The sequence below is a fragment of the Python bivittatus genome, unplaced genomic scaffold (assembly GCF_059951505.1).
Source record: "Python bivittatus isolate LINGU-HERP-01145 unplaced genomic scaffold, Pbiv_v1 ctg000020_np1212, whole genome shotgun sequence".
NCBI lineage: Eukaryota > Metazoa > Chordata > Lepidosauria > Squamata > Pythonidae > Python > Python bivittatus.
In genome coordinates, this window is record NW_028277030.1 from 67,788,634 (window position 1) to 67,855,772 (window position 67,139).

The 67,139-nt window shown below is 37.5% G+C and overlaps 1 protein-coding gene across 1 annotated transcript; it reads right to left on the reverse strand.

The window, feature by feature from the left end:
* Positions 1-11,329: 11,329 nt before the first annotated feature.
* Positions 11,330-27,812, reverse strand: LOC103061287 (vesicular inhibitory amino acid transporter-like). Its single transcript, XM_007436897.3, is given in 2 exon segments — positions 11,330-12,475; positions 27,534-27,812. Coding segments are annotated over 2 exon segments (1,425 nt in total).
* Between the last annotated feature and the right edge of the window lie 39,327 nt (positions 27,813-67,139).

The window sequence follows — 67,139 nt, forward strand, 5'->3', positions numbered from 1 at the left end:
ACTGAAACTTGATTTAGCATTTTTCTAGATAGGCATCAGTCTATTATTTGAAGCATAGATAATGTGCCTTATATAGCTTCTACTTCCCCAATTGCTTTCTCTCCCCCTTTTTTCTTCTTCTTAGCTGTTTGGAATAAAATGAATTTTAGGAAATACAATTCAGCTTTTGGCTCATAGTGCATTTCATGATAATCAGGAGGAACATTTAATAAAAGTGTTTGGGTCTCAACAAATGCCTTTCAATATCCTCTCAGATCTATCTTTATCAGTAACCTAGCAAAGAAATACATATATCATTGTAATTGAAGGGGGGAAAGGGCAGACTGAGCAGGAATATGGAAAACAACCCACTGCATGAAGTGTGGGAGAGGGGACTTTGGTCAGCTTCACACAGCTTAAACCTTTTCTTGGAAGAATACTGGGGCTATTACAGGACAAGTCAGGCCACCTGAATCCTCTGAGTTGCAATGATATGATACCTCATTAATTTTCCAATTTTTCTGTTCAGGACCATATGAAAGAATTTCAACTGGATATGTCAGGCCCAGCCCAAGAACAACAGTGAAACAGTCCAGTCGAGTACAGTTCCTTTATTTGCTTACACCTTATGGACAGAATCTTGCCAGACTAAATCTATACTACTGCAACTAGTTGGATATATCCTGGGAGACTCTAGGGAGTGGCTATCCTGAATCTCTTACTCTTCTCACACTCCCCCTGCAGACTGTCTTGCCTCTTGCCTCCTTTCCCCTGCTGGAATGCCGCCCCTCCTTCCTGATAGCCTTGATCTCTGACATCACTCTCCTCTTCATAGATACATTCCATTACAGAATACTAGTGTTTAATTTGGCCAAAAGAAGACACCAGTGCTGAAATGCAAGCAGACTTGGAAATTGTAGAGCCTCTCTGGAAACATTGTTCCTTATCTTGGAACTGGCTGTGATTATCTGGAGGAGAAAAAACAACAACAGCCTTGTTGCTCTGAGTACCTGGACTTTCTTTTATTTTTTATTTTTATTGACATTTCTTCCTGGAATTAAAAATTATTCATTTCCCTCACTCCTCTGATCCAAATTGCATATTATTATTTGTATCATTATCACTGGATGGATCTTTCCAATATCACTAGAAATACTGTTAGTAGAGTTAGATCATTCTCACAGCTAATTGACAGAGGAGGCTTGAATCATGATTCACCCAAGATCTCAGATTGTCAGATATGGGACTAATAGTTTAAAGCAGTTTAAATTACAAACTAAATTATGAATTATCTCAGCCTCATTCCAACTCCTTGTTGTATATTTGGACCCAGGAGAGACTCAGGTTATCATGATGCCTTAATTAATTAATATGCATTCCAAGAAATTTTAAAATAATGGGAGAGACGTAAGCCCTGTATTGCTCAATAGAAGAAAATAGCAGTTTTATGAGCATCCAGCTTAACTTCTTCAATCTTTACCTGAACCCATAACTCATCCTTCTTTCTTTTTATTCCCTTTCTTCATGTCAAGAATGCAGCACCCTCAGATTTGCACTATACCCAAGCGTATTCTCTACCATGTCTACTCCTTGTCCAGTAGCTTCTTACCTGTGGCTTTCATTAATCTGAAAAGTCGCCCAATTCCAACTTTATGTTTTTGGGGGCTCTTGGATATGACCCCATTCCTTCCTTGATTCTTTTGCCCTCCCATTTTCTTGCCTCTCTTTGGAGTCCAATCTGCCCTCGTTTGCAGGGGCTAGGAATAAGGCTCAGCTAATTACATGTCCTTCTTTCATTGCCTACTCATTCAGAAACAGCAGAGGAGACCAAGATAACTTCCACAGAAGGAAAGAGGTCTAGGGATCAGCCATGGGGGCCCCTCTTAGGTACCAATTCACTGAAGATGCTCCACAGTTGTGAATCTTGGTGCCAGTCCTGGTCATAGTTGCTGGTGGGGTTCAGGACAGTGTGACCTGTTTGATCGCTCACAAAGAAAAGGAATCCAGTTTTTGCCCGAGTTTCCAGAAAGAAGCTGCAGCTGCCTTGAGCATGTTTTTTTATGATGAAAAGAATATTTAAAGTACTATTGTCAGTGTTAGTTATCTTTCACTTTCCCCCTCCCCACTATACTTCGGTGTGGCATATAATAAAATGGTTGTGCTTAATTCCAAGCTTTGAATAAAAGACATTTCAACAAAGCATGCACAGCTGCAATGAATCAAAGTCATATGATATTACAGAACTGAGCTGAAAATTGAACAATTTTTACAGTGTTTTCACTAACTTCAGAAGATTGCTTGGCCAACCAAATAGAAATAAAAATGTACATGGAAATATTTTTGCAGCTATTTTCATTAAAAACAATCCTATTAGCGTCAGTTTACATTTTTTATACTCTTAGCCAATATTGAGCTATTAATATTACCTAGCACATTATAGTACATTGATAACCTGCTGATGGTTAATATGTGTTTAATTCCCTGTGAGTGTTTCTAGTGAAGTTCTCTTCTTTCCACACAACTATGGCAAGTTCTATTGTTGCAGTCAAGAGTGTATGCAGTGAGATACCTTTAAAAAAAAACATCAGATTGATGGGGATTTTTAGGATTCTGGAAATTTTGGATGGTATACATTGAAAATTATGGCAGTACTATAGCAAATTCTTTGCTCACACTGTCCTGTATTGCATGTTGTATACTGTGTTGATTGGCTTAATTTAAATTTCAGCAAATGATATTCTAATAAGTCATTTGCTTGCTTATGTGTGAAGTGTATGGAAAAGGGAAAGAAGAGATAGAAAGTATATGGCAACTGGCCAATGAATCTTATTGCAATGTTAGAGATGTCCCCTCTTGACCCACTCTGAAGATAGTAGGGGTGCATGTTACACCATATTTCCTGTCCAGCAATAGCTCTGAACATGATTCTACCTCGTACTCACCCATTCTTAGGCATTATCCCTTTCAATTATTTCATTGGAAATACTGGGCTTTAGAGGCTTATAAAATATTACTCCCCTTCCTGTGATGTAGCATTCTCTATCTCTCTATCTCTCTATCTATCTATATCACCACTTTCTAATAAAACAAAATGAAACATAGAGGCAATATCTTTACTAGGCCAGCTGAAGATTCACAAAGAAAATCCACAGGAAAGGTAAAAAAAAATAAAAAAAATACTGGCCATGATCATATAATTGAAGCCCCACCCCTTTGTACAAGTGACACATATGCAAAAGGGCCAGGGTTTCAATTGCATGGTTATGACTGCCCTTCAACTTTTTTTGAAACCCCATCCCCACTCCTGCAGATGTATGGCTGATCTTAGACTCGTCTCTATGCCAGTGTATATTCTTAGAGTGAGAGAGAATTTCCCAGCATGCATGTTGGTTCTTTTTTTCATGACAGTTGATTTATCTACTTCTCCCCAAATCTTTTCCTGCCAGCTTTGTCAGTCTTCTCAGTATTTAGGCATGTTCTTCCTCTTCTAGCATCTTTAATATTTTTAAAAACATCTTTTTTTAATTTGTCCACTTGGAAATCTACAAAGCAAGGACTTCAAGAGTGTTTATGCTGTGCCATTATTGATAACTGAATCTACTGTGTAGTTTACATGGGGGATCCTTGACGTCTGGCACAAGTCCTGGTGTGGCCCTCAAGCTGACAAGAGTGGCAAACTTATGGCTTAATGTGCTGTTGGAAGTCAGTCACTAACTGCCCCCAAAGCATCTGGGATGATTTATTTATATTCAAATGCCCATTGTCAAATCAATATGCTGCTCACCCACATGCATTCTCATAACTCACTATACTGGAAATTATATTTATTTTTTAAAAAATATTTCATTCAACACTAATCCTTGGGCTTCTTTATAAACTCTATTTCCAACAGCTACTGTACAAATGGCAATCTATTTTTTAGCTTATTCCAGCAAAGCATACTGAGGGTGACAATCTAAATCTGACTAAATGTGAAAAGGAACAAAGAAAGACTTAGTTCAGAAATGCAATAAGGCAGACCATGAAGTCACAATAATAATTCTACATGAGTAGGATTCCATAAACCTCTTATGGGACATATTTAAACAAGGCTTTTTTTTTTTTTGCCCATGTGAGAATCCTTATGAATTTGAGTGAAAAAAACTTATTTGCCTGCACGAGAAGATATGGACTTACAGTAGCAATTCTTGCTTGCTTGGACTGAATGGGCAAAACATTGTAGAACAAAGAATTTCATGTATGCATTATTGGGTTTTTTTTCTGAGTTAGAATATTGTTTGAGTCAAATGGCAGCATAACATTAGAATATTATTTTAGCAATATACTAACATTCTTGATTAGTGGGCTCTCACTCCATGCTGTAGAATTGTAGAATTTAGGTGGTCACCATTTGGAGATTACACAGAATTGGTTGTGCCTAATGGGAGCTGCTACCCCAAATATCTTGTACGAGCTTGACTTTCTGGGTCAGAGGAAGAGAGTACTTGAGTAGGTTCTGTACTCAACCCTATGGGAATATCTCACCCAACATGGTCCCAGAGGGAGTACAACTGTTGGGGAAATGAAGAATGCTAGGCAAGTTGCTGAGGTAAGTTTTGGGGTAGGTAGGATGTAGGAGAGAAAGTTGGTTAGTTGGTTGGACTGGCATGGGCCAGATAGCTATACCAATTCAGGAGATGTAGGCGAGGAGAGAGAGCTGACATTGTCTTGGATGCCATGAAGGGTGATGAGGGCAAAAGGCACATTACCAAAGTGATTGGCAGAAGGAGTTGTGATGGGAGGCATTGTTCCGGGAGTAGGGAAATCAGCTGTTCAGTGTCCATGCCCTCCTTATCCAGCTGCTCTACCAAAAACCTGGAAATGAGATTCCTAGGTGATTTGGCCTCAGGCTGGTGCTTGTGAATGCCAGGTCTGTGTAATAAAACCATGTGTCTTCCTCTTAGGGAAGACAGAGCAGACCTGGCATGTAATTCAGTCTCCATGCTCCAGAGGTGGGTTCTAGAATGTTCAGGAATTCATTGCCTCCATGGGTTTATTCCAAGTGATATCTGGCTTGATTCATACAGGTGGTCACATGCTGGATTTAGTTTACCCAGAGCATATGGCTTGTGATACGAAAATAGATGACATTGTGCTCAATATTTTGTCATGGTCAGATAACTTCCTAGTCAGCATGTGGTTCATCAGCACCTTCAACCTCTCCAAAGGTGAGGGATTGATCTGGATGGTCTGCCCCAGACAATTTATAGATATGGCTGGTTTCCTGCAGGCATTTGTGAATAGATATAGATAAATAAATAGATAGTTCCACCATGTGCTTGATCAATCTCTAGAATTCAGAGACAATGAGGATCTTGGTTATAATTGTCCCAAGTGGCTCCTCCTTGTCCCCTATCCTTGGGGTACTTCCTTGGTTTATGGAGGAGCTCTGTGATGGACTGGAATGGAGGAAGGGGGGTGAAAACGGTGCTCTCGTCTCCAGAGCAACGCTCTGGAGATAAGCGGAGAAAGCTGGCGCATCCCTAAACATTCCAGAAGATAGCCTGGGAACTACTGGTCAGTCTGAGAAGATTCTGTAAACAAGCGCTAGCTAATAAACCTTGCTGATTGAACCTGCACGGTCTCCAGGAGTTCCTTGGGCTAGGCCTGACAAGCTCTCAGGAATAAATTGGTAGAATCAATTCTTAGACCACAGTCAGCTGACAACAAGGAGTGAATACAACCAGGCACAAATAGGAGCCTTTGTTCTGGCCTATACTGTGGTGATAAGAGCAGTAAAATGCCAGCATTTCTTAATGATTATAGCATTACCTAGTAATCTGATAGCCCTGTTTAAGATGACCTGTATCTTGTTAGGCAAGGATGGATGGAACAAATATCATTCAGGCTGCTGTGATTTGTTTGCTAGTCATTTTGCTGATTAAATCACTCACATTCATTCTGATTTAGACTCCATGTGGCAGAATCCAGTGCAACATCTTGCAATATCATCTAGGATTTGTTTGAGTTTACAGACTGGCATCTTTGCAACATGAGTTGTCCTGGTCCTTCAGATATCCATGCAGATATTGGAGGTTGGATCTAAGAGGTGAATAATAACTTACTGAAGGGGAGGGTAGTGCTTTATGTCTTGCAAGAGGTAGTGTATGTCCCTTTCTGAAAACCAAACCAAACCAAACCTCTCAGCTTAATTGTACTGGGCAACTTGTACCTGGTCTCCAATCTTCCATTTTTAGGGAAGATTCTGGAGAAGATGGTGGGGCATCAGCTCCAGAGGATCCTGGATGACATGGTTTATCTTGAACTCTTTCAATCTGGTTTCAGACTGGGGTGAGGGACTAAAACTGCATTGATCACTCTTCTGGATGACCTTAGGTGAAACTAGAGTGAGGGAGTATAGCCTATGTGGTCTTATTACAACACTTAGCACCATTCACTATCATCAACCATGGATAGTCTATAAGGACTGGGGGTGGTAGCGTTTTTACAGTATTTCCACTCCTTCCTGAGATGATGTTTCCAGTTAGTAAAAAGCTTTTGGCTACTCCTTTGTAGGGTGCTTTAGGGCCCAATTCTCCATCCCACGTTGTTCAGCATCTGTATGAAATAGTTGGCAGACTATCCATTGGTTCGGAGTGAGGTATTATTGGAATGCTGATTATACTCTTAGCAAGAGATGTAGTGGATGTCCTTTCCCACTGTCTACAAGTATAAGGGACTGGATAGGAGAAACCATCTGAAACTGAATCCTAGCAAGATGGAGTTGCCGTTTGCTCCGAAACTGTCCGGCCCAGTAGTGGTTACTACATTAGCTTGGGATGGGGTTGTATTCCCATGAAAGGGTAGTCTGCAAGTAGGGTGGGTGGGGGGAATATTCTGGATTCATGCCTTCTGCTTCAGCGGCAAGAAGAGGCTGTGGCCAAGGGAGCCATTGCTCAGCTTCAGCTGATACACAAGTTCTAACCTTCTTTAGTGCAAGAGACCCTGAAGCCCTCATCACCTTGAGACTGGATTACAGCAACATGATCTACTTGGGACTGCTTTTGAATAAACTGCTATTGGTGAAGTAGCAGCTTGCTTGTTGGCTAGCGAGGACCATTTCAGCAGCGCAAGATCTATCCTGTAGCTGCTGCGTTGGCTGTCAATGTTTCCAAGTCCAATTCAGAGTGTTGATTATGACCTATGAAGCCCTTTCTGGCTTGGGTCACAGTCTGCTCATCCTGAGAGTTCAGTCTGAGAAGGGATGCTACAGATACCCCACTCCTGGGCATGAGAGAGATGGAGAGTATAGACATCCTTTTTGATGGCAATCTTTCTTGTGGAATTGGCTGCCCGGTCAAGGGCTTGATGACTCCCCCACCCACTCCCCCATTCCTGGCTAGAAAGACAAGAAAGACATTACTATTTCACTGGGCTTATGGAGCTTAGATTGTTAATTTGTCTGGTCTCTCGTTAGGGTTTTTTTTTTAAGGACATTTTAATTTTGCTTTATTCTATTTTATTTTGGATGTCCAACTATGACTTTATTGGATTGTGAAGATGTTGTTTATATGATTGTTGTGAGCATCCTCAATGAGGGTGGGAAAAAAGTTCTGTCATAAATAAACACATACCTATGCTGCTTCTGGTCCATACATCTAGATCAGTGTTTCTCAATCTTGGCAACTTTAAGATGGGTGGACTTCAACTCCCAGAATTCCACAGCCAGCCATGCTGGCTGTGGAATTCTGGGAGTTGCAGTCCACACATCATAAAGTTGCCAAGGTTGAGAAACACTGATCTGGAGGGCACTAAGGTGGGGGAAGGCTGCTTCAGAGAATGGTATAAGTTTATGTCTCTGGACAAATAAGTCTTTAAAGCAAAGGTTAGTGCTGAGAAGTCATTCTTGTTCATTCAAACCACAGGCATTGGTGCTGAGAAGCACAAAGGCAATTTCTACATTTTAACATTATTATTTGGCATTCAAGTCTGGGATCCAACTCCTTTTGCACATTTTTATTATAACTTAGTGCCAGTGTGAGTGAAAGTGCTAGTAATGATAATTTAACTTTTTGTCTTTCAAACAATTCTTCTAATTATCTAGGCTACGATAGATTTGGCGTATTAAGATGCCAAGTATTCATTAAAGTACTTCTGTCTAGATTGTTTCCTATCATAACGGATTATCACTAATGCAAAATATATTGTGATGCCTATTCTTTTAATAAGTTAATATCTTTTAAAACTAAAGTCTATTGTACAGGATGTTAATTATATCTCTGCTTATTGAAGCTGATTTACTTTATTTAGCTTATAATTTGTTCAGATAAAGTATTAAAAATCAAGAAATACTCTGCATACAAAAAGAAAGCAAATAAATTGCATATTAATTTCTTGATGAAGCCAGTGAGGTTTTTATCATAAGGTAATTGAATTCTAAAAGCATGAGTCTTACCAGTGTAGATACTGAGGGAACAAAAATAAATAATTATGATATCCAAGTTCCTTGGGACAACCTTATCTTTAGCAATCCCAGAACTGTTTTCCCAGGCAAATGGGGGCAGGGATGGGGGGCAAATGGCTGGAGTCAAACTAGTCCAAAATTTAGTATAAAGTTCAAGATGCATAATAACTGTACTGAAAATATATGGTTAGTTATATGCATTCCGTGAATACAACAGAGAGGAAGGATGACATTCTCAAGTCTTAACCTCTTTACTTACAACCTCTCTTTCAGTCTTATGGCTTCTTCTCCACAGCAAAGAACTGCTCTCAAGATTGCTGGTTGTTGAAACCTCTACAATGTGTTCCTCTATGCATCCCCCGAGAGGGGGATCAAACCCTCTTCCTGTTCTCTAGAGAGCCCTAAGGCTTGAGTTTCTTTCTATATTCTGAAGTTTTGGAGTTTTCTACTATTAAACTGAAGTGTTAGATACAAAAAAACCTCTAGACATCTAGCCAAGAAAATAAATCCCAGGTGTCATTTGACATATCAGATCTAAACAATGGATTGCTTAATGACTTGAACCAGGGAGACTATTGTGTGGTTGGATAGGGAATCAAGTAACATGACAGGTTTGGCTTATAACAATATATTTTTAAGAAATTAGCACCAGTGGGCTGCTGGAGCTCTTAATCTTTTTGGAATTTTGCAAGCTGGTTAAGAGCTGAGCTGCAACATCTAACACACCAATCACTGTTTGAGGGCTCATGGAACAGTGTGATGGTAGCAATGGAACTGGCCGTTAATACATTTATCAGCATACCACTGATTAACACTAACTTGGGGAATGTAGTGCTTTGCTGATTAGTTGTTGATAATGTCTTGCAGACATTAATAGCTGCTGTACCTTCAACATGGGAGTTTAATGAGATAATGTTCAAGTGACTTGCAGAGATCAGCATGGCCTGCCTGCACACAGCACTATGCCATAAAGTGGCTTATTTGGTTTGGGCTGATCATGATATGTAAGCCTGACTATTACAGCTTAACATTATAGTTGAACCAGGCCTCTGCGTCTTGTTCAACAAAACAGAAGTAAAAAAGATCCTAATGTAGACTTAAGTTTGAACTCAACAAATGGCTGAGTTTATATAATGGTTAGGCCACATTTTAAAACATGATTTGTTGACTAAACCACAATTAGCTGATTTATACAGTACATTAAAAGATAAACAATGGTTTACAAACTAAACTTGCTGGACTCACACATTGCACTAAGTCAAAATCAACCAAATCCCACTATGACTGATTTTGCCATAATGTCTCCATTACTGCTTCTATAAGCTCATTCGTGTTTACATATTAGTAATGTTATGGGCAAATGGGAAGAAGTCATCCAGTCTTCTGTTTAATTTTATTTCTCCTAACAGGCTTAGTTTGCTGAGACAAAATTGATAAACACTGCAGTATAAAGTGAATATGAAAAATACAAATGTCAAAAATATAATTTCAGGATGGTTTTCATGCTGATTTTGACAGTATGTTACTTTATTTGACAAACAAAACTGTTCAGGGTATTATCAGATTTTTTTTTTATTTTTGGAAAGGCAACAGATTTTTGTCTGGCTAGCAGAGAGACTTCTGCTTTTAGTCTGCAGTTCTAATGAAACATTGGCTCTGTTATGCAGTGAGACAACACGATATAACAAATCATAAGCAGGGAAAACCTGCAAAGACATTTGTCTTCCAGAGATGTGGCAAAGATTTCATTTAAGAGGAATAACACAGCAACCTTTGGCTCTCAGTAGATAGTCGATGTACAAATACACAGAGCTTTTTTATGAAGGAAAAGGCAATCCAGAAAGAAGCCATTTGCAATGTATGTGCTTAATACTTGCTGTCTACTATTTCTCTGGTCCACTCTGCTCCCCTGAGCTGTTTTTTTCAAACATGAGATTGTATCATTCAGACAGAATTTAGTTTGGAGGAGCAGTAAGTGAAGAAAGGGTTACACACCGTGCATCATTGTTTCTTCAGTACAAATCATTCCCTTCCCAACAAAACAGCTTTTACTGGGGAAAAACAAACAAATAAAAATGTCCTACATTAATCAATTACATCAAGTTCACTTCACGTTCCTCATACTAGCAGGCAAGTGTCATGATAAAACAGGCAATAGGATTTTTATTAATCTGTTTATTTATGATATCTCCATGTCTGGCTAAGGTATTCCTGTGTTTCTCTCCTGAATTACTAGAGGCAATACCAGCTTCAAAATGAAAAGGGGTCACATATAAGGGAAGGTAACATTGTCTCATTCTGACGACTTGACTTGTCAAAAATCTGCTGTGGCTCTTGTAAAATATCTCTGCAGCATTAAATAACATTTTACTTTAAATGTAAATTTCATGGTCAAGAATATTTGCATGCAAATATGTAATCTTGGATTGGATCTGGTGGAAGTGGGTCATGCTTTAATTCAGCAGTGCCTAATGCGCATATGGGCCCCAGGGCTGCTAAATTGTAAATGGTAACGGGACAGAAGGGGAAATTGACCCGGTTACCATTTACAATTATTAAAGGGTGGTCATAGTAAATGATTTTAATTTTAATTAAATTAGTTTTTATCATGGCAGCACCCATTTTTTGTTTTGGTTCCATCTGTTTTTGGAGTGTGGCTTTCAGCAGGATAGCCCAAAGCCAAGGAAAGCTCTCTTTATCCCAAATCAAAGATTAAGCCCCTTTGCCTTTATTTGTTGAAATAAATGGAATGTTTTAGCCAGTGCTATCATGTTGCATTGATTTCAGTGGGGCCAAAGCATGACTGATGTCTTGTAGATCCAACCCCATGCAATTCTTTATTTTGATTTAAATTCTAATGTTCATGGTAGCAAAATATTAAGGGACCCTGATCTGTTCTTCCCTATTTTACCCAAAAGCTTTCAACAAACTTTTTATCGATCATACAAGGCCAGCTAGGGTACAGACGATGCCCAAGATAAACATTGATATGTCTGCACATTTCTCAAATTGCATCAGCTTTTTCCATTTCAGCTTTAGGTGGAAAAAAGAAGGAAGGAGGAAGGTCATAGCTGCACCAGTAACACTGCCAGTTAGACCCATCAGAAGGACAAAGTGTGGTATGAACATGGCCATCAGCAGAGTTAAGAAGAGGAGGACACTTTTTAAAAAGACAGCAAGCCATGGTGATTTATAATTGACTTTGTCCCTAGGTGATACATAAGTATGCAAGATTTCTGTGATTGTAAAAAAGGGCAATGGGTAGGACAAGAGTGCCTTGGCCAAGAGACACAAGTTCACTGAAGTCTGTAAGGATGAAGGAAGGTTGTCAGTAATAACCTCCTTTGTTTCTTCCCCCCATGTTAGCAGTGCCGTTATTGCAAAGATTGTCTTGAATATACAAGCCAAGAAATGCGTCCAGTTCAACATAGACCTACACTCTCTAGGATTCTGCATACTTTCCTCAAGGGTAGGAAGGAAAATTTGTGAAGTGTAACTAAAAATGATCACACCAACAGAAATCAGGAAGCTTTCAAATTCTACCGACAGACTGAACCTTGCCCAAGACCAACGATGTCTTTGGGTCAAACAGTAAGTGATCACTACAAATATGATGACAAAATGGGCCAAGGAGCAGAGGAGACTGAGTCTGGATACAATTTTCAGGGTTTTGATAAACACACATGGCAGCAGACCAATAAATGCAATTATGGACCACGTTTTCTCGGTCACTGGTAGATCTGGAAAGCTATGTGACAGCAAGTTCCCACTGACAACCAAATACAAAATGCACGTCATGATCAATTCCATCAGCTGGGTCATGTTGACCACTCTACCACCAAGTTTTGGAAACAGCCTTCTGCAGCAAGCGTTAGCGATGTCTTCATATGTGCCTCTCACTCTCACAAGCTGCCCATCTTCATTCTCCTCATAGAGGCAAGCGATAAGAATTTTGCTGGTGTAGCAGCAGAAGACTGCAGCGAGGATAATAAGAAGCAGCCCACTGTATCCACTGTGGAGGAGAGCATATGGCAAGCCTAGAACAAAAATCCCCTGGAGACAAAACAGAGAAGACAAAAAACCCTGAAGAACGATGTCGATAGAAATCGCCCTGCAGCTGAAGATGGCTACCTTTGGCTAATTGCACAGAATGACTGCTCTTACATTAACCTGTTGCATTAAATAATGGTTGCCCCAAAATGCATATATTCACGATGAATGAAGTTAGAAGAAACACACACACACACACACACACACACGCACAACTGCTGGCAGGAGCACAGAGGACCAGAGAACCTAGGAAACTGCATAGTGGTGAACTGCAGAGACAAGCTCTTATTAAATATTAAATGCTGGTTGTGATTACAGTCATAATTCTGAAAGGCTCTGAAGCAGCTACTTAATCATTGTGCATATTAATGTTCAATAGTGGTTCAATAATGATAAAATCAAAGAGCTTTAGCTGTCTTCACATGCTGTATGCAAATAGGGAAATGACACTTTTAGCAGCTATGCTAATAAATAAACATGAGGAGCTTGTCATGAATCCTTTCTTTTCTAACTTTGCAATACTCTTTTTCAATGCTTCCTTGTATTTCTGCATTCCCACGGGTCTACGGTAGTGAAAAAGCCCTTTCCTTTTGGCTTAGCCCCATAAACAAGATACCTTTTCCTCTCAGTGCTGAGCAGAGGAATGATGTTTTAAAATTTCTCCTAGTTATATATACTTAAAAACAGTAACAACAACTTACGCTGCAATAGAGATCCTGATTTTAGCCTGTATTCTATTACTTCCTCATCTTACTCCACAGTCCTGCCAGTTTAGCAAAACCAATAAAAATTAAAATTCCTAGAGGATGGCACAGAATAGACTGTCTACAAAAAGTAAAGATTCCCTTGAGTCAAGATTGAATCCTGGTGATTATGTCCACTTAGTTTTCTTGGCAGCAATACAGACCAGGGTCATTTCCCCAGGAGTGATTTAAAGCATCTTCCGATTCAGCCAACCACTGTTATACCAAAATAGCCAGAATGAGAACAGGCTTTCTCTCACTTCCACAAAGGCTGATGATACTATGAAATGTTAGCACAAGCACTTCAGATTGTGGAGAAGATTTATTTTTCTATTATTTGCTATCACATCTTTTTTTTTTTTAAGTAGAGACATCAGGGATTGTCCTGTGACCCTGTGTGCACAAGGAGCTTCCCCTCTGAGCTGTATTTTTGTTTGCAAGATTCTATCTAAGAAATGAATATTAAGCCAGCTGTATTTTTGAGAGGGAGCATTCTTTCTTTTTCTAGGTATTACCTGATCCAGAGGCAGGATTTTTATATAATTATGCTATCTACCTACCACAGGGAATATGTAAAGCATTTGAAGGAGCTACTTTGCAATGTGTGGGAGCATCCATAATACCCCTCTCAGTGTCATCAAAAGAGGTGTGTTTTTTTGTAGGTTTGAGGATTATAAGCCTGCTTCAAAAGATGTTCCAGGCTGTTTCTGGAAAGTGATTATGTATGTACACACATACAGAGACAATGACAAAGAACTCTTGAACCAACCATGTGAGCTGTGCAAATGATGCAGCTGCTTTAATAATTCTATGGGAGGTGTTTCATTCACACTCCTGTGCATTACAGAATACTTCATTTGAATGCTTTGCACAGAGTCCGACTACCTAGATACCAGCAACCTTTCTCTAAAATATACACAAGGGGGTAGATGCCATCCAAATGAAAGTCTCTGATGCTTCATATAGTGTGATACAGAGAATGCTATTCTTACTACCATTTAATTCACATTAGTAGAGAAGCCAGACATCTCTTCAACAGTAACTTCATAAAAAAAGGTTCAGTTCCAGATGAATAGTTCTCACTGAGATTTCCTATTTATATACAAGAGCTTGAAAATATGCCATGGACATCAATGACAATTGTGTCAGTGTTTATATCTTATGAAAGCTAACAAAAAAAGAAAAAGAGAAGAAAACTATTTTTGTGCTACTCTTATTAATGTCTCAGTTGCAAGGGAACCACTTCAAGGAAATATGAGGTTCTGTTTCATTTTCCTCCTCTGCCAGATACTGTACAAGGCTGCATTTTTTGCATTTAAAGAGCTACACCAACAATCTTGGATGAAGAACAATTAGAGGGGTCCTCTCACAATTTGGAGCTGGACAACACACCCTGAGAAAGCAACATCTTCCAGTGGGATTCTTCTTCTTATTGCAACTCTAATCCTGTTCAATCTGCAAGGATAATAACCATATATTGGGTAAGTTCATGATCATTTAGTATCCCAGAGCCTATATGCCACCTAGAGTCACTTGTTGAGATGAGCTATAGAAATCAAACAAACAAATAAATAAATCCATTCCATGACATTTTCCTTCCAGTTGTCATCTACAGAAATTTTTTCCTTACCTTTGTATCAGTACATCTCTTTCAATGAGAAGCTGTACAGTGTTTTGTGGCAATTTTGGTAAAATCTTGTGGCAAATTCACTTATCAGTGCCTTGAGGTTCTTGCAAATGTGTAACAGTTATATGGAGTGAGAAGCTGCTGCATTAAGGGCCCAAACAATGCTAGATGGTACTCTTTAGCACTACAGGGTTGTAGTTAATACCCCAAATATTAATAGATTTAAGGCAAAGGGATGGAAAACAATGAATCTTCAGCCTGGTCATGTGACAGTTTATCATTCTCCCTTCCCTTCTGCTATATCTCCCTAGAATTTTGAAAGTGAAAATGAAAATCAGTTAGGGAAAGAAAAAGAGAAGGAAACAAAGAGAGTCACTGATAGGGATTAAAATTAAAATACCAGCTGTCAGGAATAGCCCTCTGTTCCACTCTAGCAATTGCTATAGCTCCATGCTGATCTGATCTGTGTCAACAGTTTATATTCTTTGCGGAACCTGCTGCCCCCTTGCTTTTCCTTTTCTGCTAGATTTGCACTTTTTCTATTTTCTCTCCATAGGAATGGATGAAGTATAGAATAGCTTGCTTCCATTAGAAGATTATCTCTGTGCCCCACCCCCACCATTTGCCCAACAATTTTCAAAATACTTTGCTGGATTTCCAATTAAAAATCAAGGCGTGTGAGTGAAGGTAGAGGAAGAATCTGTTCTCCATTATTATGGTATGAATTAATAAAGTTAAAACAGAGGTAAGAGGAGTAGTTATTACTACTACAGTAATCTGTACTACAGCAGATGAACTAGCACTGTTTTGATTTTTTAAATTTCTCCCATTTTTATTGGTTAGAACAATCTTGTGCTGAACCTAATGTCCTAGAATAGAGCTTTTCTGGCTTCTGCTTTGTAAAATCTCTTTCCCTTTTAACCATGTCAGACCCAGGCAACTTGGTGGATCTTTATACCAGGATAGGAAGAGTGGTTGCCAACCTGCTATTTTGGCAGCATCAATAAACCAGTAAAGTAAAATACTGGGAATAACACTCTAAGCACTGTTAACATTTTGGTTCTTTAAAATCCAGCAGGCTGAGTTTACAATATTGATGCAGCATTAATTCCACATACAGAACTAACAAGATAAGCACACAAAAGACATTCTTTATCATCTTAAAAATCAGAGTTTGATGGTGATATATAATTTAATAGATTTTTGGCCCTAGCATTGACATATTTTTTTCTCTACTGTCATGTAAATATATTTCTGCCAAGTTGTTTACATATATTTAATGAAGTAGGACCTAGTCCAGAAATTTATGCACATTTTTCATCAATAAGCCAGTAAAGTGAAATACTGGGAACAAACACTCTAAGTAACAATGCATTTACCACTGCTTTACAAACATAGAAAGCGCAAAATTAACCCTCATTAACCTCCCCAGCTTTATGGAGCTGTTATACTGAAGCAATATGTTTTGGTAATCCAAACTTGTCGTGGCTGCATACTTAAACAGGTAATTGGACCAGAAATGCATTAAAATAAGAAGAAGGGGGGGAAAAGAGAAGAAACTTTATAGGCTAGAGGGTCACTTTTAAGTGGAAAATATTAGTGCAAAATATTCTAAGGATTATAAATGTCTCTTCAAATAGATTATTGTAGTATATTTATAGAAAATTTATTTTCTTTGTGTTTCTATATACACGTAAAGCTGGAATCTCATTGTAGCATTATAACTGCCCAGATTTAAAAGGAATTCATTATTTAGGAATCCAAGATCCTAACACTCAATTTTGGTTCAAAATCCACGTATCAGCTATTCCCTTATTAAAAAATCTTAGCTTTAAAACAGTAAGATGTATCCACTTGATTGTATGGGATTTCTGTTTACAGCAGATATTTGTATTAGAAAATGCTGTTGAAAGTTAATGACCCCTTTCCTTTGTTTATTTTAATAGTGAGAAAAGCTTCTTTATGTTTCTACAGACCTCCAAATTGTGCCTAAGAACAATCTGTTAATTTTGTATTTATTTCCTTCCTCCACAGCATCATGCATTTTGCTGGCATACTTTCTAAAAAAAACACAATATCTCTGTCAAATGTTATTTTATCTGTGGGGGAGGGGGTGCCTTGGGGAGCAATTGCAATCTGATTGCTTTGAACTCTGGCACCTGTGCATGTTAATTCAATGCCTGCTGGAGCTAAATGGAAGAAGAAGAAGAAGAAGAAGAAGAAGAAGAAGAAGAAGAAGAAGAAGAAGAAGAAGAAGAAGAAGAAGAAGAAGAAGAAGAAGAAGAAGAAGAAGAAGAAGAAGAAGAAGAAGAAGAAGATCTTTTACAACTGAAATACAGAGGAATACTTCTTTTTGTTGAATCTGAAGGATGGAGAATAGAGTTGAACTTGTAAGCCAACAGACTATCTAAGGATACCTAAGGACAAGCCAACAAATAATCAAGCAGAAAACAAGACCCCAATCAAGGAACTACCAAGGAGAAAACCACATGACCACCAACACTGGCAAACCATCTACTGCATATAAACAGGGAGTAAACCCCACACTCACTTGCACCGATGTTGTTACCTAATCAGGTAATGAAATGTCTGCAAGAAACAACCAAGCTCAGAGAGCACCAAGGACTTCATAAGTTGTATATGTATAGATATCAAATGTTTGAGCAACTGTCACCAAAAAGGCTCTTTCTGTCATTTGTGGTGGTCATTGTGGTGGTCATGTGACCAAGCTATACCCTTGTGGCATAAAAGGTTTGGTGAGAGAGCACCAAGGACTCCACAGTTCAACCTTGAGCTACATATTTCTCTTCTATCGGTACCAACAGACTATTGTTTTGTCAAGTGATCAGGATATGTGTCCAGGCTAGCCTGCTATCAGTTTCTGTGTGGAACGAGGGGGGCAGGAATCTGCTGGCAAACCTTCTCTGTTGCAGTTCCTATACTTGGGAATTCCTTGACTCTAGAGATTCAAGCAGCCCTTCCTTTCTGGGATCTCAAAAAGCTGTTAAAGCAACACTATTACACGGTGCTTTGAACCAGGACTGAATGCTTCTGGTGGCCATCTAGGGATTTCTATTCTATTCTTGTTTTTATTCTGTATCTTTTATCTGTTGTACACCATCCAGAATCTGCAGGTTGGGGTGGGTTAGAAAAAGTGTGAACTGACTTGATCTGGGCAGGTTAGCATCTGGTTAAACATTAAGCATTCCAAAAATGGGATCCAGGTTGAAATCCTGGAGGAAAGGAACAGTGGATGTAAACTAACAGGATAGACAAAGGACAGAAAAGGGGGAAATTCATGGAAGAAGAGGGAGAGAGAATAAAACAAGAAAGAATAAGGTATCAGGATGTTATCCCATCACATTCCTGCCTCTAGCATAAGATCTGATGTCTTCCTTAAGGATGTTTTTTCTCAAACACTTGAGTTCCATTCAGGAATGTCAGTGAATGCTTCTAAGTGGGTAGAAATTGGAGTTGTTCAGTAAAGTTTTAAAGAGGAGAAGGAGGAGGAGAAGGTAGTATACTGAAGATGGCTTTGATGTGAGCACTCATCTTCAAATAGTCCAGAACCATAATAAAACAGGGTTCCATATTGTGTGAAGAGCTGTACCTTCATTCAGTAAACCTCAAGTACACTTCCTTTTCATATTGTAGCTGAATGCATACAGGGCTCAGGAGAGAATGGAGCAGGGTCAACACGTGCAGGCTCTTCTCTTTCCAGCTTGATCTATGCACACGTTGAATGTCAGTTGAATGCCTAAACAGGGCTGCCACTGTCAGTGTTTTGGTTCTTTAAAATTCAGCAGGCTTAGTTTACAATATTGATGCAGCATTAATTCCACATACAGAACTAACATGATAAACACACAAAAGACATCTTCTGCCATTTTAAAAATCAGTGTTTGATGGTGATGTACAATTTAATTTTTGGCCCTAGTATTGACATATTTTTTCTCTACTGTCATGTAAATATATTTCTGCCAAGTCGTTTACATGTATTTGATGAAGTAGGACCTAGTCCAGAAATGTATGCACATTTCTCCTAATATACACATTTTGTAATCACTGTCCTCTCTCATCCCTGGAAATAGGAAAAAGCTGTTGCAAGGAATATTTGAGAAACAAGAATTAGGTTAATTTTTGTTCCTATGCTATTTGTTAATTTCCTAAATTTTCATGTTTAAAATATGCATATTCATATTAAAAACAAAAACAAAACAAAACAATGAAGGCTTCTTCCATACACTTCTGCTGACAGATATCACTTGTAGCATATCTATCTATCTTTCTATCTATTTATCTATCTATCTATCTATCTATCTATCTATCTATCTATCTATCTATCAATTATTTATCTATCTATCATCTATCTAACCCACATTCATGCTAATTTTATCTTTGGTAAAAGGTATAAACAGGCTTCCTGGTTAAAGCTGACAGCATGATGATGCTTTAAGACCTATTAGTTTGAGCAAACACACGACAGGGTTCACCCTTCCTGCCCAGCCATCATATGATTTACTTAGCTTTAGTTTAGTGCATTGTGTGAACCTAGCCAATACAATTTCTGAACCATGGATTATGGCTTACTGCAATTTAAACCCAGGCAACCATGACTTATTCAACAAGCCACAATTAAGCAACCTGACTTGGCATACTACCTGAATCTAGACAGTTAAGCAAGGACTGCATTTGCTTAATTTTTCTTCCCAGCAATAAAAGGAGTATGAAAGAAGCAGTTTTAGCTAGGTCATTTCCTCTGAGTATCACATAGCGTTCAGATTGTGAGTCTTCTTCCTCTTCAACTGTCCTCATATCAAGATATGTGGTGGAAGGAAGGTTTATTTTTTACATTTATCTCCAAGGGAAAAGATTCCATACAGCTCACTAACTCTGAGATGCAGGGTATGATTTGTCATGGCTCTGTTTACTCGGTGTTTAGGGCATTTGATTTTCTGGAATAGCTCTATTTGCTCATCTGAGCAAAGGAAGCATGATGCTTTTCTTCTCCCCAAGAAAATGCCTGCCATTGTCGGCTTTATGCACTTAGTGATGCATGATAGATTAAACCATAGATATGTGGCGAGGGAAAGGACTGCTGTAAATACCATTTATGTGCAGTGAGAGCTTATGTATATAGATTTCTGCCCTGAAGTCATCAGATGTTCCTTGGAACCTCTCCTTGCAAACACTAGGAGTCACTCTTCTTTGGTTTAACATTTTTGCTACTGGCGAGTATCCACTAACATCTTAGCAAAAATGGATTTTGTTGCAGAAAAGAAAAAATTTTGACTACGCAAAGTTTTAGCCTTGGGCTGTCAATCATGGAGATCCAGTGTTTATGGCTTTTTTATTTGTTTTCCTTAAAGCATTGCTTTAGTGTTTTTTTTTTCTTTTTTCTTTTAAGACAGTTTATTAAAGCAATTTACTTACACAAAAGATAACGTGGATAGAAATGGAAGCTGTAAAAATTACAGCACCCATCTCAGGTAACTGTATAGCTGATATTTCAGAAGTGTATAGTACTGACTTCCCTCTCGCGATCTTAAAAGGGTTGTTTGCAGGCCCTGCCTGAGGAGTGAGAACTTTACCTTTAGGTCTTTCATGAAAAGGTGACTTGAAAAAGCATGAAAAAGGTAGGTTTTTGATTCCCACATGCAAGCATATATAAGAAATGCAATCCACATACCTGCTGACATAAAAGGCAAGAACTAACTGAAATGAGAAGCTTAGAAAAATATCTAGTTAATTTTGCATTTGCTGAAATATATTAATTATGACAAAAGTAAAAAGCAGTCAGATCATTGGTTGGTTCAAACACTGCATTTGTACTTCATGCTTTTTACCAACCAAAAAATTTGCATTCACTTAAAAGCTGCTCAACCAAACCAAAATCAACCACATGAAGCTGAAGATATACCTATTTTATTTTGGCTTAGCCACTGAGGTTTGTAAACCGCTGTGTATAGCTTAGCATGCTGTGTGAAGCCAGTTAATTGTGTATTTAAGAAGCCATGGTTAAGAAATTAGGGCTTAGTGTGCAACTGCACAAATCATGCAATTTGTTGGGTTTTAACTTGACACGTTGCAATAAGGTTTCAATAAAAGTTTTGGCAATATGGGACCAGGATCAGTATTTTTGCAGGACCCAGTCCTCCATCCCCTCATCTGGTAATGAAAGACCATGGGGAAGAATGGATGGATGGATGGATGGATGGATGGATGGATGGATGGATGGAGAATCAGTAGGCATTATTTTAGACCTCATACAACATTATTACTAATCAAGGGACACATCCATTACAGATTTGTAAAGCTTTAGCCAACTTGAGATGCTATTAACTCTGGTTCTAATGTTTCCCCCCCCCCCAGGCACTGAATCAATATGCAATAAAAGATCTCTCCTTCCTATGAGCATAAGGACTCAAATATATTACAAACTATTAAAAAAAAGCCTTGCCATTTTGTACTGCAATCATGAAGTTAGTGCTGCTAAGCATAACTACCTAAATGATAGCTACTTGAATATTCGAGATATTTAAGACCTCCCTTTATGTTTCATAATACCTGCTGAAAAGAAAGAAAGAAAAAAATCTTTGAGTGTTTACTATTTTTTTAAAAAAAATCTTAAAAGAAAAAAAATCCTCAGTTTTCCAAATCATAGCAATAAAGTCATGATAACCAGAATATACTTGGTCTGGGCTGCAAACATCTAGTTGGCCATTAGATGGTAGCAAAGGGTTAGAATGTTCCTCTGTTTAGACTGCAACTTGCATTGGGTAGCATTACTATTTTTATTAATGCTAAACTAAACAATTAAGGGAAATATATCAAGCATGGTTTCTGGAATTCTTTCCAACCCATTAATAGCAGCTCCCCACTGGGTCACATTACCAGGAAGGAGTTGGCCTTAAGAGTGGAACAGCTGGCAGCATTAGGAGCTGTTGCCCACATGTATCTCCCATAAGGATATATTAGGTTAATTTTTTTTTCTGAACTTTCTTTTTCTGTGGAGCCCCTGGCTAGATCTGGACAATTTTTTTAATTCAGTTGTTCTTTTTTGGCTTTTCCTGCCACACCAAATTTGTTTCTGTTCTCTTTCTGGACAAAGTCCTCAGCCCTTTACATAATCTAATTCCACCATTCCATTCTCCTTGTGTTGCATGTATGTATGTATATAAGTGCACTGGAAAATGCAGGGTTAGATGCTCTGCTCTGGATCACATGACTGGGGGTGGATTTAGAATGAAGAAGTTTGCAGCATTACAAGCCATTGCCAGCTGTACAAAGTAGACCAGACTAAGAAACCAATGCCATATAGGTCAGGACTACTTTTCTTGTACCAATGATAAGAATCTTGCACGTTTGAATGTGCCTCCCCCTCCCTCGCTTTATCTTTGTGTGAACTAGGGAGGGGCTTGTCTGAGACATTTTCTCATATTGTTTTCTTGGCCTGGGCTCAAGACCCGCTTATCTGACTGTTACCTTGGTAACAACTCTTCCTCCTGTCTTTCAAGGCCATTCCCTCTTCTCTATATACCTATTGGATATCCCTAGGGATGCTTTGGGGATTTTTTTTTTCCCTTGCAATGTTTTTCTCTGCAGCCTCTGGTTGGATCCAGCCCATTTTTGAACTGAGTTTTTCTTTTGCTGGTTCTTTTTTTTTTCTTTTTTTTCTTTTGCTGGTTCTTTTTTTTTTTTTTTTGCCTTGACAAATTTGCCTTGACAAAACTGTTATAGTCAGTTTTGGAGAATAATCCTGCTGACAGCAGACTCCTGAGCTCCTTTACATAATTTCTTTCCAACATTCTGTTGAGTTGGAAAGAATAAAATGGGAAGGGGGTGAGGAAGCTAATCCTTAAATTTATGTTATGAGTTACATGAAACAATTTACAGGGTACCTTGTAAGAATGCCCCAGCTGACTTTAAAAAGTGAAATCTAAACAATCACCTGTTTAGCACTCACAGACCCTTTATTGTTCATCAGATTAGTAAAACTGATGTAAAGAAGCTTTAGAAGAAACAGTAAGCAAATCTGATACAGCACTAAATGGCTGCTTTTTTTCTTATTATTTCTCAGACAGGCAACTTTGCTTATTTCCAACTGATTCTTTTTCCTGGATGTGAAAAGTACAAAATCTGCTAGAAAAAATCCTTCTCTCTGAAATCAAACTGCACCTTGCACTTGTAATTTGGTTAATTCCATTTGAACATTTTGAGTTGCACTTTATACGTTTCTCTAAAAGAGGGATGTCATTCCCAGATGACATTTCTTTTGAAAAATACAGGGAGTTACACATTTCAATGTTCTATATCATCTGTATCTGTGTCTACATCTCCCTCCCTCCCTCATATATATATATATATATATATATATATATATATATATAGAGAGAGAGAGAGAGAGAGAGAGAGAGAGAGAGAGAGAGAGAATGATTAGGACCGGACCGGACAGGACAGGACAGGACAGGACAGGACAGCTAGTGTAATATAAAGGATACAAGTGAATGGAAAAAAGTTTTGTTGCAATGTTCCTTGCATTGTCCAGCAAAATTTAGGAGTAGAAATAATAGTAATAATCACAAGAGTAATAATAAACCAAAGAAAGGCTAGTCCACAACAGAGGTGGTAGTATGAGTATGAATAAAAATTCCTGATATAAGGAAAAAATCTGGGGGAATCTTCAGATATTCTGAACACATACGTAGGAGGGGTATCTGACTTCCCTGAATTTGAATCACCTCCATCTAGGTAAAAATGAGCTACCTTTAGACAGTTACTCTGCAAGATTTGAAACAAATGACTCATCATTGGGCAGTTTCCAGTGGGCTTTGGAGAATTCCATTATTTTTTAAGTTGATCTTAGATCAGACAGTTGATTTATCCCATTGCTCTGGTGTTGATTAATTCCTTAAATGGTTTACCATTGCTTGAATATTAATGTAAGATGCTTTGGAAACATATTAGAGCTGAAAACCAGGAGGCAGCAATTGACATTAAAGAAATATTGGGATTTGTAGGTATAACGGTTGAGACTCAATACAGAGTATAACTGGAATGCATTTTTGTTCCTTATGGACCTCAGAGTAATTGAGCCTTTCCCATTCTTATTTCTCAAACAACTCAGAGCATAGCACTTTCCCAGTTTGATGGTTTTATACTAGCTATCTTGCATGGCTTCACACAGAACTTGGAACTGTTAGCTCTTAATCGCCATGCAAAAGAGTGTTGCCTGTTCCACAGGGTAGGGCAAAACAATGGTGTCATTCTCATTTATTATACTCACTTTCCACCAATAAAGAGCAGCCTGGTTGATTTAATCATTCTTCCAAGGCAGGGTTTCTCAACCTTGGCAACTTTAATATGTGTGGACTTCAACTCCCATGCTGGCTGGGGAATTCTGGAAGTTGGAGTCCACACATCTTAAAGTTGCCAAGGTTGCAAAACCCTGTTCTAAGGTCTGCAAAGACCTTTTCCCTGCAAGTTCCAATTCATAATTATTTCATATAGTATTATTTCATATATTTTCTATTTTTATTAGCCCATCTTTTCCATTGCTTTCAAAGGAAAAACCTGATTCCATAAATAAAAACCAAGGGAAAGCTGAATTCTATTACAGCAAAAGACGACAGAATTCAAATGGATGTTAACACATAGGTAGATAGACATCCCATATACACTCAGTTGGGATCCAGCTGTACTATTCTCCTTGAGTCACAAGTTCTGCTTTATATTGCATTGGTCAGACCCTCCACCTCAAGTAATAAGTCCAGTTTGGGCACCATTCTTTCAGAAGGATTCAAACAAACTGGAAGAAGTTCAGAGAAGTGGACTAGAACCTAAGTCCTGTAGAAAGAAACTGAAGTAGGACATGTATAACCTTGAAAAAAGAAGGCTGTGGGAGGATATTAAAGTATTCTTCAAATATCTAAACAGATATTATACAGAAGAAAGCCAACATCTGTTGTTTCCAGTGTGAAGAACATGAAATAATGGTCTTAGATCACAGGAAGAGAGATAGTTTTATGGTAGAAAAAACAGAAATTGCATTTTGATAGTACAACTATTACCTGGAGAAATGGTGGCTTCCATCTGCTGGATGTATTCAAACAGAGGTGGTAGCTATTTGAAGATAGCTGTCCAGTTGGAGATGCTTTAATTTGGATTCCTACACAGATTAAGAGGTTGAATTTGATGGCCTAAATAGTCCTTTGAGGCAATATGTTTCTAAGACTTTGTGAGGCCTTAGCTGTGGCATAATCATTTCTCAGTTTAAGATTTGGCAACAGCAACAAAGACAAATATCTTCTTGTGTATTAGTTCTGAGTTAGTACTGACTTACTCAAAGATGGTTCACAAATCTAAAATAGATGGAAAGATCTTTTCATTTAAAACCATTGTGATTAAATGAAGTGGGTGTACTGTGATTGACTTAATTTGGAAGTCAGAAAACAATTTTTTTTAAAACTCAGTACAGAATTGAGGCCTGTTGCCCTCCTAGTAAAATTATGGGTAGCATGAAGGCACCCTATAGTCCTGAAGCTCCACTATCATGCCTTTCCCTAACACTGTACCTGGGGATGACTGAATGTAGGGTATCAGATAGAAATGAGGAAACAGTGAAAAATACAAACTCATATAAGCTATACAGCACAGTATCATGAGATGTTTGGATGAAATAAGAAAAGGACAGCAGGAGTGACAAAACAAAGATTTCACAATAATATAAGAATATTAGGAATCAGTTGTAAACTTACGTGGTTTTAGGGCTCAAGGGGAAGCATCAAGGAAAGAAATTCTTAAATCAGGTCATCTGAAAAATCTGCCTTGCTGTTGTGCACAAAATATTTAGAACTAACTTATTTCAGACTTCAGATAGGCATCATGAAATCTCACTAAACATGAGTTCTCTGAAATGTCCTTACACTTTTCATCATTCATAACTGTATGTTTACTTGCACAATAGTTTTGCTGGATCATGACAAACATACTTCAAGCAAATGTATATAGAATTGCAGCATATGTTCTTTTGATAATGCTATTTTAACTGATTTGCTATTTACTACTTATTAATACCGTTGATTATTATTGGCATATTAGTATTTTATTGCCAAAACAATTAAAAACACCTCACATATTTGAAATTGTATTTTAATTAACATCTGTTGGAATGTTGGCATATTATAGGTCCAAAGATATTGGACAAAACAAGGTATCTAATATCTTCTGGCATTTTTTATGTAATATATTTTTTTTTAAGTGTTAACTGGTTTTTGTTTATAGCTATATTCCCACACAGGCTGAAATTATGTTGCAAGCTATTGATGGAAAACTTCCTGTGTGCTGTATCAAATTGATAAAGTAGGTTTTTAAAAATACAATTAGAGATTTCTGTAAACAAAAGCATTTTTTTTCTTTCACTGAATGAGCATTGTTTAAACTAAATAGAATTTCTCAACTGGGTGGTATAAATAACGTTGCAATAAATAAACAAATAAAAAATCAATCCCCCCCATCTTTAGTGAAATACCAAAATTTGAACAAATTTGAAAGTTAGCCTTTGTCTTTAAGGGCAGGAAATGGGAAGGGCAAAGAAGTTCCAAAGTATGTTTATATTTGCTTTTCCATATTTAAACTCTCTTATAAATAGCATATCTAACCACATTTAAGTACTACCAAATGCTTCACTTGGTTGGAGACTGGGACTATGAAGTGAAGTGGTGCCTACTTCTCATTAACAGAGCAGTTGCTTCACTTGCTGAATAGCAAAGAATGCACAGAAGCCCATTTGCAAAGTGGCTAATTTAAAGCTATTTGGCCTGGACAAAAGACTTTGCCATGGTCAAGCAGACCAAATCATTGGCTTCAGTGAGGTAGATCACAACTATGTGTCAAACCTAATATTTTTCCACTTTCAGACATCTAGCTGTGGGAATATTACAGATACATACTTATTCAGTTGCCAACATAATTTAATATGGTAGGCAAGTATATACATTTATTAAAAGCCGTTATCCAATTTTCTCTGCTTTTTGATGCTGTTCTTAATTCTGTGCTGCTACAACTTTTGTAGTGAGACCAATCAAGCCAAAATTAATTGGTTGTACACCAGTCTGAATCCCATTAACTAAGGCAATCCAAATAATGTGGACCAACATTTGATGCATGTAGCTGTAGTAGAGATCAATAAAGTTTTGATTGGAATTTAGCCTCCATCTATCAAGAAGTTTGCAAATCATTAACCTCATTGGGTTGACTCTAGATATAAGTCATACTTAAGTAGACCCATAGAAATTAAGCAAATTATGTTTGCTTCTAGCTCATTATAATTGTTTAGGCAGAAATATCACTATATATAAAACATATGATAGAGTAACAATAGCAAAGATGAGAGGACCCTATCCCAAGGTACTTATAATCTAATTTTCAAAAATTGGGGAGAAAAAAAATAAAGAAGTAAAGTTTGGGGAGGGGAAGAGAGAGAGAATACATGTAAATCAATAGAGAAGTCTATAAAAACCACACCCTACAACAACAATTTGATCAGAGTTTCCTTCATTGTTATTTTATTTTATCTATTGTCTTGTCATTTGAATGGAAAGTGGAAATCTTCAAAAGGCAACAAATGAAAACAGTTTGAGAAAATGATGAAGAGGTGATGGACATAATTAATTATTAAGCATTGAGTTACCTGAATAGCATTGGTTACATTCCAGCCAGCCTCCCAAGTAGTGATCAGTGTATTTTGAACATTTTGTGTGCACACTTGGGATTCATAGTTTTGGTCTTGTACCTGTGCACCAAGCTCCAAGGAAAGGGCTAGTTCTTCATCTTCATCATGAGTCCTATTCAGTCCATCCTGTCTGGCAAAATTCACATTTTCTTCATCAGTATAAATTCCATTCCATCTCACCATGTTCAAGAAAAGAGATGATGTGCTCTTAAAATGATTTGAAAGAGATGAAAACATTTGCTGCATTTAAGCTACCTTGGTATACCAGATGGCCGTAGCAATTACACTATTCTTGCTGAAATTAATTTTGCAGTAGTGTTGTCTTATTAGAATTTCTGGAAGATGTACTGAGATAAAGAAGATTCTATTGAATTCTTCATTAGTGGCAGCGCCAAATGCTGGTCTAGAAGACCGTTTGCAACAGTCCTCAGCGTGCTGCTCTGAATCTGGGAGGCTGAGAAACCTGAAAACTAAGATGTCCAATTGAATTCCTCTCAGTTATGGTCACTGAGTCAATCAGTCAGTTGTCAATCAGTCAGCTACAAGTGACTGGCAGGAGATACTGCTAGGTATTTATACAAGGATTCAGTGCTAATAGCTATTACTCCGTATTATAATTATAGTAATTTAGACTAAAAAATGACAGATACTGGCAAAAGGGATTACAAATGTGTTTAGTTGCATCCTAACAGACCAGGTTTTCATTAAGCATGACTTAGAAAACAACCACAAAATTTCAATCACCTTACACAAAAACTTGTAAAAATAAACCATTTGTTAAAAGCTAGCTTCAGAAAATGAAATTTTTCACAGGAATTTTTTACCTGAACTTGACAAATTTCCAGTTTGAATTTGGCTTAAATTTAAACATGATTCTAAAGGGTAACTTTGCCCTGATAGATAAGGGATGGGCTATATATATATTTTTGTTAAATTATGTTTTAGTTTCTCAGGGCTATACAGGTACAGCTGATGATACAATGATTTCATGTAGCAAATAGGGATGAAATGTGGGGTTCTTTTTATTTGGTGATTCATTCATTTACTCAAAATAGGTTTTGTAAGCCTGTAGCTGTAAGCACAAAAGGTCAAAAGGGGGGGGGGGAGATTATTCATTTGGAGAGAACCTAATATTATCCCAGAAGTTAAAAAAGACACTCCGCAAAATTGCCATTGACCACTGAATTTCAGTGCTTCTGGGCACAAAACTGGGGTTAAGCCACATGCAATCAGGCCATTATGGCTTGTCCATCCTCACTACACATTCTATAGCTCATCCTATAGTGTTTGTGAAAAGCTATAAAATAGCTCTCAATTTATTCACACAATATTTGTAGATGACATTAATGAATAAAGAAAGAAGAGACATCTGGTACACACTCAAAAGTAATTTGACAGCCATCTAATGGGCATTATTTGTGTTATGATCACAATTCAGTTGTTCACTGGGAAATGATATAGGAAAATGCTTTTTAATTGGGTAGGAAAAGTTGAGGAACACTCTTCTCAAAAGGAACTAGGCAACATTTTTCTCATTTAGACAACATCCAACATTTTGTTTCCAACAGGTGATTCTTACACATCTTCTTTCCCTGAGGACCAATTCTAGACTTATAAAGAGTAATGGATCTTAAAAACTCTTTGAAGTTGGTGGGGAAGGAGAAATATCCAGAGTTCAACTGTTATACTGTTGCTGTTCCTGAATTGGGGTAATAGTGTCAATATCAACATGTTCTAGAGATTTTTAAATGCATTTTGCTGTTTCAATTGTTTCTTCCAAAAGCAGCACTATAATCCATTGGCAAGATGCTGACAAGGAAGGCCATTTTAATATGTAATCAATCAAACATAAAATGAACAACTGTGAAACTTTTGCTTCTGAGACAATTTAGTTTTTCAGCCTAGTGGGCTTAAATCATTCTTAATCTGTATTCAATTTAATAAAAAAAAGCTTTTAAAACTGCTAATGCCATATCTCTCCAGATTCTACCCATCACATAGGGTTTAGTGAGGGAATCAGCCAAGTGTTTTTCCTTCTGCAATATAAAACAACTGTATGATGTTTTATTAAGAATAAACATGAAGAAACAGTGGAATTGCTGTATTTTGTATTGCTAGAGCTTTTGCTGTTTAAAACAATAATGAACAGAAGAAAGCTAGAAGGCATTTAACCTCAATTAGATTTACTTGTCATAGCATCCATGAGCAGGAAGTACATAGCAATTAGGAGGAGGTGGAGACATCCTGGCAGCTCCAGACTTTGCCATTTTTCTCTCCTTGCCATCTGAAGAAAAAATTCCCCTTCTGGTTATTCTGTGGGCCTTGTAATATTTTGAGCAGATCATTGTTTGAGTTTAGGACTTTTACTTTTTTTTTCATGTTTAATGAATTTTGTATTGCTCTTTTATTGTTCTTATTGAATGCTGATCTCACATGAATATCCAAAGAATAATCAAAAGAGTCTCAAAGAATGGTCCAGATAGTCTACCATTTTCTAGATGCTAGAAAAAACAGTTTAAAAGATTGATTCTGTGTAAACTACAAAAACATTCTATGGGTGTTACTTGAGGTTAAGTTTGCTCTGGGCAAATCGAAGTGGATATAGCAGGAAGTGAATGCCACACAAAACATGCTAAGCCCAAACATAGTTTATCTGGTTTTGACATGGTGTGCTGTATGAACTCTGGCAACTGTGGGTATATTCAATAAACCTTGGTTAAGCAAAGCAAAATTTAGTGCACTCTGCAAACCAGTTCCATGAGATCTATTTTTAAAGAGGTTTAAAATTAGCCTGAGAGCCAATTTGAGGTAGTGGTTAAGGCACCAAGGTAGAAACCAGGAGTCTGGGAGTTCTAGTTCTGCCTTAGATACAAAACCAGCTGGGTGATCTTGGACCAGTCACTCTCTCTCAGCCCTAGGGAGCAGGCAAGGGCAAACCACTACTAAAATCTTTCCAAAAAACTGCAGGGACTTGTCCAGGCAGTTGCCAGGAGTCAATATTGTGTCAATTGAGGCACAAAATTAATAACAACAATAATAATAAAAATAAAAATAGCTTGCATTGTTCCTAACCTATGCAGTATTTAGTTTACTTAGGGCAATAATAAAATTCCAATCTTGTGTTTTAAATCTTCAGAGCAAATGAAATTCTAAGGACATGAGAGGGGCTTATCTTTAAAAACATTTTTTTAGAGTCTTTTCCACTTGTGGAGTCCTTGGTGTTTTCCTAGCTTGGTTGTTTTCTTGCAGAAGTTTTGTTTTGTTACCCAGCTAGGTAACATCTTCAGGGCTAGAAGCGAGTGGGGTTTGCTCTCCATCCCACTCTGGAAGGGGGATGCTCCCTTCTAGCACTGAAGATGTTACCTAGTCAGGTAACAAAACGTCTGCAAGAAAATAATCAAGCTCAGAGGACCCCAAGGACTCCACAGTTCATCCCGGAGCTATATACTCTCTTCTACTGGTACCACATATGGGTGTCTAATCTTTTCCACTTGTTAGGATTGTACGTGTTGAAGATGATTCACATTTTTGATATTGCTTTTAATGGAAGCAGTCTGCACTTCCTTTGCTACATACTATGCATTGCTATCAATTAATACAAATTTAAATATTCTTCTATGTGTGTTTTAACATACAGTGATTTTATTAATAGATTTGAAGAAACCCTCCCAACTTAGCTGGATTGGTTTGTGCTTGAGTTTGAATGCTTTGGGCATTTTAGTTTCAAAATGTTTTTATTGTGAGTCTAAAGAGAAAGCTATATAGTTTTATTTCAGGAAGCTTCCAAAACAAAATCCACTATATCTTAGAAATACTCCCCTGTTGAATATTAGAAACTATCTATATCTATTGAGCTGAGGCATTACGATGAATCTCAGATGGAGACATGAATATTTAAAATCAAACTCTTTTCCTCTGTTATAATGAATCTGTTGACTATTTTATATGCCAGTTTAATGATGACAGTATTTGGCATGTTTTACTCTTTCTCCTCACATATTCCTTTTCTGCTTGTTTTAATGAAGCTGAAACTTGTAAGCAGACTTAATCTTTGTGCCCGTGCTTAATATGTGCCTTTCCAATAATACATGTTAATAGGCCATCTTATGAAAATTAATAATGGGAATAATTCTGCTAGCTATATTTTTCCCTTTATTTTGGTCCATATGATCCCAAGTCTCTGGGTGGTTCACACATCACGTAATCCATGATATATTTAACTGTAGTTTGTTAAACACATCACAATTATCTGGTTTCACTGCACCAATATCAAACAAGCCACATTATGGCTCAGTGCAATGTATGAGCTGAGACTCTGTATACGATGTGTGGCACATTGTTTCTTCCTTGGTTTGCATTTGTGTATTTGTTGGGAAAAACAAAATTTGTTCTATCTTAATGGCAATTTGATCCATGTTTGAGTTTGGACAACATAAGAAACTAAATCATAATATGGTTTAGCATGGTGTGAAAACATGGTTATAAATTAGGTGTTCAACAACATTGCAGCACAGAATGTGAATGTTCAGAATTCTGACTACTGTATTCCATTTCTCCTCCTCTGTGTTCCACCATCACCCCAGTGGTACTCAGGTGAGCATTTCTGGGCCACAGAGCATGTCGTTTTTATGGGACTGATTGTGAGTCTCTTCCCCTCCCCCCTTCTTTCTAAATATTTCTATATTTCTGCAATCTTTAAGGCTTCCCTGTATCTACTTGATACACAAATGCATACATACTTTTGTGGTGGTGATGTTGTCTTGACTATATACTAATGACCCTCACAACCTGAACATTGGAAACACATAGAATATTCTAGCAAAATGGCTTATTCATAGAAAGTCTCAAAAGAAGTATAATTGCATGGTTTGAAATGCCTTTAACTAACTTTGTTTCTATCTTTGTAATCAAAAGAATGGCCAAACATTCTGATCAGGCCTACACAAAATTATTTTGAGGGAAAAAGTGACAGTGTAAATGAAGAACATGTCTAGAATCTCTAGGACCATATAAGAAAGAAAGAAGAAAGAGATAATCACCTACATCTTTTGTCAGCAGGATATGAGATTCTTTTTCAATAATTAATTTATTTATTAATCATTTTTAAAAGAAGAAAGAAAAAAAGAGCGAATGAATAAGTGAGATTCTTGTGCTTTAGGAATTTGTGTCATCACAACTACTCAGACAAAACAGATGTGAAGAATAAATATTTATTTTATTATTTCAGTTAACTTCTGGCTTTCTCAGAATAACTGCTTGATGAACTCTGTTTTCCTTCATTACCTCAGTATTGGCTTCCTTTCCCTCCATCAGCTCTTTCCTAAATGTCAGTTTTGAACTTTCCAGAGCAAGGGAGTGTGTCCAGTTTCCAAGGGGCTGACAACCTTAGCATAATTTGAGGTGCTCCAAAATTATACATAGTAACCCTCTTTTCTGGTAAAAAAAAAAAAATCTGAAAATTAGCAAACACTGGAGCACATCATTTGACAGTCTTGCCAATAGGAGGGGTATATGAAATAGGCATTCACCCTTGTTATTCACTGAAAACTATTTTTAAAAATTGGCCTTTCACTCCAATAGCACAAGTGATTGTGCATTTTTCAACAAATAATTCAAATATTAATTATTTAATATTCCCTTTTTATCCTTTTTTGTATTACTCTTGTTTATCTTATGTATTATCTTATATTATCTGTTTTTTTAAAATGTCTTTTAGATTCCTCTCCACTTAGTATGTTCTTGAAGTGATTATAATAAAGCCCCAAGGATTATAAACTCAGACAAAAGCACATTTCTTATGACATCTGGAACTATTGGGGAGTGAGCCAATAGTTGAATGGGTCTTACACGGAGGTGAACATAAATGGATTATTATAACCTTATTCAGGGTTTGCATTGTCACTCTTTGTTTTCCAAATCCCTTGATATTATTACACCAACATTTAGGGCACTTTTTTCCTTACAGAAAAGTACACAGGCAAGCTTGATACTCTGTGAATGTTGAAAATTCTGTAAAAAGCAAACTAGTCATGTTGGCTGCCTGTTCAATTTATGTATTTATAAACTACTCCCACATTCTCCCAAAGACTCTAACCTTCTCCAGTCTAAATTCCTTCGATAGGTGTAGACTTTAATTCCTAATATTCCCCAAAATTGCCTGCTATTTTGAAGTCCACACATCTAGAAATGACCCAGCTTGAGGAAGATTTTGGCCAATGACCAGCTATGTTGCCCTCTTTGCTGAGTCATTCCTTTTTCTTTGATAAAAAGTTTTTAAATTTGAGCATTAGGAAAATCTTTGAGTTTACAGAACAGCATCTCAGTGTCTGATTATTCCCACATTCCTTTAAAGCCTTCAGGCATGGATTAAATGTCACCTACATTTCACCCCTCCCACTTTAAAAAAAAATTGTTTAAAAAAATATTTAAAATTCTTGTAAACATATAAACTCACAATCTATTTTGTAAGCCTCAAGTTACGTATCACACCCATGCTCTGGGCCCTGCACTGGCCTCCTATCAGCTTCTCAGTATAGTTGAAATTGCTGGTCATTCCTATAACCCCCTAACCTGGCTTGGCACCAAGGTGTTTGCAGTCCTGCCACTTCCAAACCAAGCCTAGCTGCCTGACCTGGGCATCTCAGGAGGAACTGCTGCAGATGCCCCCATGTCCACAAAATGTGTGAGCAGAGGCACTGCTCTTCAGTAACACTGCCTATGCTACAGAACAGCCTCCCCTTCCAGAATTTTTTGAAAACTGAGTGGACAGCTGGTGAGTGACAGAATCCCCAAATTGTCTGATCTGATTTATGTTTACAGTTGTATGAGTTTATCTGTCTTTCTCTTAGTCCTATCATGGATGTTATGATTTCTAAATGCCCTTGTTTTGCTTTTGCTCTTAATTACATTAAAACCAACAAGACTCTGATTGCAGTGGGTGTAAATTTGATAGATAGATAAATAGACAGATAGATGATAAATATTAGGTATGAGAAATCCTTAATAGGAATTTAAAAAAATCTGCCTGATGTATTTTTAAATATTTCTGGTAGGTTATCACTGAAATAATCAATCAATACTGTATATTTTAATCATTTATTTCAGTTGTAGGCAGCATTTCCCAATAAACTTCCAAAAACAATATTCATAAATACACGTTTTCACCAAAATTGTAGCATGGAAGGAAAATATTAAAACCTTCCTTCCAACATGTTTCATCATGATCCTAACTAGGCAATTTCTGGTTAAATAAACCTATTTAAATCAATCCCAGGTTCAAACTTAATTGTAAAATAGCCTTTGGCCACCAAACTATTTAAAATATTTTGCTACCAATGTGGACATTTTAAAATAACTTATAGCCATGCTTACAAATCCATGCAAAAGGGTTTTAAGGGTTGATCCCAACTAAGGAAGAAAGGAATCATCTGCCTTTCCCACATATTAATGGGACTTGCATATCATGCTAATATAAAGTGTTTGGTTTGGGCTTCATGAGTTGTATGAACTTGTATGAACTCAGTTACTGTGGATGATAAACTACTGTTTATAGTTTAGCATGTGGTGGAAACCCAGAGAATTGAAGTTTATTTGATAAATCATTGTTAAACAAACCATGTTTTAGCACAATGCATGAACTCTCTGATTCCCTTTCAAGCCTCTCTGCCCTTACAAAATCAGAAAGGTAAACTGTATGTTAGCATGATCTAGTCCTCAGTGTAAGGCCTTCCCAATCTCTTAACTGAGCTCAAGTCAGCTTTACATTTCTTTAAGGATTAACAATGACCCATAAAGATCAGAAGACTTAAATCTTTAGTAGGCATTTTTATATAGGATTGACATTTTCAAACAAGGGCCTTGTATCTAACTCACTGAACCAAATGAAAACTGCTTATCATGAGCCCAGGAAAACGCAATATTTTCACATGAATTATAAGACATGGAAGCTTGCTTTCTGCAAGTATGTATGCCAATGATTTAATATGGAAAAGAAATAAAAGGAAGTCAGGTCTTTGTTAAGATAAATGTATTTTAAAACCTTGTGTTTTTTGAAAAGCTTGTAAAGCATCTTTCTCACAAGTTTAAATCTCCTTCTCCTTCTCCTTCTTATAGTCAGCCAGATATTTAGACTGGATTTGACATTTTTATCCACCTATCAAGTCCTTCCCAAGGACCTGGGATAGGCAGATGTTGTTGTTCGATGGAGTTAAAGGTATAATCACAGGATATAAGCTGTTCCAAGTAAACCTGCCTTTTGCAATTGACTGGTGGTGATTTTGCCAATGCCAATGGTCTTCAAGTGGTGCTCCAGATGTTTACGGATTTCACCCAAGGTGCCTATTACTATTGGTATTATCTTTGCTTTCTTTTGCCACATTAGTTCTATTTCTATGTGCAGGTCTTTGTATTTTGTGATTTTCTACAGTTCTTTCTCTTCTCTTCTGCTGTCTCCAGGTATTGCAATGTCCACTATCTAGACTTTTTTGTCTATCTTATCAACAATTGTTAAGTCTAGGGTGTTGTGTGGCAGGTGCTTGTCTGTTTGAATTCTAACATCCCAGACCACTTTAGCTTCTTCATTTTCTATTACTTTGTCTGTTCTTGGTCCCGCCAGTTATTACTTGCAGGCAAATGGTATTTCTTGCAGATATTCCAATGCACCATTGTTGCTACTTTGTCATGTGGTTGTTTGTAGTCAGTCTGTGCAATCTTCTTGCAGCAACTAACTAGGTGGTCCACTGTTTCTTCAGCTTCTTTGCAGTGGCAGCATTTGCTGTCTGTTGCTGCCTTCTCAATTCTGGCTTTGTATGCATCTGTTCTTAAGGCTTAGTCTTGTGCAGCCAGAATTAGCCCCTCAGTTTCTCTTCAACTTTCCTGCTCTTAGCCATTGCCAGGCCTTCTTGTTATTTGCTTTGCCTGCTGGTTTTTTTTGTGTATTGGCCATGTAATACTTTGCCATTCCATGTCTCTTTTCTATTCTTCATTTGGTCTTTCTTATAGGCCAGTTATTATTATTGTTGTTGGTGTTATTGTTATTTATGCTTTCAGAAAACATGCTCTCCACATTATAATTAATTTCTTCTGGGGTTATTTTCCCTCCAGCACTTAGGTCTTCTGACATTGTTAATTTTAAAAAAAAACTTTACTGAAGACTGTAAATGTACATGGCACTTTAGAAGTACATAAGATAAATGTCCCTGGCCTGAAGGGCTTAAAGTCTCATTTCAACAGACAACAATTAATGGGATGATGATTTAATTCACAATGGTGGGAGGGGAGGAAAGATGTCAAGAAAGAGATTGGTACTTGAAGGCTTCTAGAGAGAAATGGATTTTAAGCAGGGACGTGAATGTGGAGGATAGCTTTTGTCAGAATTCAAGGGAAGCTGTTTAAAGCCTGAGGGACAGCATGAAAGACCTGAATATCAAAGTGGCAGAGACAAAAGAGATAGTAAGAAAAACAGCCACCGTAAGATTTACAAAGGAAAAATGAGAACAGGCACCAGTGTAGGAATCTGAGAGAATTTTTGATAAAACATTTATAGCTATTAACTATTATGTCATGTATGGAATGTTGTATTCAAAAGGCCATAAAGATAATGATATTGTGGAGGAAGAGGAAGAGGAAGAGGAGGATCCACAAATATAACACTTATTGGCTGGCTTCCTACATCACAATTACTTTGTGATAAGGTACAACTACCTGCGTTCACACATTGCACTAAGCTATAGTCTAGTGCTAGTTTACAAGCCACAACTAGTGCACTAAGCTAAACCAAACAAACAATCTTACTGAACAGCATGATGTAGAAAGCTATTGATCTAGCATTGTTCCTTCCCAAAAGAATGATTTTACATGCTTATGAGATAAGCTTAGGAAGCCAAAGCCAAATGCTGAGATGAGATCCAAAGGTCTTTGACACAGTAGCAAAGTGCAGTTACTATACCTATTTGCATATATGCATCAGATGGTCAGGTTTGTGTTCTGACAGTTGTATGTACAAAACATTGCTATGTATACACACACATACACAATCAAGATAGATTCATGGCTCTCCATGTAAGGAAACGTACACACTAATGAGCTACTTCTCATCAGTACATCACTCCCACGGATTAGGAGAACAGATTCCTCAAAGCATTTTAAGGGTGTTTCTAAGAAATAGCTAGCATCTATCCAGATCATTTTAAAAGTGTGTTTATTGTGTAACCAATAGTCAATGCAGAACTATTTGAATGTAGCATTCTTGTCTACAAAGTTACCTGTGGAGCAAGTCTGGGGTGGGGAGGGAAGGAACATGGCTGAACACAGTATGCCTACAGTATGCTTCTTTAAGAACACTTTTCTTTCAGTGAGCATGGCAACTCTCAGGGAAGGATGGTGTATAGGCTGGCCCATTTGTTTCAAATGAGTAATGAATTATTCCAGGGATGATGCTATACTGAATATGTAGACTGGTCATGTGACCAAGATGCTCGAGGGATGGACTAAAGGTGAATAGCAGCTCTGGATATCTTCAGCATAAAATGAGCATCATAGCAGCCTCAGAATGAACATGTCTTGAATTAGCTGAATGTGCTTACTTTGCAGATTAGCTTTAGACTGCAGTATGAAAAATAGAAGCCATGGAAGTCCATTTTATTTGGACCAATGAAATTGAATGGTAGCTTACATGTACCTATGTAAGCTATTAAAATTAGATGATCTACTACAGAGAAGGAGAGGGAGAGAAATGTGGTACATGATAGGCCATAACATTGTTTGGGGTTGGTTTAGCAGTCTACATGAATCATACCTTGAATTGTAAATATCTTCAGCATAAAATGTTTATGGCTTAGTGTATTGTCTGAATCCAATTAGTTGCATTTTTTCAATAAACTATAATCAAATTAATATTGACTTAATGTAGAGTGTGAACCTAGTCAAATCAGGAAAATTGTATTTTATAAAAACAAGTTATCTATAAACTGTCCATTAATAAGTGTTTGTTGCCTGTAACTGCTGGTAGTTCTAGGTACTTTTTACCTACTCCTTTCTCCCTTAGCTCATCTACAAAAAACAAAAACAAAAACCAAGAGTTGCTAATTATTTGTGATTAGCTCTAGCCTAAGCAATCCAATACAGGATTAAAATCTAAGACTGCCACCATGTGGGTCAAGACAAAACAAAAACATTTTTTTGAGTTACACAATGATTCAGAAAGCTTTGTTCAGAATATATAGCTAATTGAATCTGAGGCTGGAGACAAACAACTTACGTGGAGGTGTAGCAGGTGAACAATGGAGCTGAAAAGCAGGGAATAGTCTTTCTGTAGAGGAGATGGTTAAAGTCAATTGCTCAGCTTTAGATAATATCAAACCACTTAAATTTTATAATGTTTTAAACAACTGTTATTAAAACTAATGAACATAAAAATGGGCATTACATGCTGCAATATACTATTAAGACAAATTGGTGGCTCAGTTAAATATGTCAGTGCATAAATCTGTATAAATAATTTGAAATCTACAACTAAGATGAATAATAATGCTATTAATAATGCAAGTTAATTCAATATGATGAGGCATAGCATTAATTGCTGAGAGCCACTAAACTTGCATTATAAAAATAATATTTTATAAATCCATACATTGAATCAGGAATGTTTGTTTGTTTGTTTATCATTTGTGTCCCTATAATTATTTCATTTAACAAACTTTCCATTCCTAGAATCATACAGTTGGAAGGGACTGTTTAGGCCAGTGTTTCTCAATCTCAGCAACTTTAAGACGTATGGAGTTTGTCTTCACAAATCCCCAGCCAGCATGCTGGCTGGGGAATTCTGGGAATTGAAGTCCACACATCTTGAAGTTGCTGAGGTTGAGGAACACTGATTTAGACTATTGAGCCCAATCCCATACTCAGTGCAGGAATCCAGATTAAACCATTGCAGCCAGATGGCTGTCTAGCTTCTGCTTCAAGGTACAGATACTGTCAGGTATTTATCCTTTTGCCCTGCTAGATAATAGGGCACAGCAACTTGATCAGGAATAGATCAAACATGTCTACCTCCCATCAGACTAATACAAGACAGGTCTATCTACCTACTTGAGAACAGGTGCCCACAAAATGAGCTGAATGGTCTTTGTACAGCTCTGTTATTATATTCTGTATATCAGGGATGGAAAGATACTGTATGGCACCATAAGGAATTATCTATTTGTTTATTATACTCCTATATCCCTTCGAATGCTAAAGCATTTCAGAGTGGTTTATAATGAAATAGCCATAAAATACGTACTGTAACAATATATTGATATAAAACAATGTATTAATTTTAAAAGTTGGTGGGAAAGTAAACAAACACACAATATATTAATCTCCCAGGAAGGCCTGGGAGAAGAGGTGAGGTTTTGGCAGATGCCTAAAGGAAGTTATAGTAAGTGCCTCCCGTATTTCAGGACTCTGGGAATGTATAAAGTCACTCCCCTGATCAGCTGGCTCTCTGTCTCCCCAGGAAGACCCTGATAAATACTACATCACTCACATCACATGCGGTTGTAAGGAATTTGTAAAGGCAAATCTTCTATGCTGCCTTGCATGACATGAGATTATGTTCTCTGAAAATTCTAATGGGAGAAAAGCCAGCCTAGGACTAATTAAAGATTTTATTCAAAAGGTTGAAGCTGCAAGTGTTTCCTATTCCATGGGGAACAGTAAGTTAACCTCTGACTGAGATAGAAAGCCTTGACTTTTCTAAGAGGTCATAAGACTTTTTCAGCACCTTCACCGGGGCTATTGGGCCTTATTAAAGAGATCTTGCAAGGCTATGTTTGAGAACAATCCATAATTCAAGTAAAAATGTAGCCCAGTCTATAAGCAATATAACGCTGGAGAAGTCTTGTATGAAACTCAAGAAATGGAAACAGCTTTGGAGTTTGTAATTTTTTTTTAAATTATTGGAGTATCTTGCTACAACAGTAATAATAGCAAATCATCTCTGTGCTGCTTTATGCACATAATTGCTCAGAAACAAGTGCAGATTATACTTTGTCCTTCATTACCCCAGGATGACAAGTTCTACTGCAGATACAATCCATCAGAAAGCATTACCTACAAAGATATAATAACATATAGTGTTCACTACACCTTTCTAGCAAACTGCTGCATACGGTATAGGATGAAGTATAGATTTTAATGTAGATATGCTACATCAGCTCCCTAGAGTCTTAATAGGAAAAATATCCCTTATTTGGTGAAAAGAATATGAACATCAATACACAAGTCGTAAAAGAACAGATGAACTAACCAAAATGCAAAAAGTTGTATAAAATACTTTATCTATCTATCTATCTATCTATCTATCTATCTATCTATCTATCTATCTATCTATCTGTAGAATGTAAATCATTATCACATTAGTGTTGATGTTTGATTTATGGGTTAACAATTCATTAAAATGTAACAATATAAATATGTAAATCACTTGAAAGACTGACGCTATTTAGACATAAAGTCAACACCCAAAATTTGGAGACAATCAATATGCAAATACAAATGCTGATTCTCTGAGTGAACTTCATGAGTATTGGAAAAATAATACATTTTCCCCACCTTTTTTTTGGAATTACCAAAAAATGCTGATAAGTTGCATTTAAATATGGGAGCTTTCAAAAGTCCTTTGGAATAAGCTATAGCCCTCCATTCCTTCTTCGTAATTCCCTCAGTGTGCATGTTCTGGGTCTTTAACCCAGGGATGTAGAACTACTGTCAACTCAAGAGCCATATCAGGCTTTGTATATTATTGTCAACAGCTGCATTCCAAAAGTAGTCAAGGTCACAATCCATTTTGGGAAGGGGCTCAGAAGTGAAATGGGTACCTTCAGCTTCTGCAAAACTTGCCCCTTAACCTCCCATTCCCAAAAATGCAAAATGGGGAGCAAAAGGGAAGAGAAGTGGGCAGCCATATGGAGCACATTTTTTGTGTCTCTGATTTAGGCTTGTTGTGTCATCCATATTAGAACTCTAACCCTTCACTGATATTGCATCTGAAGGATATGTTCCTTTATTATTTTACAGACCTACATACCGATTAACATTTTTTTGGGGGGGGGAGAAAGCAATTGTTAGGCCAGTGTAGCACTGTATTATTCTCATATCCGTACTCCTGAATCTCTTCTGGACAGAGATCTGTGCCTTCTAACACACTGAAATTTGTTTTCCTGAAAAACCCATTCCAAACAGAACCTGAATGCCTACACATCTAACCTGAGTTTACATCCATCTCAAGACACTAAGGGTGTCCTGGAATCGCCTCCCCCATTCTCTGAATCCTATAGGTTGAGGTTATAACTGTGACACTTTTCCCAAAATAGCCACTCATTAGAACCCTTCATACAAATACTTGAAAGGGAAGGATGTAGTTCAGTAAAGAATGGGTATCTTTGTTGATAATATACTAGTGAGCCAGGAGAACGTGCAGTAAAAAAATGTGTATTTTGAGAAAGAGTTAAAGTAAGGGAAAGCTCTGGAATAAAAGCTCTTCATTCTACCTTTTTATCGAATAGCTTCTCATCTCTTCCTTCTCTGAAATTAAAGTTCATCTGAAACCTCTTGAGCTTGTTGTTGTTGTTTCCTGTATTTTCTGTGGATTTAATTTCCCCAGCATTTGTATAAAGACAGCAAGAAGAAGCTCCTAATAAGGTGGTGGCCAGCTTCTTCTGACAACTGTCTTTTGTACTTGCTTCTTGACTTCTTTGCTATTGTTCTTCTCTTTCTGAACATTCCCTGATTTGCAGTACAGGTAGTCCTCGTTTAATGGCCACTCATTTAGTGACTGTTCAAAGTTATGACAGTGGTGAATGAGTGATACTTACAGCTGGTCCTTGAAGTTCCAGCCATCCCAGCACCCCCACGATCATGTGATCACGATCTGGGCACTTGGCAACTGGCTCACACTTATACTTGCAGCTTCCCGCAATCACATGATCACCATTTGCAACCTTCCCTACCAGCTTCCCACAAGCAAAGTCAATGGGGAAGCCAGCAGGGAAGGTCGCCCACACCCTCCCCTGCCCAGTAGCAGCCACCCCCAGCCCTGCTGCATTCATGTCACTGCAGGCCCCTCACGCTTGCAGGTGGGGGAGGGTGCACGAGTGGCATGTGAGGCATGGTGCAAGCACGTTGGGGCTGCGGGTAGCTGCAGGCCCCTCATGCGCCCTCCCAGCAGCTACCCCCAGCTCCAATGTGCTTGCGCCACATCTCACAGGCTGCTCATGCACCCCCCCCAGCCCCACCATGCTTGCGCTGTGCCTCACCTTACCTGCCTGCCAGTCTGCTTGCAAGCCACCTGGGACTCACTTAATACCCTGCGATCCTCACTTAACTATGGCAACTGGGAGTGCCAGAATTAACATTGCTAAGCGATGCAGTTATGTGACATTGCGCTTTATGACCACATTGCTTAGCGATGAAAATTTTGGTCCCAATTACTGTCATTAACCGAGGACTACCTGTACTGCTTAATTCTAAATAAATAATTATGAATTAGTTTGGAAACAAAAGACTAAGTTTTGAGAGCCTGCTTGGTGTAGTGGTTAAGGTGCTAAGCTAGAAACTGGGACAGTGTGAGTTCTAGGTCTCCCTTAGGTGGCATGAAATCCAGGTGGGTGACTTTGGGCCAGTCACTCTCTCTCAGCCAAACCCACCTCAAAGGGTTATTGTTGTGGGGAAAATAGGAGGCAGGAACATTATGTATTGTTTGCTGCCTGGAGTTGTACAAAAATAAAAGCATGATATAAATCTAATTTGTTTTTAAATAAAAGTTTTGATTATTTGTGTCAACATCTTTTAAAACATGGCAGTATGGTTTTTCTCCCGGAGATGAAATCTTTAATTATACTGGAAAAAACAAATTGACCATTAAATGTATTTTATAACTGTCTGCTGATACAGTTGAAATGCCATTTGTTAAAATGGTAAGTTAAAAAAACAATTAAAGTAACACACCAGTGTTGTTACTAACAGGTTAAAAAGAAATTGTGAAGCAGATTGGTATTAGTTTTCATTAAACAATGGAGTACTGAAAATATTGCATGTACCAACTTGTGTTTTTAGAACTAGATGGTTTATTTTATTATTCAGAAGAGAATGCAAATATCGTCAGTTAATTAAGAAAGATAAATTAATTCCGAGTATTAATTATATACCACCTGTGCTACCTATATCACAGTCCCTGTACACAACAATGGTTTTTCGCTTGTGGCATATCAATCTCCAACGACTTCTCTCCAAACCAGATTTTTATAATATGCTTTGTAAATTATAAATTGCTCTCAGTTTCTTAAAATGGTTTATCCTCCATCGGCCCTGTTCATGTCTGTCTGTCTGTCTGTCTAGCTAGCTATCTCACAGCAGTGTTTGGAAGATTGTACCAGTTCCTAGCAAAGGGAACAAACACAGAGCCAACAAACTGTGTAAACACAAGGCTATAAAGAAGAGAGTTTTAGAAGTTGTAAACAAGAACAGCTGGAGTACAGACTATGTTGCAATACAGTTTGATACTAACACAATGGGCCTATTGTTCATTAGAACATGGTGCATAAAGACATGGCATAAAGCACCAAGCTATCAAGAATCATCAGGTGGGGATAAATGCAGGACCTGGTGATTTTTGCACGTTAAAGATTTATTTTCTTTAGTAGTATATTCTAATTTGTTCTGATCACTGTTGGGCAATGAATGACGTTTCTCCAGTAGCAAATAACTAGGTTTTTCAATTTCTGGTACATCTTAAATAATGTAGAAGACTTCTGTGTTTGTCTGCCTTGAAAACCAAAGTTTGAATTAGGAGATCTGATATTATATTTATATGCAGTATGGTTTGAAGATGCTATTATTCCCCACCTTGTTTTTGCAGAAGCTTTCTCTAGCTGATTCTTTCTCTTAGCCAGACACACAGATTGGCTGTTGTTTTTATTAGTTTTATTTTCTGTAAACATGACATCCTGGCAAGAAATATGTGGAAGAAAGCCTATTCTGGTCTATACATTGTAAGTATTGGGAGAAAAAGAGGTGACAGGGAGGGCTAAAAGTAAAAAAAGTCAATTTAGGTTGGGGTTTTTTTTCCCATTTGAAATGAACTATGTTAGAATTTTGTATTATTTATTTATTAAAAGATGCTTATGGGTCTCCTATGAGATAAAACAGCCCCTTTTAGGTAGCTTTCAACGTTCATAAAACATCTAGTAATACCCAGTTAACTTCCAGTTAAGAACTTAATGCATAACAAAAGCCAAACAATTGAACTATAACTAAATGCAGATATTAAAATCAGTTGTGCACTTGAATAATTTCCATCAAACAATGCCATAAACTCACATGACCAATTTTTGATTTCTAATACAATAACTATAGCAGCCATTACAAAGTACAGACCTATTGAATGAGGTTCAATAACTGCCCGCACTGCTGCATTCTGCACCAGTTGAAGCTTCCAGATACTTTTCAAGGGTAGCCCCATGTAGAGTGCATTACAACAATCCAATCTGGAGGTGACTAGAGCATGAGTGACTGTGAGCAGGGCTCCTGATTCAGGAAAGGGTGCAATGGGGCACAACATGAAGCTGTGCAAAGGCCCTCCCAGCCATGACTGCCATCTGCTCTTTGAGCAGGAGTCGTGAGTCTAGGAGGACTCCCAGATTGTGCACTGGGTCTGTCTGTGCCATCCCATCCAGCACCAAAGATGGTATAGCCCATAACTGGAAGGACCCAAAGCCACTCAGTCTTGCCAGGGCTCAGTTGAAGACTGTTGTGCCCCTTCCAGATCCTCACAGCCTCTAGGCACTGAGATAAGACATTCACGGCATCACTCAATTCGCCAGGGGCAGAGATGTATAATTGGGTATCATCAGCATACTGATGATACCCCATCCCATGGCAATGGATAAGCTCACCCAGTGGCCTCATGTAGATATTAAATAGGAGAGGGGGGAGCACTGAACCCTGTGGCACCCCACATAGGGGCTGAAGGCAGAACCTCTCCTCCCCGATCACCACTGACTGGAATCAACCCTGGAGAATGGAGGCAAATCAGAACAGCACCGTGCTGCCCACCCCCAATCCTCTGAGTTGGTCCAGAAGAATACTATGGTCAATAGTATTGAAAGCCACCAAGAGGTCAAGTAGGGTGATGGGTGGCCAACCATCATCCCACCCATGCCAGAGATCATCCAAAAGTGTGACCGTTTCTGTCCCATACGCTGAATCCTGAATTCTGCTGTTGAGAGCTTTTTAGAAATTAAGTCCCTTTAAGCTAAAATATGTTACTAGTTTATTCATAAACTAGTATCTTGATCCATAAATAGTTATGGGCATCTCATTAGGTCCAACTGCTGGAAAGATGAAGTGAAAAATGTGCATGCTATCTATCAGTATATGGCCTCAGCTTCCCCATTAACTGTACATGCAGTGTCCTGTTTCAGAAGACTGAATAAATACATTTATAATGGGGTAGTTTTTCAGGCTGCATATGTTATTATTAACTTACTCAAATTGCAATTATTTTTATTAGAGGACTGGGTAGATGGGATCTCACATCTGACAATTTTCCAATGTTTCCCTTCCATTCTAAAATAAATCATTTTCCCATACTTGCTGTTAAAACAGAGTGAATGTTTTCTAGGAAGGTGCTATCAATCCAGAATAACCTTGTAATATACTTAGTGATGGTCATTGTTCACAGAACATAAAAACTCTCTACAGCCAGCTACACTATTTCTAACCTCTCACAAATTGCATATTCTTACATAGAGACATCAATAGATTTGCTAAATAATTCTTTTGAATGGATTTTCAGAAGCTCTGCTGAATTTTATTTTTTTAAAAAATCATTTATAAACTGATATCAAAGGTAAGAAAAACATTTAAAATTTCACACAGTTGTCACACTGAATAAGGCCAACAAGTGGGCTGTGAAGCCTAATTATTGTAAATGAAAGTGATAAAATGCAAAACAAATTTGAATGTAAAGTTTGCTTCATTGTGCAGCTGTCAAATCCTTCCATAGCTTGGAGATCTTGGACTACAATTATGATTTCAATTGTCATCAGATTTTAGAATTTGCTGATGCAGGTTGGTGTCTGACTATATTGCAGAGATCGAATGAAGAAATAGTTCACTTTCCTGCCTTTGCATGCAAATTATGTAGATTACCAATTATCCCTGAGACACCTATTGTAATTATTTTTTATACAAACATTTAAAAAAGCAGATCCAAGGAATCCTATGAATTATTTTTCTGTTGACAATAAAAAAATCTCTGTCTTAATAACACAGTGGTCTCTATTTATTCATCTACCAGCACACTGCTGTTAATGATATAAGTATCATCAAATTGCTACCATAATTTACACTTTACACATGAATAACCCATTTCTCAGAAGTGAACTAGTCACTCAAACACCCTGTTTTATTTATTTCAATCTCCTTCCCTGCTCTTTGACTAGATGTTATAATTGCTTTTGCAACACCCTGTTCTGTTTCTTTGGTATCAATAGCAATACTTTTAATGTTTTCAATACTTTTGATTCTGACTCTTTTCCAAAAGACACACTTAGTTCTCTAGTCAATGGTAGATCTTTCTTATGATCATCTACATCATCACGAGTCTGCACAATGTACCATTTGGTTGTTTTGTGCTTTTGTATCACTTGAACAGGTTCCCATGCAATGCCTGCCCTCTGGACCACTTTGCTCCTGGAGATCTAACCGGCCCTGACTCTCCTAGCATTCTGGAAAGCCTTTCAACATGGCTGCGTTCCCGAGTGTTGGGGTCAGAAAGTTAAGGGGCCTATTTCTGTAGGGCTTCTTGTTGCCCTTGGTGGCTATTCTATATATTGCTATTAGCTCTTGTTTTTGTTATTGTTGTTGGCCTGTTTCGATTGAGTTTTGATTTTGTTAGCCATCCAAAACTGTTGCAAGATGGGCAAATACATAAACAAACAAATGTACTGTGCTGAATATGCATGTCATCTTTTCCTTATATTATTTTGTGTGAGTTTTTGTTGTTGCTGTTGTTTTGGTCTCAATTGTTTTTTCACATTACCTTGAGAATATAACAAAACTACTGTCATGGGTGGCCTTGATTTTAAGTGTCTACTCCTTAAAAGTGAATTGGTGATATATTTATTTAGAAGATATAGAGGCTGCCCAATTCCAGAATGACTCTGGGTGGCTTACACTAAAAATAAAAAACAAGGAAAAAACCCATGCTTCTGGACAAATACATTCCCTATAACAGAAACATAACCAACAAGGGTTCTACAGGCTCTGTACTCCAATGTCTGGGAAAACAGCCAAGTTTTTAAAGATTTATGGATCATCAGCAGTGTGGGAGCTACACGGATCTGTGGATTTACCAACAGCTAATGAATTATTTCCATATGCCAAAAAGCTAGGTTAAAAATCTGACTTAACTTTGACTTTTTAAATATTATTTTTACTGTTCGCATTAGATATACCATTGGATTAAGCAAAAGGATGGAAAGTAGTGTGTGCAAAACCTCATTACTTCACAAATTGACAAATTCATTTTGAACTAAACTGAGAACCACTATTACTTCAACTTCTAAAGTACCATTTCAAGCAAATACCAATGTACTATGCATAACAGCAGCATTACTAATAAACTTTTCCAAATAATATACACTTTGAATAGTAGTCAATCAGAACAAGATACACTTTACCTTGAAATTCAGATATATTAGTCACTACTTTCTGCTATGGTCTTAATGGGTATTTCATGTTTTCGCTGGATCTTTATCATTTTTATTTATATAAGTTGAATGTACTCTGCACGCTTAAACTATGACCTCTATTTGAGCACAAATACCGGACAGTAGATTGTATCTCTAGCCTTCTCTCACATGCTTCTGTTCCTGATTCTCATGAATTTGTTCTTAATTTCTGTGGCATTGCTATATAATTACTCTTAAAAATTGAGTCCTCATAAACATTTCATTCTTCTGTAAAGTTCTGGTGAGGTACCATTTCATCTGCAGCATTTTCTCTCTCTCTCTCTCTCTCTTTTCTGAAGTCAGCCTTTCAAAATAAAATCACTCAAGGATTATGAAATACCATCCTCCAACAGAGTCTTAAAAGTCTCTCAATTTAGAATCAGAAACACACAAATAATACATAACCAAATATTCTACTAATTCAACTTTTCTAGTATCAAATCTCTCCCCATGTGTTGGATAGTAAGAACTGACATTTTATCAACAGCCTAATTCTTTTCCTGCCCTATGAATAATTTGCAACTGGTATTTCTGTAAATTTAACAACCGTATTTAAATCCTAGGGGATGCATTATACACTGACTTTTTAAAAATGACTTCTAAGATCTTATGATCGTCAGTCTCTATTTTCACTATCTTTCTGAATTGATGAGATTTCATACAACCAGATACAATAGGTAAAATTTCCTTCATAGTTTGGCAATATTTCAGTTGTGTAGTTGTCATGGGTTTACAAGCATTTGCTACTGATAAATTATCCTGAAGCACTACTGCTCCCAAACCTGTAGTGTTAGTATCAACAGAAACAGTAACTATTTTATCAACATCATAATATCTCAGAACTGAAGATAAGACAAATATTTCTAGGAGCACAAATAATGGGATGGACCTGTAGATTTAATTTAACAGAGTAGTAACCTGGTAAGCAGCTAGATTTTAAAATGTCCTCTTTACAATCTCTGAATTTTTTGTTGTCCTATTGCTAAGTTTACCTGTTGTATAAGCTCATTTTAGTTATGGCCTTTAAACCTAAATCAGCTTCTGAATAAAAATCCATTATTTGAAATTTCATCATTATATTCACAAAGAAGCTCTTTTTCCCCTAACACTCTTAATTGCAATCCAGAGCAGTTATCAATGTGGCATTTTTTTTCAAAGGTTTAGCTTGCAAAGTCACATAAACATTTATAAACAATAATTAATTTGTACAAGAGTATTTATTTTTAAAAGGGACGCGGTGGCGCAGCGGCTTAATGACGCTGAAAGTTGCCGGCCAGAAATGGTCGACACTTCAGCGGTTCGAGTCCAGCCTTCGCGTTAGCAGGGTGAGCTCCTGTTTCCTCCCCAGTTCTTGTCAACCCAACAGTTCGAAAACTCACGTGAGTAGATAAATGGGGACTCTCACTCCGGTGGGAGGAAAAATGCTGGTGGCGCCTTGCAAAAGGAGTCGGGAGCAGTTGCCAGTAGCGTATAAGCCGCGCTCGCCCAAAAAGGGTGCGAAGCAACGGAAACCCCGCCTCCTGCGCTCGCCAGCTGGGCTCTGCCCTAGGAAGGAGGCTCTGGCAAACCACTTCCGAAAAACAGTTGCCTTGAAAACTGCAAGGACTCGTCCAAGCAGTCACTGCAGGGTCAGCAATGACTGAGCGCAGACAAAAATATATATATATTTAAACTTACCACGTTAGAGCCATTCATGCATAAAGTGATGTGCCCATCTTTGTTGAAACTGTTTGAAATTAGATTCCCAATGAGAACCTGGGTATTATCCTTTTCTTCTCCTTCCTCTTATTATTTTTGTTCCTTTAACAGTCCTTACTTTGCAACTTTTTGCCCTTAGTCCTACAAACTTTGCAACAAGATAAGGCTTGACATATCTTCTACAATCTTTTCCGTTTGCTGGATAAGCCCCAATACTGTGATAAAAACTGTACTTGCCACAAGATTTCCTGGCTTCTGGAAACAATTTGAGATTGCTTATTTCTGAGTTTATTTGGATAACATTTAGCATATATAGAGTTTAGCTGTTTTTCTGTAGAGCCAATGATTTCAAATTATTCATAGAAAGATCTGTATTTGGTTCTAACTGTTGTGTCCTTGTGGGGAAAAAAAAAAAATCCCTCTCATTCTTCCTTAGTGCACAGTAAACTTGAAATTTGAGAAACAATTCCACATCAAACAAGAAGGTATGAAACATGTATGTGGATTCTTCTTCAATAATACGAAGGAACAAAACTGCTTGAAGTGTTTCAGTGTGTTTTTTCCCCAGCTGCACTAATCGTACAATGCATCTCAAACCTTTGCTTCCACCTCCAGTTTTCTGCACTGTTGCCTTCAAACGCCAACTTCTCTGGAGGTTTCAGCTGATCTACCTCAGCTCTCTGTATTCCAAACACTTCTGACACAATGTTATGTTTGAAAACATTACAAAACATTAAAACTGGCAAATCCAGTAAATAACAAGAGTCTTATTCCTCTCTTGACAACAAAAAAATTCTGTTACTTATATAGCTGTGTCCATTTATCCAGCTACTGGCACACTGCTGTTAATGATTCAAGTGTAATCATATTTATGTATTACACAACAATGATCCATTACTTAAAAGTAAGCAAATCACTACAATGTCTTCTCAAGTAACTCAGAAGCAACTATAAATCTCACTGTGGACAAGGGTACTAAATTCCCATCCAATTTGGGATTTCAAAAGGATCTTCTCCTTCCCCTATACACAGATGAAGAATAGATACAATGAGCTACTACAAAATGTCATTTAGGACATCATTCAGAGGTTCTTAAAGGAAATACCAAACTATTACAATGTGTACAATTAGAGATAAGGGTTGAGGATGTTAGCCCAAATTTCAGTCTAAATTTGCCCCCCTCCAACCCATCCTAAGGGGGACGCAGTGGCGCAGCGGCTTAATGACGCTGAAAGTTGCTGGCCAGAAATGGTCGACGCTTCAGCGGTTCGAGTCCAGCCTTCGCGTTAAACAGGGTGAGCTCCTGTTTCCTCCCCAGTTCCTGTCAACCCAACAGTTCGAAAACTTACGTGAGTAGATAAATGGGGACTCTCACTCCGGTGGGAGGAAAAATGCTGGTGGCGCCTTGCAAAAAAGGAGGCGGGAGCAGTTGCCGGTAAGCGCGAAAAACCGCGCGCGCCCGAAAAGGGCGCGAAGTAACGGAAACCCCGCCTCCTGCGCTCGCCAGCTGGGCTCTGCCCTAGGAAGGAGGCTCTGGCAAACCACTTCCGAAAACAATTGCCTTGAAAACTGCAAGGACTCGTCCAAGCAGTCACTGCAGGGTCAGCAATGACTGAGCGCAGACAAAAAAAAAAAAAAAACCCATCCTAAACTAAAATAAAACTCTGCTATTTAAAACAAAGATTCTTCCATAAAGTCACCTTTTCATGAGAACAAGAATCTTTCCTTCTTGTTCTCTTCCAATAACATCCAAACATGCCTGCCTTTAATGCTGGGAATACAACTAAATTCTACTATAATTAAAACCAAGTACTTGCCAGGTATCAAAAGTTCCAAAGCATAATTCTCTAGCTGTGACCATAGTGGTACATATTCAATGTCATTTTCATCTTAAAAAAGCAGAAATGAATATGTATCGAGTACAATTGAATGTCTGGAAGATTAAACTCCCCATTTTCTCATTTGAGTGTCATTATTACTTGGTGTTTTACAGTTTCAAATATTCACATCTTCCTTAGAAAGGAGTATGTGTGTGGAATAATTTTTCCCAAATATTTAAGAGAAACTAAACAATAAACTCCCACTTTTTATGCATTTCCATAGAAACCATACTATCGACTGGCAATTTAATATTTTCATTCCAATTGTACATTTAGAACATTTATCATATTGTAGTACAACCTCTGCAAAAAGCATCTGTAAAATTACAGATAAGATTCCTAAATATGTGCACACAGTAACAACTGTTGTTTAGTCCTAGCCACCTGTATATCAGATCTTGCTTGGCTGGCAAGGAAAAATACTCTAAGAATATATTTCCCAGGACACTGAGTCTCAGATAATCAGATTCATTGTAGCCAAGCGATGCAGGCATTACAAAAGAATTCCAACAACTGCTGTCTATCAGATACAGGCTTTTTAATATTATAATCACTGTTCTAAACCAGTGATTCTTGATAAGTATAAAATATAAGAAATACTTTTTCTTCTTTCTTTACTTTCTTGCTTTGTATTTTAAGTTTGTGATTCTTGATAAGTATAAAATATAAGAAATACTTTTTCTTCTTTCTTTACTTTCTTGCTTTGTATTTTAAGTTTGTTTGGGGTTGTTTCTTTTCTATTTTTTTTTAAGTTTAAAGATTATTTTGTTAATTGTGTGAGGATCTAAATAAATAAATAAATAAATAAATAAATAAATAAATAAATAAATAAATAAAGCATTTTAAGCCATATTCAATTTCTTATTACACTCCCACCCAGTGTAATGTACATAAAGGGCTGTTTTGGACAAGAGATAGTTTCCATCTGGTCCTTGCTTTGGTGATGGCTTGATCTAGGATCAGGTTGTTTGCTTTTCACCATATCACCTGTGCCTTCAAGACTTTTTCTCTCCTCTCCTTCATTCTTAGAAGAGCTTAGTGCTTCTCTCAGCTTTACCTCCTAGAAGGTTCTTCTGCTGATTCTCTGTATTTGTCTATTCAAACTATACTCACTCCTTCCCTCCAAAGAAATCTATGTGAGCAGGAAGCAAAGAGTCAGGGAAGAAGACTCCATCTCCTCCAGGATCTGAGAAAGGGAGGAGGGTGGAGAGTCTCTATGGCAAACTCAGATCAGATACAGACAAAGAAACAATGTTTATTTCAGATATACATTCATTCATACATACACCCATTGTGCAGAAGTCTGTCCTATGGAAGCACACTTGGATAGGTCAGGCCCCTTGCAGGAAGTCCACCCTGCCTATGCCCCAAATTCAGAACTGGAAGAATTTGGGGTTTGAAGGACTGGTAGGTTGATTGGGCTTAGGCTTGCTAATGGAACTGGAAAAGAAAGTGGGGTGCATAGACATTTTCAGCTGATTCTTGGGATCTGTTTTTCACACTATATACCTTGAAAGTTTCTAGCTTGTCTGATAAAACAAACTAAAGGTTCCAGAACCAAGTTAAATATGAAAGGAGATAAAGGACACTCTTAACAGGTTCCATGCTACATCTTAACTTGTGGGGAAATCTTACTTGTAATAATTTAGGTGGAATGGCTAAAATAATAGATTTTAATCCATGAAATACAGTTAAAGAGAGCTTTTTTCATGAGGTATTACAAACGCTTAATCTGTATCTTGTCAAAAGCTTTTCTCATCTCTAACAAAGCCACTACAGCAGTTTCAAGATTCTCAGCTTGTATTGTTAAAATATCAACAAATAATTTCATATTGTTAGAAGCTTGACATCCTTTCATGTACCCAGATTGTGTATGACACATTATTGATGGTGTCACATTCTGCAACATTTTGCATCTGCATTCAAGAATGATATTGGATGATAACTCACATTGTTTGTAGTGGCCTTACCAGGCTTCAGAATAAAGCTCAATATAAAGGCTTGATAGTTCTAATACAAGGTCTTCATTTTCAAAAGACTTATTATAGATCTCCAACAACATAAAAGCCATACCTTCTTTTTAATGCATTATATTATCATTTTAGTAGAAACCCACCTAGCCCAGTATTTCATGGAATTAATTATACTTCCTGAAATAGTAAAAGTATGACTTAATCCTTTGAATGACCTTGATAAATTCTTCCAAAATCTATTTTTTAAAAAATTCGGATCTGCTTATATAGAACCTCTAAATTCAAACTATTAAGGCAAACTAAGCAACCCATGTTCTGGTCAACATCTCAGAGATATTTCCTTACCTAAATAGAGAAACAGAATGACTAAGGGGAAAAAAGCAGTGGGAGCAGGAGTGACCTCTGACTTCTTGCCGGCTTCCCCACTGACTTTGCTTGTGGCAAGCTGGCAGGGAAAACTGGAAATGACGATCACGTAACCGTGGCTGACCATGGCACCCCGTTGAGTCATCGTTTCAGAGATGTTTCCTTACTTAAACAGAGTTATCATGAAAATTAGGGCCTTAATGCTTTTAACAACTTGTTTATCATGATAAAGAGTATGCTTAAATTATTCCCATTTCTTTTGTACTTTGGATTTTTTTTTAACAGAAAAATAGATTTGACCTTTGCAAACTAAATGACGATTTGATTTTAAACTCAATATAGTATTGCAGCTTTGATTATAACTATCCCCTCTCCTGTTTTCTTGGTTTACATCCAAAATATTTCACATCCAGCTTTTGACTTGTCTTTTCTGCACATCTGATTTTCTCTTCTACTGTATATACAGAAGTGCAAAGTGGTATGGGTAGATGATCTGAATTCATCAAGGCCTTACAATACAGAATATTTGATCGGGCAAAACTTTAAATATAATACTGAAGTGAGAGGAAGAGACTGAGATAGCAAGTGTGGACCCACACACAGATAGATATATGCATGTTAAATTGTTTTTAAAATGTTACTTGTTTCATTCATTTGCATTAAAATTAAATGTGTACATTAAAAAAAAACAGGAAGTTTAAGGTAGTAATTTGCCTAATGTCTATAATTCTACTGTAGAATTGAAACTTTTTTTTAAAAAAATCCTGTTTTATTCCTCCAAAAGAGAGGCTTGTTGAGTGACTTATAAAATATTAGAAGCCTATAAAATAACCAGTCCGATGAAGAAAAAATATATTAAATTTGCAGACTGGAAAGTAGGATTTTGGGCACAGTATTAGTGACATATTTGAAAGCTGTGTTCACTATACTTAAAGCTTAAATCTTGAATAGCAGAAATAAACTGCCAGCATTCATGCAAACTTGTTCCTAGAAATGCTATCTGTATGATCTAATAAACCTATAACCACTTTTCACAAATTCCATCAAATTCAGTGAAACCCACTGCTGAATATTCATTTATCTTGCTTATTTAAAACATTTTTATCATTCATGCTAAGTTTTACAGATTTCCTGGAATGGCTTAATCCACACACCCCTTTTTAAAGAAAAGATGCTTTGGTTTCTGTCTTTTTCAGCTCCTGCAAATGAAAAAAAAAAAAGTTGCTGTTTACAATACACCAATTGAAAAACATGAAAGCTAAAACATCAATTTTCTAGTTTTAATATTTGTTTTCTTAATCATTGCTGTAAGTATGTAGTATATGCCATTAAATGCCATTCCCTTTCCCTCTGATGTACACATTCACTTGTGTTGTAAATCAATTTGTATTCTGCCCTTGAGTTTGGCTTGGTGTGATGTGCAGATACCTCTGCTGCGGGGGGTCCCCGCAGTGAGGGAAGTGAAGGAAGCTCCAGGTAAGGAGCACAGGGCTGCCGCAGGGGAACGGGGGAGGCCCCGGCGCATGAGTTGTCAGAGCAGGGCGTTGCAGCATGCAGGGAAAGAGGGCACGGGGTGCATGCAAGTGGGTGTTTATGTGTGTGCAAGTGCAGGGAGGCCCAGAAAGGAGGGTGCTGGTGTGTGTGTGGGAGCACAGGAAGGCCAGGGAAGGAGGTGTGACCTTCCCTGCCAGCTTCCCCATTGACTTTCCTTGTGGGAAGTTGGCAGGGAGTGTTGAAAATTTATTTATTTATTTATTTATTTATTTATTTATTTATTGTATTTATTTATTTATATAGCCACCCATCTCACACAAAGTGACTCTGGGCGGCGTACAAAAATTAAAAAGAATAAATACATAAAAACCATTACAAATAAAAAACTATAAAAGCACACAAAACAGGAGGGGATAAAATTAATAAGGGAGCCATCACAAAATCTCCCTGGTCCTCTGGGACTCCCAGGCCTGATCATATAGCCAGAGTGTCAGGATGATGGTCCTGTGACTGTGGCTGAGCATGCTGGTGTGACAGCATAGTGGCAGTTAAGCAGTCACAACTTTCCCAAATTTCAGTCCCAGGGGAGTAATGGCCCGGATTTTGGACGCATCCATTAAGCCCATTTGAGGTACCTTGGTTCAAAAATGGTTGCCCTATGACTGTTTCACCCAACTGAAGGTTACAAACAAACAGACACGAGAGTTTTAGTACTTTCTAGATATAAAAGTCTAATCATTGTAAATGAATTTTCTTTGAGTCACTATGTAATATACAGTAACATGGAATCCTAAATTGTAAATATTACATTGTGTTGTTTCAATTGTTTCAGTGAAATTGTATCTCTGTCCAATAAGCCTGACTAATATGATTTCATTCCAGAAACATACAAATGATTAAATTCCAGATTAGCAGAATGAAGTCATTATAAAATTCTGAGGTATAGTTTCTTGCATTAGTACTCAAAGTTTCCTTAACTTGTCTTTCCAAATTACAATATTATAGCATATACTATAATCCTACACTGTATACCCTACATAAGAGGTTTAAAAACCTCCCAGAGAATCCTCAAATTTGTTGCCTATATATTTAATGAAAATCTTAAATTCTTTTTGTTGTTGATCAACAGACTATGGATCATCTAATTGATTGATTGTGCCATCAAGTTAGTGTTGACTCTTAGCAATCACATTTTCTCGGTGACACTCTATCCCTAACCTGCTCCTTCAAGTGTTCCAAGGGTGCACCCATTCCTGCTGTAATTGTATCCACCCACCTTGCTAATGGTCATCCTCTTCTCCTCTTCCTTCCACCCTTCCCAGCATTATAGATTTCTCCAGAGAGCTAAGTCTTTGCATAATGTGTCTGAAGTATGATAATCTGAGCCTGGTCATTTGAGACTCAAATGAGAACTCTGGCTTGATTTGTTTGATGATCCATTTGCTTACTCTCTCAGATACCATGGTGTTTTCAGGAGTCTTCTGCAACACCAAAGTTCAAAAGCATAAATACTCTTTCTATCCTGCTTCTTCAAAGAACAACTTTCATTTCCATAGCATATCACAGGGCAAACCATTGTTTGTACTTTTCTGATCTTAGGTCTAAGATATATCTGTTGTTATAAACACATTACGGTACATTTTCCAAGGCCTTCATTGCTACTCTATCCAGCACTAGCCTGTGGCATATTTCTTGACTGCCAGTTCTTCATTGCAAATTCTAATGCTGGTTGCTGTCTTCTTTAGTCTCACTTTTTTCACTGTGCTCCTTGACTTGATTATTAGAGTTTGCAAGTCATTTGCATTTTCAGCTATCAGAGTAGTGTCCTCAGCATATTGCTGATTATTGATGTTTTTTGCTCCAATTTTAAAACCACACTAATTTTTTTCCAGTCCCACCTCCCTCAATATTCTACATATAAGTTGAATAAATAAGGACAGAGTATACAGCCTTGTTTCACCCCTTTGCTGACCTGGTGCCAGTCTGTTTCACCATGTTCAGTCTGGATTGTGGCATCCTGTTTTGTGTACATGTTTTGCATGAGAGCAATGAGATGTTCTGGGATTACTATTTTCCTAAGGACATTTCACAGCTAGACATGGTCAACACAATCAAAAGCCTTTTCATAGTCAGTGAAGAACATACTGACTTGTTTTTAACAGTATTTGGTTTTTTCAATTATTCAGCATGCATCAGCAATAATGTCTTGTGTTCTTTGGCCTGTTCTGAAACCAGTTTGAACATCTGATATCTCACTTTCCATGTAGGGCTGTACTTTGTGTTGGGTAATCCTAAGCATTATTTTACTAACATGTGAAATTAAGGATATTGTATGATAGTTTATTAGTCTGTTAAATCTTCTTTCTTTGGTAGGATCATCTAACAGTAACATATTAAAATACTGTTTTAAGCCAGCTTGATACTGCTCTCTAAAAACCACTGATAATGTTATTGGAGCATGATCAGATATTAAAATAGAACCTATAGAACAATCCTTTATCCAATTAATTGATAATAGGATGAATTTATGTGGTTTATGAAAGTGGCATATATTATATAATACATCACATTGTAATAAAAACATTGCTATAACAACACAAAAAGAGCACCAGTAGTTCCAAGTTAGGAACATTATTTGTCTCAGGACTGTTGATAGGATCTGGAGCTGGGATAACTCTAGGTTATCAGAAACATTATCAATAATGCTAGATGTATCAGCAGTGTCAAAAATACCAGCTTCCTTAAAGCCCTTTTGAACAAGCTTTCTGCAGCTGACATTTCCCCTCAGTAGACAAGATGGGTGGTAGAATAATTATTGTCTTCTGTCTATAAACCTTCAAAGCCATTATTTCTCCACATTATTCCTTCAAATAGTTTTCTGGGCATGGTTGATCTTCTATGGGAGAACACTGGGAAATATGGGAAGTCAAAAACAAGCTAGATTGAGAAATAAAAACAAAGAAAATGAAAAACTACATCCATAATGTTGCTATGGAACTTCATGGACCTTTTCAAGAAGTCACTAGGAGGCAAGCTTGACTCAAAGGAGATGACCATTGTTCAGCCTAGACACCACCTGTGAAGGCAATACTATTCTCCCCCTTTTGTATCTCAGCGACTTGTATTGAAAGGCAACAAAAATCCAGTTGATGCCAAAAATCCAGTAGCTATTCATAGACAACCTCCATTAATGTACACAATCCTCTATTAAAGCTATGTAAATTAATGGCCAGCACTATCAATGAATTTTGTGGATTATCCAGTTTAACTCTGCATTGTTGCATAACATTTATTTTTCCCATATCTCTTTCCATTCAGCTTTTTGCATGGCCCAAGACCTAGAAAAATCAGAAAGAAAAAGGAGTCCTTTTGGATTGGACTATCATAAAAGCGAAAGAAAGAAAGAAAGAAAGAAAGAAAGAAAGAAAGAAAGAAAGAAAGAAAGAAAGAAAGAGAGAAAGAAAGAGAAAGAAAGAAAGAAAGAAAGAAAGAAAGAAAGAAAGAAAGAAAGAAAGAAAGAAAGAAAGAAAGAAAGAAAGAAAGAAAGAAAATTTTAATAGAACATAGATAAATGCATACACAATGCATTTATCACAGTCAGAAGTGACTGTAACTCCAAACTTCTCTTTAGGTGGCAGATTGTTGATAATATTAAGAATAGACTGGCGGCAAACATTTGTGAGCCATGAGAGATAAAACTGTCCATTGAAATAAGCAGAAGCTACGTGATTGTGCTTCCTGCTAACTGGAGTATGTGTTGGTGAGTTAAGATGCAGAAAAATATTTTGGGTAGTCTAGATACCTAGCAGTTTACCCCAGACAACAGTAATGTCCAAAATGAATGTGCAGAGGACAGATTATTTCCCCATGAAGAAACCTTAGATGCTTATAGGGTATCCATGGAGACACTACACATATGATTGGGGATGCTATTGTTTGCACTCTATTTTTCATCTCTTCCAATAAACATAAGGAAAGCAACAGTGGAGTCTGCTTAGCATCACCAGCAGAACTCCATTATGAGCTTCTATACTGTTTTTCAGGCAAGTGTCTCCAGCTATTCTGTTCTATTAAATACTTTCTAGCTGCATACAATTAACTATTATATAAATAATTTCCCCAAAACAAGCTTAACTGCATTAAATAAAAGGATGATTATAAGCTCTATTAACATCACAACTGAAATAGAGAGTAAAAGGAAGTGCAGTATCGCTATGATCTCGAAAATACAACAAAGCATAGAAGCGAATAAAATAGAAAAGTTAAATTACTCTTTAAACCCATTAAGAAAATAACTCCTTGCAAATTCCATCATAGTCTCAGAAAGTATGAATAGGCAAGATCCAAAGGGTGATAAACTTGATTTCTCCGGGAACAGAAGGGAAGTTATTTTCAGAGCAGACTTTGAATTCCTCATAAGCATTTCCTGATGTTTTTAGAGATGATACATGGTGGCTTAGTTGATCCTCACTGTTAAAAAAAATATATATGCGATCAACTACATAGTCACATTTCAAATCTGCGAAGGAATATAAGGAAATTCACACATTGTGGTAAGCCATAATGTAGCTGATTTGTTTTTGGCTTATAAATCATTGTTTCTTTTTTTAGTGTGTTGTAGGAGTCCAACCAATTGTGGTATGTATGTATGTATGTATGTATGTATACACACAAACACACACACACACACATACATACATACTACAATTGGTTGGACACCCACAACACACTAAAAAAGAAATATACACACACATATACACATACATACATACATACATACATACATACATACATACATACACACATACAGAGAGAGAGAGAGAGAGAGAGAGAGAAACATAGAGGTGGCTTAGTATGGTCTATAAAGCTGCTTTTAGTGTTGGTGAAGCAGGCCAGCAGATTTTCTCTCTGTGTTGTCAGTGAACATCAGGATTTACCAGGACTTACCAGGTACCAGTGAAATCCTAGGCCTGAGGGCCTAAAGTAGCAAGCATTCTGCCCAAGCTGGGCACAATGATAGTGATTCTGTGCAGCTCAGAGTTGGCATGTTGTATTGTTGGAGTTCTCTATGCTTAATTTTGGGATTTCAAATATTTCATTATCTTACTATGAAATGCATACTATCAGTGCAAGTGTTTTGGAGAAGTGAAGTTCATTGGTTGGTAGGAGTTATATGGCCTTCCGTTTGCCTGCTTCGTGAGTGGTTGGATGGGATGGTCCAAGTGATTTATGCCTCGTGGTGGGTAAATCAGTTACTTGGCTGAGAAGGTGGTGGTTCTGCATTATCTGTGGGCTGATTGCTTCCTGGGTGACTGGTAGCGTTTGGCAGCTGTGTGATGTGGTAGTGTTTGGCTCATTAGAAGGGTTGTGTTTGTTTCCTGTAATTGTTGCATCATACTTCTTGTTATTGTTAATCTCCAACAATGCAAGTTTGGGTATTTTCTCCCTCTGTTGGCATTTTGCTGAATGATGAAAAGTGGGTTTTCCTTTCAGATTTGCAGCACTGACATTACTGCTACTATATCAGGAACCTTTGCTAGGCTTTTGCTTTCTTAGGGGGGGGGAGGGGAAGGATTTTCCCCATGCCCCAGCCTCGCCGTGCTAGGAGAAGCTTAGCTTTCACTGCCATCTGAAAGGAGGACTTTGCAGCCATCTGCAGTGTGTCTTCTCTTGCTGCCCTCCCCCTGAAGTTTATAGAATTTCCAATGTCCTGGTGTTTCTATATGTATTGTTTACAACTAATTGTCCTTCACTCCATCCCCTCTCACTCAAAAGGGTTTCTGTAAGGTAGAATAGCATGATGCTATCAAGCTCATAGCTACTCCAAAGGGCATCAGTATATATGCTTATTGCTATGTGGCTCTACTCTCATAATTTTAGCCACTCAGATGGGCTTTGGCATACAGTTGCAGCAATATCTCCATGCCCATGGAGCTGCTGAATTCAGTCAGCACCATTCCTCACTGACCCTTCTCCTATTTGTATCTAACCACAATGCAAACATGCCCTGGAAATATCATTTTTTTCCCCCCAGCCATGTCCCCATGACATAGCTTTCATCTTGTTCTATGCCCATGTGTGAGACAAGGTTAAGTTGCCCTTAGTCCTGTTGATGTTAAAGTAGTGTTTTTCCCCTTACTCCAACGCCATCCAAAGGCAGTCACAAGGCAGTTTGACTTTATCACTCAACAATTTGGTGGGAAGTCAGGTGATGATAATGACTTGAAACAAAGGCAGTAGAAGCAGGCTAGGGATTAGCAATGGGGACAGAAAATTTCAAGCTGGCATAGTTTTCTGCCTCTGGGGGTATAAGTAGCACTTCAACTCTCAAGTGGAGAAAGGTCCATACAATAATCTCTCTGAAGGGACAGTTTTGGAAAACATCAGACAATGGTTGATGAATACATATAGGCAGATAAATGGATTGTGGGAGGCTAGCTAGTTATTTGTATAGAAGGGAAAGTGAAGGCATTCTTATTCATTTAAAACACAATGTATTTGATGGGCACAAAAGACACAAAGGACATTCAACTAACTTGGAAACAGAACATGGATTGACTGACATTTTCTCCATGATTATAGTGCTATAACAGCATACATCAAAAACTGTAAAGACAGTTTGGAAGTATTGAGGATACATTTAAATGTGTATATGTTGTAAAGACTTGGATGCTGGTCTAGAAAACCTCAGATTGTTCAGTCCTTTCTTCCTTTTATTTATTTCTTGATGTTTCTCAAACTAAAACATTCTTGCATACTGTCTGACACAACTTATTAGGTTTTTACATTCCATTGCAAGCATTATTTTAGTGATGGTATCCAAGATCCATAGATCATAATTACTTGGGGAGTTATTTTTTAAATAATTCTTTCATATTTTACTGATTTCAGTGGCAATTAGAATAAATCGTTCTATAAGTATATTTGGTCATTAACACTGTATAACATACACCTACAAATTATTCTAAGATGTAATTAATTATAACTTCATACTGGGCTTTTTTCCATTTTTTCCCCCTTATGGTATATAAATGGCCATAATAGACTACCTCTATTGCAGAAACCTCTAGAAATAATAAAAGGAGAATAAAAGAATCTTTGTTCCAATGTATTTCTCAAAGTGACCATAACATGATATACATAAATTTGTTAACAGAAAGAAATAACATACTCAACTTTTGTGGTCTGCTCACCATAGCTCTAGTGCATTGCTGGCTGGGGAATTCTGGGAGTTGAAGTCCACACATCTTAAAGTTGCCAAGGTGGAAAAATGCTGCACTAGTGGGTTGCTAGATGTCTTCATTAATTAACCTTCCTAGAACAGTATAGTCATAGATTAAGTTTTGAACTAGAGACTTCTAGGTCATACTTATAATCTTTACTACTGTAGGTGTATCAGCTCTTCGAAAAGCAAGTCCTGATAGTCTCAACAAGAAATTGCAATGGTATTAGACTTATTTCCTTGCTTATAACCTTTGGCATTTTATATCATTATGAGTGCATTAGCAATTTGCTTTAAAGCAACCATAAATTACTCCAGGAACAAAACTGAAGAAAAAGACTCATTTGTACACTATACTGATTGATATAAATTTCAGAAAGATGGTTTATTCATCATGCTATGAATCATTGTTTGGTTTTGATTTATTGCACTGTATCAATCCAGCCACTGTGGTTTGTAAATCATGGTTTATGGCTTATGGCAACATGTGAAATCAGCCAATTATGCTTATTCAAAGGGCCTTGATTAAATAAAACATGGCTTAATATCTGTTAATACAGCTATAATGTAAGAGAGATGTAGCTATCCTGGAATAAGAACATGTATGAACTCAAACGTCTTTGTTGTCATTTGCTGTTGAAGAAAGCCAGTTAAGAAAAAGACATTATATCAAACGAGTTCAGAAACATGGTTGAATACACAAGCATTCAAGTTGTAAAGCCCCAAATAAATAAATCTGCTGGATCCATGAATCAATGATTTTAGTTGCTCCCAACATTAAACTGCTGAAGTCTTGAATTCCTTCTATTAAATTTATGAAGAACTTTTTTCTTTTAATTTAGGGTAAATTCTCATTTTTTAAAAAGGAAACAGAATAAAATATTCACTCATTCCTATTTAAATCTGCATTGTGAAATTGTTATTTGCTTTTTTTAGCTGCATAAGAAAAGTATGGTTTCAGGGGGTAGAAGCAATTTTTCAACAGCACCGATGTGAATAGATTCCATATTACAGCAAAGAAGTATGTGTGAGTTCACATAGAATGCCTTTCAAGTTGTAAACAGCCCTCTTAAATTTGTGTACTGGACATCAGCCAATTTTCTGTAAGACAATAACTCCCTTATTTATAATAAATTAATTTGTTAATTTAACTACAATCAAGGACACAAAAGCCCAGGACATAGGAATGCGTATACACAAGCAAGTCTTATGCTGTACCATTGTTCAGAAATGTGACTTATCTAATTTTTATTGTTTCTTACTTAGAAAGAAAAAGGTTATTATTGCTCTATATTTTGTCTTTTACTTCCAGTTTGGCTTTACTGCAGTGTTAAGCAAGCACTATTTAGCCTTTTGTGAAAGTTAATGAAACCATGTGTTCTGGCGCTAGGTTCTTCTGGACCTGGTTTTCTCTCTTTTATTTATTTATTTATTTGGTACTGTCAGACTGACACACAAGAGATCAGGCAGGGAACACCTATTACATGGAGTGCCCTTGCACAGTTTGTCATGAATTGATCTGGGAATCTCAGGGTCTGAAGGGCAGAAATGACCCTGATGAGTTATGATTTACTGCATGTGGTTAGGTCTTGAAGCTTTCTGTATTGCTAAAGAACTATAAAACATTTAAGCTGTGTTAACCAGAAACCCTGAAATTTGGTTTCTACCCTGTAGCAGATTTTCCCATAAACTGACATGCATAAACACACACCTCCTCAGGTGTCAGCCCTACAAGGTGGACCAGACACAAAAACAGACACTGTGTAGACCTAAAGCTACTTTTATTAGAATCAAAATAATAAGTCTAAATAATAGTTAATCTAAATGTGCTTCCCTTCCTCCCTCTTTTACCTTCATGTGAATCGGTAAAGGTCTGTCTGAGGCATTTTCATAAACTACTTTCTTGGTCTGGGCTCAAGCCTTGTTTATCTGAGGATTTTCCCTCTGTCCTTCAAGGCCATCCTCTATATTCACTACACTGGGCCAATCCATAAATTTATCAGACCAAAAATCAATACTTTGCTTCCCAAGGAGAACATGCAGGATCAAGCATATACCAGGGGAAATTCACAACATCTCCCTTTTGGCTAGTGAGAACAAATGTTTGGTTGTTTTGGAATACTAGCCTCAGGAAGGTAGGGGGCAAGAAGAGAATTTTGTCCAAGGAAAACCAGAATGAGTTTCCTTAGCTCCACTCTTTCTATTTGCAAATCCTTGTTTTGAGATGTGAAGAAGAGAGGCTGGAAGAGGTAACTGGAAGACAGAGATTGGGGAAAATTAGAGAGAGATTGCTGGAAAATGTAAGGTAACTTGAGGACTGGAAAAAGCCCCATGGTGAGTTGATCTCCAGGAGAAACAGAAAAAGACAACCCTTGGAAAAGCGGATGCCAAAGTCCAGGCCATTGGAAAGGAACTGCCTCGATCTACAGAAGAGAGTGAACCTGGAAGAATGGTAGTGAGGAGGGGATGGCTGAATTGGAATTTTGAAGCCTCTGGGATGCTCAAAATGACAATTCTCAAAATGACAGGTCTTGTATAGGTCTCTGGAGAAGTAAAGTGGTCTAGATCATGGTAAAAAGAGCTAAGCTAGGTTCTCTGGAGGCTGAGGGAGGGAACATCACATAGGACCTAGAAGCTTCCAGGAAATCAAAGGAATAAGGTGAAATTGTTCTCTAGCCTCTAATTTGCAGTTGGAAACCTAGAGAAGCAAAGTTTATTTAGAACATCTCTGAATCACAGAGTAACAGGGTTAAGTTAGAATCCACCATCAGGATGTTATGCTTTATTTTCCGGAGGCTGCATCTATTTGTTTCTAGTAATTGTCTCAAGTAACTTTTATATCTTAAGTTTATTGTAATTGGTGCTGCCGTGGAATGATTTAAACATAAAAATCAGTCTTAACTAAATTCCACAGTACAAATTTGGTTCTTGCATTTTTGTGCCTCTTAAGTTCTTTGATCTTCATGTTCCGACCATCGTGGATCTGTCCTCAACCTCCCCACAACATTCAATGGGAACTGATGATGAATGCACTGTTTGTGATTTTATCAGTATTAAATGACTTATTTCATCCATTTGTAATTGTTTTGGGCATTTTGACTACTAAAGTAAAAAATAGCTTTCCTTTTTCTTATTTTTAAAGTGTTTGTTTTTTAAAATATAATTATAATTTTGTTTCAACTTCTCTCTAAAAAGGAAGGGAACTGTTTTCTTTGGTCACATGCCACAAAGCTACTAAAGCCAGAAGGTGACATGGGAGAATTCATTTTCCATTATTACTGTTGCCATCTGCATCATCATCTGCATCATCATCAACCCCAATTTATTGGCAAGTTAGTGTTCAGGGTGTGACATCTCACAAGATAGGGTTAAGAGGAGGATGCCAGATCAAGGCATTGTCTTCCCCCAAGAAGATGGGAGGTGGCAGCAGAACTACTACATAATTTCTGTTCCATAGCAGGGAGACAGGAACTGAGAATGCAATCACTCCCAGAGAACTTCTAGGGGGCAGAACACAGTTGACACCCTCTTGCTATCTTTCATCCTATGAGGAGCCAGCCCTGGCCAAGGCATATCCAAAAAGTATGCCTAAATTTTGTACCATTTTTTGAAATCAAAAGATTAGGTGGTACAAACATTTCAAACTGGGTTTTGAGGAAACACCCCCCCCCAAAAAAGTTGATGTATGCATTCAAAAACTGGGCCCTTTTCTCTACCAATCCTGGGTTTTGTGCCTCCCCTCCCTCCCCCCCCCCCAGTTTGTAGCATAGAGTACTCATGCACCACCCTGTAATCAGGGTTTAGTGATGTTCCATCTCCTGCTCTAGAACCCAAGTCCTAAAATCCTGCTTAAGGTATTATGACTTTGATGTACACTTCTGTTGTGGTTATGCAAGTGCTATACTACAGATGTCTCTGGCTTGATGGTCTCCAGAAGGTTGCTGTTCTGCCCATCTCCTGTTGCTGACAAGACTGTGTCTGAGGAAGGGCTGCAAACTCGTCTTCCTCCCTAACAGCTTCTAAATGTTTCGTGCTTTTGTTTTGTTTTTACTGCTTGTTCTTTAAACAGTAAATAAACAGAAAAAAAAATCAAGTCTTTTTCTAACTGTTTTGTAAGATCAAGATATTATAACAAAATGCTTTCATAAAATGTAGCT